Source organism: Lepidochelys kempii, chromosome 1 (genome assembly GCF_965140265.1).
Source record: "Lepidochelys kempii isolate rLepKem1 chromosome 1, rLepKem1.hap2, whole genome shotgun sequence".
NCBI classification, from domain to species: Eukaryota; Metazoa; Chordata; order Testudines; family Cheloniidae; genus Lepidochelys; species Lepidochelys kempii.
The window spans coordinates 274,944,563-275,016,651 of NC_133256.1; the positions used below are offsets into that span (position 1 = coordinate 274,944,563).

At 42.1% G+C, this 72,089-nt stretch overlaps 1 protein-coding gene across 3 annotated transcripts; it reads left to right on the forward strand.

The window, feature by feature from the left end:
- Positions 1-1,539: 1,539 nt before the first annotated feature.
- SLC6A15 (solute carrier family 6 member 15) lies at positions 1,540-60,125 on the forward strand. 3 transcript variants are annotated; one of them, XM_073327615.1, is made up of 13 exons: positions 1,540-1,688; positions 4,706-4,816; positions 27,665-28,154; positions 36,289-36,446; positions 36,892-37,018; positions 42,707-42,888; positions 45,602-45,712; positions 48,342-48,583; positions 48,688-48,880; positions 49,650-49,842; positions 52,981-53,140; positions 56,372-56,534; positions 57,636-60,125. In XM_073327615.1, the coding sequence occupies exons 3-13, from the start codon at positions 27,866-27,868 to the stop codon at positions 58,005-58,007; spliced, it is 2,190 nt and encodes a 729-aa protein (XP_073183716.1). In that variant the 5' UTR covers positions 1,540-1,688; positions 4,706-4,816; positions 27,665-27,865; the 3' UTR covers positions 58,008-60,125. The 3 variants fall into 3 exon arrangements, with proteins under 3 accessions (XP_073183716.1, XP_073183715.1, XP_073183717.1); XM_073327616.1 differs by lacking the exon at positions 1,540-1,688 and adding an exon at positions 1,970-2,101; XM_073327614.1 differs by lacking the exon at positions 4,706-4,816.
- Positions 60,126-72,089: the final 11,964 nt, after the last annotated feature.

Here is a 72,089-nt window from a genome sequence, read left to right on the forward strand (position 1 = left end):
AGAGCTGTGCTTCAAAGTGCTATATAATGCTAAGTACTCTGAAAAGTCGAGTCTTAGGTGTCTCAAATTGCACACTCAAAATTAATGGATATATTTACCTTAATCTCTCTGTGCCTCAGCTCCCATCTGTAAAATGGGGGTACCACCTTATCACTTTACAGGGGTGTTCTGAAGATAAATTAATTGTGGAACACTCAGATAGTATACTGAAAAACACCATTAAAAGCCCATGAGGAAATTAATAATTTGATCTTCATAACAGAGTTTGAATAGTGTACAGTAGATAAGGCCCAGGACAACACACTGAACAGTGATGAAAAAACAAAATATTCCATAACTGCTCATTAAGTGAACACAGTCTGTCCTGTGTACTGAATGAAGCAAAGGGTCCTGTGGGAAAAACAGTATGTGATCACATAATTAAAAACTGTATTATAATGCGTATGCACAAGAGGACAGAATTAAGGTTGCACAGGGAAATGTCTCCTCTCCAAACTTTTGCAGTCCTTTTGAAGTCACCCACAGCATGGCTGCAGGACTCATGCATTGTTACTCCTGATCTCAATTTTTCAAATGTATGCTCTTCATGATCAGATCCTCATTCCCAGGCCTCCATCTCACTAATTTTCCAAATCACCTCCTCACGTCCACTCTTCCATCTTCTTACTCTCCCATCCCTCAGAGATCTCTTCTTCCTCACTCCTCCATTAACCGTCCTGCCCCCAACTCCCAGCACAACTCCTCACCCCGGAACCCTCCATCCTATCCAATTCTACAGAATGCAGCCGGGCTCCTCACCTGCTCCTGGGCTCCTGCACCACCCAGCTCAGCTCCTCCACATCCTCTTTCCCTTCTGTGTACTTTTTAGCTCCTCACTCCTGTGTTTCTACACGCCTGGGTGCCCACCCTTCGTCTATCAGCATGTCAACCACAAAACACACACGAATACACACCCCCCTCCCACCCATTGCCTTATAGATCCCAACTCTCCATCCCGCCGGGCTGCAGTGGAAGCGCTGGGCCTGGGCCAAGGGCATGGGAAGAGCGGTAACTGCTTCACTTTCCCACAACCCTTGGGCAGACAGATACCTCGCACGCGTGCGCTAGGGGTGCAGTGGTGGTAGCAGAGGGGAAGAGGGTGGGAAAAGGCGCCTCTTGCCTTTGTGAGGCAGGGCAAGGAGCATACTGCGGATGCCACCGGCCGTTCCAGCGCAGGAGCCAGGGTGGGGCCAGCTGGGAGCTGCTGATGGTTCTTGAACACAAAGCTGAAGCAAAGCCTTAAACAAACAGGGCTAAAGACCACCAGGCAGCGGCACGCTTGTGGAATGGAGCCCTGGGCCCCGTCTCCACCCCTCCTCTCCCCACACCCATCACCCCCATCGCTGGCTGAGCAAGGATGCAACTGCGGGCGGGTGTCGCAGAGTTTCCTCTGCGTCAAGGGAGGTGCGGCTCCCCCGGCTCAGCCCTGCCCTCCCTCCTTCCACCGGCGCCGCCCCCCCCCCCCTTTTTTTTTTTTTTTTTTGTTGTGTCCGCCTTTAAGCCGCCGCTGCATAGAGGGCTGGGCACATGTGCGCCTGCATCTCGCTCTCCATCACGCACCCAAGCCCTACGACAAACACGCTCATTCATTCACTCCAAGCACACAGGGCGAAGCCAGCCTCCGCCGCAGGGCCTCGCCCCAAAGAAAGGTAGGTAAGGGGGCCGCACCGCCGGACAAGGGGGCATGTCTGGGGCGCGGGGAGCGGGATGGAGAGGGATCAGCAGGATTCCCGCACAGGATGCTCGCGGCTTTAGTGCTCCCAAGCCATCTTGTGTGGGTCCTGCTCTGGCAGAGCGGGATGGAAGGAAACGCATGATCGGGAGGCACCGTTTGCCGGTGGTGGGGTTCGTGGGCACCGGAGAGCTCACGCTGGGGGTGGGAAGAGAGACCCGCCCGCTTATCTGTATGTGCTGGGAGGGGAAGTGGTTTCTCTCCGCCCGGTGTTTCCCCTCTGGTAGAAGCCAGGGGCATTGTCACTGAACATCGCCTGTTCGGAGGGAAGCGTGTTTGGGGAAACAACAGTATGGCCAGATGGAAAGAGCCGCCTTGTGCTTTGATTCGGTGGGGTTGGGTTTCTTTCTTCCTTTCTTTCTCTTTGGCGGGCAGTTCCTCTCCTGGTGTGGATCAAAAGCATTTCGTTCAGGTCCCGCGGGTTGTGTAAAACGCCTTCATTGCTTGTGTGTCTGCAGCGCAGGGAAGGGAGCATTTAATCTGGAGATCTGCCTTTCTGGCTGGAGCTATTTCGGTGGCTTCAAGGCTTATTAAGAGGAGACTGCCTGATCTTAATCGTTTAAGCTATTTGGGGGATGAAAGAGGATGAATAGCGCCGGTTGCGCCTGTAGCGGTTCCCAAATCTGCATCTCTCTCTCTCTCTCTAACTGGAGGGCGGCGAATGGAGGAGAGGTTTAGGGAAATATCTTCAGAAGGCAGGATCTGCTCAGCTGAGGCTACTGGCATATTATTTTGGAGACGGGGCCGAGGGGCCTGGATCTAAGATCATTTTAGCGGTGGTGGGGAGGAAGAGGTCTGGATGCTGTCTCATTCTGTGTATTCAATGGTCATGGCCAGTGCTTGTTCCTCCTTCTCCCCCGCCTTCCGAATCCCAGTCTGGCTGGAGTAACTCTGGGGGAAGGGGGGCAAGGCTGGTCTACCGTGATGTCAGCCATGTTTGGGTGGGTATGTTAATGAGGATTTCTCCCCAGCCTTGTTCGGTCTTGGGTCGTCTTCCCCCTCCCCCCCCCCCCCCGCATTTTAAGACTCATCCCCTCTCTCCAGCACCCATGTACAAAATATATATCTCAGAGAGAGGGGAGATTCACGCCTGTAATTTTCATGCTGTGTTTGGACTCTGCGCTATCGGATTCCTTTGATAATCCTCCTCATTGCCTACATGCTCCTGTAATATTTTCCTTTGGGGCTTGCTAGGATGAGAATGAACAGCCAGACAGGCAGAGAGGTTCAGCATTTCTCTGCCATACTTTGTTTCGGTTGAGGAAGCACATAGGATTTTTAAAAGGTATCATCGCCTCCCTGCCCTTAGAGATGCAAAGGAATGTAGATTTCTATTGCAGAGAATTGAATGTTATTTGTTAAATTTTGCAGTCAAAGTTTTATATTACCGTGTGGATCAGCCATTTTAGACCATCTCGTGTTTAGTATTGCTACATATCAATCACAGTGAGTGTAGTAGCATTGGTTTATAGGAAACCCTAACTATTTTCAAAACACAGTCTTCCTCTTAGGAGGCAATTATTATTTTTAATAGAGGATAAAAATGCTGGTTTCTCCCAATTTCTTTTTCCCTCAAAAATGCATAAATTAGCACTAGTGATTTCATAAGAGTCAGGTGTTACATCAGCCGTTATGCATGTGCACACAGATATGTTCTCCAGACAACTTTCTCCCTTTGATAAAAATGACACAATTTCACCCAAATCCTTCTGTGTTGCAACTTACTTCCCAGACAACCATTTGTATTGATCTTTTCTGCATTAAAAAGAAAATTTAGTTAACTAAATGTTAGAAAACCCAAATCAGGATTTCTCCATTTTGGACTCCATTATTGAAGGATTGAATTTATGCATTGACGCTATTAAGAAAATAGCTCCTTACACACACACAACTCCCTAGGAGCTCAATATTACACTCCAAATACAAGGGGAGGGGAGCCTTCCTGTTGATTTAGGTCTTAGAATCCAAAATTGGGTCCACTCACAGAAGTTCAGATGTGCCACCAACAGTGGAATTAAGAAGTTGCTGATGCAATTCCAAGTTACTTTTTCAGAATACAGCTGATTCATAGATTCCAAGATGCCAAAAGGGACAATTGGGACCATCCAGTCTGACCTACTGTATAACATAGATCATAGAACTTCCCCAAAATAATTCCTTTTAGAAAAATAACCAGTATTGATTTAAAAATTGTTGGTGATGAAGAATCCACCACAACCCTTGGTAAGTTGTTCAAATGGTTAATTACTCTGATTGTTAAAAAATGTATGCCTTATTTCCTGTCTGAATTTTTGTTCTCAGTATTTTAAATTATTTTAAAATGTTAGTATCCTTTAATATTAAAGGAAAATATTTTCCTTCATGTTCCTTCCTATCAGGCTTCTCTTTGTCATCCTCTTCTTTTGGTAATTATCTCATGACATAAGTATCAGTAGCAATTTTTCAGGCAAGCGATTTGGCAACTACATAGTTTCCTGAAGGTGCTGTCATGTTGTTAAATTATTTTTGGTTAGTTACGGAGACTATTTTGTCCACACTTACTACATTTTTCATTTTAATCCCCTCTAACGCAAAAGAATATCTGAACTTTTCACCAATTAAATATTAAGTTCTATAAAATCTACTATGAAGTTACTTACAGTTGAGTGAATTAAGATGGCTGACAAAACTGCTTTACTTAATGCAAGCTTTTAGCACTTTTGGTCCTTATATGCAGAGTTGGTAACAATCTTTATATTTACATGGCCTAGTAGCTTCTGTTATAAAAGATTCTTGTGAGCTTTTTTTAGAAACGCTAACACATCCACTGTTTGCAGCAGGTCTTTGAAGTTTTGTACAGAGAAGCACCCAGGCTAGAGAAGTACATTTTTCTTTTGTCCTCTGAAATTTCATACAGATTTAACTCCTTTTCCCTTTTTCACTTGTATTCCTCAGGGAAAATTTAGCAAACTGCCATAATAATAACTGAATACCAACGTTCTAAAGACCTGGGCCCACACCACCAAATAGCAGCAGAACACACTGTACTTGGTATGCACATCTCAGGTGAGTACCCTAAACACTGGGCTAAAAGTTAGGAGGGAAGTCATCTTGTGTGGAACTGCACACCTACAGGATCGGGCCCCCCAGGTGAGTAAGACGGAGGAGGCCGTTAGTGCATCACACTGGGGCTTAAGAATCTGGATGTCTAGAATAAGGCAGCAGTGCACATGCTCAAAGGCAGGGATATAGGTGTTTAGGGAAGTTGTGCTGGAAAAACATAGGTGATGAGTGAGGTTAGATTGCAGCTGAAAAAGGGGTTTGGGAATAGTAGTGGTACCTAAATCTGGGATTTAGGTGCCTAAAGTGGCAGTTAGGAAGCTAGATCCCTTTATGAATCTGGCCCTTTGTAATATTTAAAATATCTTTATGTAACCCTTCTGCCCGTCAGAGTTGGCAGCAACAAGGGCCGGGTTCAATATCTAGGGGATCCATTCCAATAACACAATGCAAACCGGCTCGAGCCCCCACCCAGTGACCTGGGACAAATATATACCACCCCCGCTGGGCGCCTCCAAGAGGCAATACTTCCCCTCTCGCAAGCACATAGTCTGAGTGTAGCAAAAAGCCTTTTAATAACAGAGAGAAACAATGTGGCATTATGTTGGGGAAACACCACCAACAGGATTCATAACACAACCCATGAGCAAAAAACCCACCCCAAGCAAATTGGAGCATGCCCCTTTCCCTTTGGTTCTTGAGTCCAGCAACCCCAAATCACCCAAAGTCCCAAAAGTCCAATGACCCAAAAGTCTCTGTCCCTGGTCAGGGCAGCCCCAGAGTTCGAAAGTTTATCTGTGGAGCTTTACCTCCCAACCTGGGTGGAGATGGGGCGGGGGTAAGAGGCACCTTACATGATCTGAAGCTGACCAACCCACAGCTCCATAGGCCTCCGCTCTGCTCTGTCAGCCGCCCCACAAACTCCTTCGCTCAGCTCCGCGGCCCACAAGCAGCTCCCGCCATCCCACAAAGTGCTCCACCAGCCAGTCCACAAACTGCTCTGCGTCCCACCAGCAGCTTCCGCCGTCCTACGAACTGCTCCACCAGCCTGTCCACAAGGCATTCCAGCCGTCCCGCAAACTGCTCCACAATATATCTTCAGGCTCCCTCACTACTTAACACAATGCTCAGTGATTTCAGCTCTTAGTCAGTTCAGCTCTTTGGTGAATTCAGCTTGTAGTAGGGGAGCCTCAGTGCTGGTGCACCATTAGCTCAAAGTGAGCTCAGCAGCCTGTAACTAGACTCCTAATGTAATCAAAATTAGCTCTGATATTCCACAGTGGAGAGAGGAGGAAGTGCAATTAGCACGTAAGACCCTCACTAAGGGGCCCATACCACCAAGTATTAATACTTGTCCCCAGCCTCTCTCCCTTCACAGAGTTTTAAAACCCATGACCCTTGCCTAGCGAGTGCTACTTAGTTGATGGTGAGTCCCTCCATCATAACAAAAGGCCAAGTACAGTTCCAAGCACAGTTCCCATAATCAGCGTAACAACAATTTATTCTTCCTGCCCCAATAACAGAGACACTGGGGATCCCACAGCAGCCAAAGTGACCATTTGGGTAGCTATGGCCTCATTCTAGGTGGGGTGGGTGTGCCTATGCAAATGAGATCGGCCCCTGAAGTTCTTTTCCACAACTTGCCACACCTCACCACCAGATGTCAGGGTGGAGCTCATCCTGACACTGCTTACATTTATATCCTCTGCCACCTTAAGTAAGGCTTAAGGAGTAAGGGTTTTTGATAAACTCTTTATCATAATGTAATGGCAAATACATGATTAGGGCAGAAAAAGGAAAAACTCTGTGAATTTGCTTACCTTTGTGCCTTGTGTTGGCCTTGTGTTCACTATTGCTTATCCATTGCCTCCTCCCAGTTATACTGGAGTTATGGGGACTTAAGCAGGGGTGCTGGAACAATTTGTATAGTGGGGGTGCTGAAAGTCACTGAACTGAACTGTAAACCCTGTATATGATGGAAACCACTTCAAGCCAGGGGGGTGCAGCAGCAACCCTAGTTCCAGCATCTATGAATTTCAGGTAGTAAACAATTGGCCCTGACTGACATACCCATAGAAAATAATCACAAAGCAAGTGAAGTCTTCACTGCATCTAAAGTGGAAATATCTGCAACTACCCCCATGTAAAACTGTAAAAGATTGTGTCCAGAAAAAATGGACATGGTGCAGAACTCATTCAGTAATTCTGCGTTGTGGGTCACTGATGGGGTCTATCAGGGCTTCTCTCCCTCCTGCTGTGGCATCAAAGCCCTAACATTCTCCACCAAAGGAAAATCCACTCAGACTGGGTAACCAACAAGACAGTTCTCCAGCGGCCTGAAAGGTCCAGAAGGAAATACCAATCAGGAACCAGCAGATCAGTTAAGAAGGCTAGCCTGCTTTTGCTCAAGGGCAGAACTAGGTGAGATTGGGACAGAGGAGGAGCTCATCAGGGCAAACCGGGAAACCAGGCCAAGGCCTTGCCCTAAGCACTGCAACTAAGCATTTGCATTTTGAAGGAATTTTCCCCCTCCTTGTTTAGAGGCGCAGACAGCCAAATCATGAGTTGCTGTTTTTGTTTAGAGCTTGATGCCAAGCTTACAGCCCCAAGTAAGTGGCCAACTTTGCAGACTAAGGTGTGGATTAACTGCAGTACCACATGCAGCCCTGCCTGCCACATCTTGGACCCAGAAGTGGGACTGACGTTTTTAGTAAAGGGTAACCATGGAGCAGATCATACAACTCCTAGCTCAGCAGCAGCAGGTCCAGGCAGAGGCCCAGCAGCCCAGACTCGGCGAGCCACCCAATAGCAGCAAGCAAGCAATAATGGCAGTAACAGTTTTAGGAGGCAACACTGGAATGGATCACCAGCTGCTCCCACTCTGAAGTGACTCAGCCAGCCCCAGTATTGTCCTTTCCAAATTGGGACCTGCTGCTAACCCTGAGACATATCTTGTTATGTTTGAGTGCATAGGCACAGCCACACAATGGGAGAAGGACACATGAGCCACACGACTAGCCCCTTTTCTGGCTGGGGAAGCCCAGGTGGCCTACGTGGCCTTAGATGATGAAGCTGCAAAGGATTCTGATACCCTGAAAGCTACTGTTCTCGACCAACAAGGGGCATCCATCGCCTGAGACGATTCTAGACAGAACATTTCCCACTGGGGGGCACAACCCCAGGCTGTGGCTTAGTGGTTAAAGGATTGAGCTGCCCACCAGCTCCAGCTGGCATCCCGCCCTCCAGCCAAGATTCTGGAGGTGTTGGTGCTCAAACATTCTGCCAACTGTCATCCAAACCTGAGTATGCTGATACAATCTCGGCACGGTGACAGTTCAACTCACAGAGGACTTTATGGCAGCAGGTTGGTCCAGCCAGAGTGAATGGCCCTTGTCTGGTGAAGCCTGGTCCCAACCTCCTGAGGAGTCAACTTGAGGTACTAGAAAGGGCCCAGGGGGTTCCCAGAGAAGTCCCCAAATGAGGGGTACCCTCCAAATGAAACCCAGAAGGCACCCCTTAAATGGTGGCAGTCAATGAAAGACACTAAACCTTGCATTACTTGGTGGTATCTGGAGTTAGTACACCAGCCAGATTCACAACATCAGAATGCAGATTTCTTTTCCTGGGAGGGTGGCATTATTGCAGAGGAGGGAGATTGGATCAATAGGCCCATTCTGCAGGGTGGAGGTGTGTGATGGGGTCTATTAGGCCTTCTCTGCCCCCTGCTGGAGGCATCAGTGCCCAAAACTCCTAGCCCAAGGAAAATCTTCTAAGAACAAGCGATCAACAAGCCAGTCCTCCAAGGGCAAGGAGAAAATATTGACTGCTCAGGAACCAGCAGGCCAGTTAAGAACTTTGCAGATTAAGGTGGGGAGAGGTCCTGAAGGGGGCACTACAGAGCATCTTTGCATGTCACAGTGACAAGTGCTGAGAAGTCTATAGAATCTGATGAGAAGATTAGAGGCACAAGAGATAAAATTAGGATCTGTTCAGGCCACAATTGAGCTGATTATTAGAGACAACCTACACATGCAGAACAAAAATGACACTCAAGAATTCCAAAATAAAATAATCTTAGATATTCCCCAGATGTGCGATTGGAGATCCCCAAATATAAGCCCCAGCTGTGCCACTGATTTGCAAGGAGAAAGTTGTCATTGAGTTAATGAACCAACTGTCAACAAATATTTACTGAAGTCTGACGATTCTGTGAAGAATAGTTTCTACCCCTAGCTAATCCATATTGTTTGTCCAAAAATTCAGAAAGAATCCTCCAATGGACCTGAGTGTCGGGATGAGAGAACAGGAGGGAGAAATGAAGGACTTATTTGGCCTGTATTTGAGATTGTGAAAGAAGTTCCTGTTCTAAGAGAGATCCCAGGAAGAGCATTTATTAGCAACTGAGGGCTACATTCACTTTTAAAATAAGAAAGCATAACTTCATTGAAGTCAGAAAATATGCACCTACTTTCATGATTGGTAAATTTGGTCCTGAGTCTTTAAATTATTTTCCCAGGATCAAAACATTTAATTGGGGTCGGGGCATTTCAGGGGGAGACACTCATTGTTTCTCATGCTTCCAAACCAAAGGTCCATTTCTGAGCCTATAAGCAAGATTGTAATGTCACATTTTCTATGTTATATTCCTGCACATCTCAGGTAGAATCACAAGGGAACACACAGAACTGGGTCCCTCTTTATATGGATGAGTTCACATCTTTCCTAAGGGAAAGATCAAGTCAGATGCAGCTTGAGTCCTCGTCTGTTTCTACCACACTGGTTGATAATTTTTTGGAGTCGAGCCTTAGCGACAATATGGATGAAACTGAGAACACCATGTTTTCCTAACAGATTTAAAGTTCTTAATGTACACTTGTATAACCGTTTTATAATGGGAAACTTGTATTAACTTTTTGGTATGTATAACTACATTAATTAACTAGGGCAAAATGCTATAACATGCAGCTCCTACTGAGGAGTGCAGTGTAATGCAGTGTAATGGCCACTCCTATACTTTTCCATCTTGTAGGGTGCAGAAGGGTAACAATAGGCTTCACTTGGTGGGAAGAAGACAGTGCAAGGAATATGCTGCTGCATTGCAGCAATAGTTCATGTCTATTAAACAGAGTAACATAGTGTAGCTCTTCCTCTCAGCTGCCTGCAAATAGGTCTTCACCAACCTTAGCCATTCTTCACACTCACAGTCTGCCTCCAAAACTTGGATCAATCCTACTACCTTTCCCCACCCATTCCTATTTCCCAGTCAGAACTGATGTCCTTCAGATCTTCCCCCAGGTCCTATCAGCAGCACTTGTCTACTTCTTCTCAGCTCAGCAAGGCTCTCTGCTCCTGCTCTTTTTCTTTTCCTGTCCCAGCATCAGCTTCCACTGTCCTGCTCTGTATTTGAATCGACTCCTGCAAGGTTCCTGTAAGGTGCTGAGCATCCTCATCTTAGTTTTGCAGCTTTTTGCACATAAATCTCAGGGATGGGTAAGCATCATCATCATTTTACAGACAGGAAAACTGAAGCATGGAGATGTGACTTGATCAAGGTCAGAAAGCCACCCAGTGGCAGAATGAGGATAGAATCTTGACAACTTGTCTGGTATCTTATCTCCTGAACTACACGATCCTTCATGGGAGTCAATGGGACATTTTGTGAATGGGAGAAGAAGGCACTTAACACCTTGCAGACTGGACTTTAAACTGTTCTGGCACTTTCTCACAAAGTTAGGTGAATATGGCATGAACTCCATAAATCCTTTCACACCATGCATTCCACCTTTTCCTAACTCTTCAAAGTTATGAAAAGAGCTACTCCTGAAAGGAATATTGAGCTCTGAGAACATGAATCTCTTACTTCTGTTAGTGAGTAATCTTGAATTTAAAAGGAAATTAATTCCATTTTTCTTTTTTCTATTTTGAATGTGTAGGAATAGTGTATTATATTATAATTAAGTGAGACTTTTCAAACTAATGAGAAATTCTGCTCTATTTGATGTTTGTTGCTAGTCTTTTATAAAGCTTTAAAATGTGATGTCTTCATTTTGTCTTTGTTTCCTTTATGTAAATGTCCAAATGAGGGCTGAAACCAAATAAATAGAATGTATTAATTAGTGTATTGAGACTCTTTCTCATTCTTTTTGATGAATGCTTTTAATTTTGATTAAATGCAAAATAAACTATAAAAATAAAATAAAAAAGAAATAAAATACATTACAATACACCTTCCATTAAAGGTGTGTTGGGATCTATATATTTTCAGATGATAGTATGTTCCCTTTTGAAAGCTATGAATCTAAAAACAATTATGTTTTACTTTATGTCAAAATAGATCTTTTCTATGGCTCTTTGCTGTTGAGTTACATCAATCAGTGTAATAATATTCTACTGTACTTTATAAACTAAAATTGCCTTACATATATATTTGCATATAGACTGATGCTGTGATTACAGCTATAGGATTTCTGGGTCAGCTATGTTTATTTTACTTTCAAATTTGTATGCAAGTCTACATAAGTTTTGTGCATGTTTTTCCCTATTGTGAAAATCTCTAGCACCATCACTTTTTAATTATTTATTCATACTACATAATTGACAGCGCTTGGAAAACAGTACATATCCAGAAAGTTGCACTTATATATTAATATATACATCTTAGCGGATAAGCCTGAAAAGGATTGTTGAGCCAGATTCAAGTTTAAATGCTAATAAAAGGATTTAAGTATTGATGATGGTCTCTGGTATGGTGGAAGACAGTGCAAAGCTGCTACAACTCTTAATGAAAGAGCAGGAATGGGTGGCAGTGAACCCCCCCTAAGTGGGCAGGACCAGCAGAAAAAAGCTGTCTAGCCAGGCTGCTTAGAGAATGTATCTATTCAGATTCTCCCACTGGTGAAGTTCCTGTGGAGTCTGATTGGAAATTTGAACTCCTCTCCGCCTCCTGACAAACTCCATCTGCCTCACATCATCATTAAGTGTCCGTAGTCATCCGCGGACTGTTGTGCCGGCAAGAGTGACCATGCTTGATGGTGTCACACCATGTATCGTGTAGTGAAGTTCCCAGATCTGGCTTAGTCCTGTGAATCCATGTATCTCTGGGATGGCCCTTTGAGCGGTGCCAGTTAGGGTTAGGGCATGCTTCCCTTCATGGTTCAATGGAAAGTATGAGAGCCTGGGATGTTTTTGTCTCTCCTGCTGACATGGCCAAAAAGCATACAACACCACTTTTTAATATAAAGAACTATTGAAGGAAGGTCAAATCTTGGCGAGATTATGACATTTAGCACAGAGTCAAACTGCTTTATGCTGAGGATTTGGCGCTGACAGTGCATATGTAATGCCTCTAGCTGCTCCAAGTCTGCCTGTGAGAGGGTCCAGGTTTCTTATCCACATAGCAATAGAGTTCATAGGTCCCAACTTCTCCTCTACCCAGGGGGTGCTCGAACCCCCCTCCACCCCAGGCCCTGCCCAACTCCACCCCTTCCCTCAAGCCCCTGCCCCGACTCCACCCCTTCCCCCAAGCCCTTGTCCTCTTCCCGCCCCGATCCACCCCTTCCCCACCTCTTTCCACCCCCTCCCCCAAGGATGCCCCATCCCTGCTCCTCCCCCTCCCTCCTGAAGCCGATCTGCACACCATGAAACAGCTGTTTGCGGAGGGCAGGAGGTGCTGGGAGGGAGCAAGAGGAGTGGATCAATGGGGCCGCCAGCAGGGGAGAGGCTCTGGGGGCCATGGGGGGAGAGGGGGAGCTTGGCTGCAGGTGGGTGCTGAGCACAATTTAATTTTTCTGTGTGGGTGCTCCAGCCATGGAGCATCCATGGAGTTGGTGCCTATGATACAGATTTGATAGGCCCTGGATTTTGTCTCAGTGCAAAGATGTTTTTGGGTCCATAAGCGAGACTTGTACCCCAAAAGCAATGTAGTTTGGTGAAGGATTTAAAATGGTTATAGGGAAATGTTGGGTCTATTATAGTATCTTGTGTTGGAATGTCATTAGCTCCTAACTACATTTGTAATGGTATTATTATTGGGGAACTGTTTTTTTTTTCCTTAATGTTAGGTAACATATAAGTGACATGGTCTAAATTTACCTATCAGTCAGTACTATATGACTTTATCAGCCTTCTTAGAAGGTAACCAGGAATGGGCCTACTGTGGCTAAACAGCAGATTATCTGGCAGTAATGCCAAACTCAGGAGTTCACTACTTGGAAGATAAACCAAAAATAAGCCTATGAGATTTATTTCCAACATATAATGCAAACACAGTCCATTTCTAGATTAGGCACTTGTGACAGGTTCACCCTGGGGGGCCACCTGGAACTGGGATATCACTGAGCCCTCTGACTCAGCAGCCTGGTCTCTCTCTCTCACACTGTGTTGCTGTGACAAGTTGCAAAGACCTGTAACCTTGCACTTTCACCAGCATTCACACAGATAGGGACACACCCAGCTGCAGTCACAGCAGGCTCTTTAACCACCAGCCTCCCATCCTAGGTCCCCAGAGCAGTACCTTTCTGCCCTGGTCAAATCTGGCCAGTATATGGGTTTAACACCTGGTCCATCAATGTGAAGAGGAGCATGCACACTTGTGGTAACCAAGCTGAGATTTTCCCCCAAACACTTTAGTCAATCGCATACTGGTTTGGATTAAAACATAAAATAAATTCATTAACTACAAAAGATAGATTTTAAGTGATTATAAGATCAAAGCATATTACAGAGCAAATAAACAAAAACACAACCTAAGCTTAATATACTAAAGAAATTGGATATGAGTAGTAAATTCTCTCCCTAAATGTTGATTCAAGCAGGCTGCAGAGATTCTTAAGGGGCTAGCTGCACTTGCTTGCAGCTTAAAAGCCCCAGGTGTTACTTTCACAGGCCAAAAATTGCTTTTAGCCTAAGTCCAGCACTTCCTCCCAGTTCAGTCCTTGTTCCTCAGGTGTTTCCAAGAGTCTCTTTGATGTGGGGAGTCAGTGAAGACCCTCAATGATTTCACTTCCCTCCCTTAAATAGCTTTTGCATATGGCGGGAACCCTTTGTCTCCACACTTCCTTCCCTTGCCAGTCAGTGGAAAATCATTGGTATTCCAAGATGGAGTCCAGTACCAGGTGACCTGGTCTCCTGTCCCTGTAGGGTCCTGGCAGCCATGAGTCAGAGGCTGTTTACAATGTCCTCAGGAAAGTTCCAAGGTGGGAGATAAGCTTTTCCTAAGGCCTATTGTTCTTTTTAATGGTTCATTAACTTCCCAGCCAGCCATCTAGACTGAGTGCATTCTGCCTAGTGGGCATTCCCCATGTGTAAACACATTTGTAATAGATAAATAGACAATATTCCTAACTTCAGATACAAAAAAGGCACATGCATACAAATAGTATAAACATAGTAGTAAATCATAACCTTTCCAAAGATATCTCACATGACCCTATCTTGCATAAAATACATCATAGTTATGCTATAATCATATCATAAATATATTACTGTCAAGAATATGGGGTGCAGAGTCACAGCATTACAGTACCATTCCAAGGAAACTTAAAGGAAAATACCCTACGGTTGGAATGGGCAATACTATGTTCCCTGTTTGTCCATCAGGAGCCATGTTTTGTATTTTGCCATATCACTACCTCCTCATCAGTAACCAACCCACTCCAAGTAAACAGAAGGCCTGCGTTACACAGGAGGTCAGATTAGATGATCACAATGTTCCCTTCTGGCCTTAGAATCTAGTAAAAGTCATGTTAGAGTGCTTAGTAGTTTTGGCTACATCCATGACTCCAGGTAATAAAGCCCAACATTTAGTACAACACAGAGGTTCTTTGTATTCAGCCTTATGAAAAATCACTGGTTTAAAGTACTCTTTGTTTTATTTTATTATTTTAGGGACAAGGTCTGTCTTCTATTCCAGCGGTTCTCAAACTTTAGCAAACCAAAGACCCCCACATTTTGATTTAAAACAGACAGAACAGAATGGAAATGGCTCATACAAAATGTGAAGGGGTGATAGGATTTCATTACAAATGCCTATTGTCTCAGATAAGTAAAGAGAAAAGACACCCCACCTTTTTTGTTGTGGCATGTTATTGCTGGTTGTCATATGCCTTTTGCTTTATGGACGTGCTATAATACATATCGCATTATGCTGAAACTTTCACTGTTTTTGTTGGGAACCTAACTGCTTGGTGAAAGAACATCTAACTTGACACAGGGTCCAGGACATGATTTACCATAATATTTGCCCTATTGTGACAGGTAACATTCTTGGCATATGTTCTCTCCTAAATGACCCATTCTGGAATAAATCACATAAATCATTGGGGTAATCTGATTTTTCTTTAGAAAATTAGTTATGTCGCATATAATGCTCTGTCCGTTTGCTTAAGTGGACAATAAGGTGCTGAAGAAATGAGGCAGCAATTCAGGTTGTTTTATAAAGGGAAGAAATAATGCATAGTTTACAATGAGATACATGGGGTGAACGTGAAATTATATAAGGGCAAAAGTGGCCGGCAATTTGATCATATTGAGCTTGGAGTGAACATAGCATATATGAAAAAAGCATTCCCATTACTATATGTATAAGAGCTGAAAAGCAAGAAATAATAATAATAAAAATAAAAAAGAAGTAGCAGAAGCTAGGACATGTCATAATTCCTGTATGCCCCAACAGTGCATAGAAATACTTCAGAAATGAACATTTATGAATCTTCCTCTACAAATTTGTTCCTTAAGTTTAAAAGTATTTGAGAGATTAATTTAAATTATAGGCTAATTTATATGGAGACAAGATAGTGAGACTAGGAATTATTTTGCTTTCATTACAAGATAACAGTTAAACATGTGGTCATGATCCAATTTTAGAAGATATTGATTTAGGTTAGATATTAGGCAAAAATTTCCCCAAAGGCTTAGGGGGTAAAGAGAATCTGATCTGGGAACCTGTAGAAGTTACAAGCATCTGAGAATTCACAACAATTTGAATATGACATGTTGGTCATTCAGTGAAGTAGTGAAATGGACTAGATGGACCGATTATACTTAGCACTGTTTTTTTAATGTTTTAATTTCCCTTCCATTCAGTTACCAGAGGTTTTTGAAAATAATTCTATTCTAGTTTTTTAGTCTTTGGGAAAGATTGCTTGTTCCATCATTCACATTTCTTGCAAGAAGAAATTACTCTTATAGGTTACATTTTAAAATTGACGGTGTCAAGGTTCCTCCCCCACTCTGAACTCTAGGGTACAGATGTGGGGACCTGCATGAAAAACCTCCTAAACTTATCTTTACCAGCTTAGGTCAAAACTTCCCCAAGGTACAAAATATTCCACCCTTTGTCCTTGGATTGGCCGCTACCACCACCAAACTAATACTGGTTACTGGGGAAGAGCTGTTTGGACGCGTCTTTCCCCCCAAAATACTTCCCAAAACCTTGCACCCCACTTCCTGGACAAGGTTTGGTAAAAAGCCTCACCAATTTGCCTAGGTGACTACAGACTCAGACCCTTGGATCTTAAGAACAATGAACAATCCTCCCAACACTTGCACCCCCCTTTCCTGGGAAATGTTGGATAAAAAGCCTCACCAATTTGCATAGGTGACCACAGACCCAAACCCTTGGATCTGAGAACAATGAAAAAGCATTCAGTTTTCTTACAAGAAGACTTTTAATAAAAATAGAAGTAAATAGAAATAAAGAAATCCCCCCTGTAAAATCAGGATGGTAGATATCTTACAGGGTAATTAGATTCAAAAACATAGAGAACCCCTCTAGGCAAAACCTTAAGTTACAAAAAAGATACACAGACAGAAATAGTTATTCTATTCAGCACAATTCTTTTCTCAGCCATTTAAAGAAATCATAATCTAACACATACCTAGCTAGATTACTTACTAAAAGTTCTAAGACTCCATTCCTGGTCTATCCCCAGCAGAAACCAGCATATAGACAGACACACAGACCCTTTGTTTCTCTCCCTCCTCCCAGCTTTTGAAAGTATCTTGTCTCCTCATTGGTCATTTTGGTCAGGTGCCAGCGAGGTTACCTTTAGCTTCTTAACCCTTTACATGTGAGAGGAGCTTTCCCCTGGCCAGAAGGGATTTCAAAGGGGTTTACCCTTCCCTTTATATTTATGACACGCCCCCCAAATCTCAGCTAGGGTGAAACACTGGCTGGGATTTCTTCCTGGAGCTCTAGGAAAAACAGAGTTAATAAGACACATGCATCTCTAAATATACTACCAAGTACATAAAGACTAACAATATTTTCCACATCTCAAGGACGATTTTAACCAGTTGATTCTGGGAAACTTTCACGGGAGAGTGCATCAGCCACTTTGTTGGAAGCTCCTGAGATGTGTTGGATGTCGAAATCAAAATCTTGGAGAGCTAAACTCCACCGAAGAAGTTTTTTGTTAGTTTCCTTGATGGTGTGAAGCCACTTCAGTGCAGCATGGTCGGTTTGCAGGTGGAAACGCCATCCCCAAACATATTGGCGTAGCTTTTCCAGAGCATAGACAATGGCATAACATTCTTTTTCAGTGACTGACCAGTTGCTTTCCCTCTCAGACAGTTTTTTTGCTGAGAAACACTACAGGGTGGAATTCTTGATCAGGTCCTTTCTGCATTAAAACTGCTCCCACACCACGCTCGGACGCATCTGTGGTTACTAGGAACGGTTTGTCAAAGTCTGGGGCCCTTAGTACAGGGTCAGACATGAGTGTCGCTTTAACCTTGTTAAAGGCCTTCTGACACTTTTCGGTCCACTGAACAGCATTTGGCTGTTTCTTTTTGGTTAGGTCTGTCAGTGGGGCAGCGATTTGGTTGTAGTGCGGTACAAATCATCTGTAATAACCGGCCAAGCCTAAGAAGGATTGAACCTGTTTCTTTGACTTTGGGACAGGCCACTTTTGGATAGCATCCACTTTGGCCTGTAGGGGGCTGATAGTTCCTTGACCCACCTGGTGTCCAAGGTAAGTCACTCTGTTTAGGCCTATTTGACACTTCTTAGCCTTAACAGTTAGTCCTGCCTCCCTTATGCGCTCAAGGACTTTTTGTAGATGTTCCAGGTGGTCTGCCCAGGAATCCGAAAATATGGCCACATCGTCAAGGTAGGCGAACGCATATTCTCCTAATCCCGCTAGGAGACCATCTACAAGTCTTTGGAAGGTGGCGGGTGCATTTTGCAGCCCGAAAGGGAGTACATTAAATTCATACAGCCCGAGATGTGTGGTGAAGGCTGACCTTTCCTTGGCAGATTCATCTAGCCGTACCTGCCAGTACCCCTTGGTTAAGTCCAAGGTAGAGATGAACTGGGCCCGTCCCAGTTTCTCTAATAGTTCATCTGTGCGTGGCATTGGATAGTTGTCTGGGCGAGTTACAGCATTTAGCTTATGGTAGTCCACGCAAAAACGTATTTCCCCATCTGGTTTGGGAACCAGAACCACTGGAGATGCCCATGCACTTTCAGAGGGGTGGATTACACCCATCTGTAACATATCCTGGATCTCCCGTTCTATAGCAGTTTTAGCTTGAGGAGACACCCGGTAAGGTTGGACCCTAATTGGGTGAGCATTACCTGTGTCAATGGAGTGGTATGCCCGTTCAGTCAGTCCTGGGGTGGCTGAGAATGTTGGCGCGTAGCTAGTGCACAGCTCCTGGATCTGCTGTCGCTGCATACGCCCAAGGGTCATGGAGAGGTTCACCTCTTCCACACCACCACCACATTTCCCTTCATAGTAGACACCTTCGGGTCACTCAGCGTTGTCTCCTCCCTGGGCTGTAAACTGACAAACCTTTAATTCTCTGGAATAAAAGGGCTTTAGAGAATTAATATGGTACACCTTAGGCTTTCGGTTGGAGGTGGGGAATGATATGAGATAATTAACAGCTCCCAGGCGCTCCTGGACCGTGAATGGCCCTTCCCACGATGCTTCCATTTTATGGGCCTGGAGCGCCTTTAAGGCCATGACCTGGTCCCCTACTTTGAAGGAACGCTCTCTGCCATGTTTATCATACCAGGCTTTTTGCTCTTGTTGAGCATCCTGTAAGTTTTCTCTAGCAAGGGCTAAAGAGGTTTGGAGGGTGTTTTGTAGGTTGGTTACAAAGTCCAGAATGTTAGTTCCTGGAGAAGGTGTAAATCCCTCCCATTGCTGCTTCACCAACTGCAATGGCCCCTTAACCTCACGGCCATATACAAGTTCAAATGGGGAAAACCCTAAACTGGGGTGTGGTACAGCTCTGTAGGCAAAAAGCAACTGCTGCAACACTAGGTCCCAATCATTGGAGTGCTCATTTACGAATTTACGTATCATGGCCCCCAAAGTTCCATTAAACTTCTCCACCATGCCATTTGTTTGATGGTGGTAAGGAGTGGCAACCAAGTGATTTACCCCATGAGCTTCCCAAAGGTTTTCCATAGTTTCTGCCAGGAAATTAGTCCCTACATCTGTGAGGATGTCGGAGGGCCAACCTACCCTGGCAAAAATGTCTGCTAGTGCCTGGCACACACTTTTAGCCCTGGTGTTGCTTAGAGCTACTGCTTCTGGCCATCAGGTGGCAAAATCCATGAAAGTCAATATGTACTGCTTTCCTCTGGCTGTCTTTTTCGGAAAAGGACCCAGAATATCCACAGCTACTCGCTGAAATGGAACTTCAATGATGGGGAGTGGCTGGAGAGGGGCTTTGACCTGGTCTTGGGGTTTTCCCACTCTTTGGCACACCTCACAAGACTGGACATAGGTAGAAACATCCTTGCCCATTCCCTCCCAGTGGAATGACCCCCCCAAACGGTCTTTGGTCCTGTTCACCCCAGCATGGCCACTAGGGTGATCGTGGGCTAAGCTCAAGAGCTTGGCCCGGTATTTAGTTGGAACTACCAACTGTCTCTGAGGATGCCAGTCTTTCTGGTGTCCACCAGAAAGAGTTTCCTTGTATAAAAGTCCTCTTTCTACAACAAACCTGGATCGATTAGAAGAGCTGAGAGGCGGTGGGTTGCTCCGTGCCGCCGTCCAAGCTCTCTGGAGGCTTTCATCTGCTTCCTGTTCGGTCTGGAACTGTTCCCTTGATGCTGGAGACATCAGTTCCTCATTGGATTGTGGACCTACGCTTGGTCCCTCTGGAAGCGATATAGGGGATGGAGCTGTTTCTGTTGACTGTGAACCACTCTCCGCTGGTGCACTATGTTGGGATTCAGGCTCCGGCTGAGCCTCTTGTGTAGGGTTATCGGCTGCTGCCAGTTCAGGTTTGGTGGGGCCCTCTGGTGTTGAGGTTGCAAGTACTGGATTCAGTGCTGACACGGGGTCTGGTGTTGGTTGTTCGGCTGGTTCCGGTTCTGGGACTGGTTCCATCTGGGTCTCTGGGACTGGATCCACTACTGCTGTTGCAGACATTGGCCTGGGGTCCGGGTCCATCACCTCTGACTGGGTCCTGATAGAAGTTTCCGGAACAGAGCTAGGCTTCACGGCTTGTTTAGCCTGGCTGCGGGTGACCGTTCCCACCCTCTTGGCCTGCTTCACATGATTGGCCAAGTCTTCCCCCAACAGCATGGGGATGGGATAATCATCATAGACTGCAAAAGTCCACATTCCTGACCAGCCCTTGTACTGGACAGGCAACTTGGCTGTAGGCAAATTGAAAGAGTTGGACTTGAAGGGTTGAATCGTCACTTGGATCTCTGGGTTGATTAAATTGGGGTCCACTAAGGAAGCATGGATAGCTGACACTTGTGCTCCGGTGTCCCTCCACGCGGTGACCTTCTTCCCGCCCACACTCACAGTTTCCCTCCACTCCAAGGGTATCTGGGAGGTATCTGGGCCTGTGGACCTCTGGTGTGATTCCGGTGCAATGAACTGTAATCTGTTGGGGTTCTTGGGGCAGTTGGCCTTTACATGCCCCAGCTCGTTACATTTAAAACATCGTCCAGCTGACGGGTCACTGGGGCGAGGAGGGTTGCTGGAGAACGGGGTGGTGGGACGATAAGGGGTCTGGAGGGTTCTTTGGGAGGTAGGTGGGGCTTTGGGCGGCCCCCGGTAATAGGGTGGGGTCTGGGGTTGTCCCTTCTGGTCTCCGCTCCAACTGCGACCAGTTTTCTTCTTCTCTGCCACCTCCACCCATCTGGCTCCAATCTCTCCTGTCTCGATTACAGTTTTGGGCTTCCCATCTAGGATGTATCTTTCTATTTCCTCAGGAACACCCTCTAAGAATTGTTCCATTTGCATTAGGAAGGGCACATCTACTGGAGATTCAACTCTTGCTCCTGATATCCAGCCATCCCAATGTTTCACAATGTGGTAGGCATGTCGGGTAAATGACACGTCTGGTTTCCACCTTAGGGCTCTGAACCTCCGACGAGAATACTTGGGTGTTATCCCCATTCTGACTCTCGCCTTGGATTTAAACAGTTCATACTCGTTCATGTGTTCTCTAGGCATTTCAGCCGCCACCTCAGCTAAGGGTCCACTGAGCTGTGGCCTCAGCTCTACCATGTATTGGTCAGTAGAGATGCTGTACCCAAGGCAGGCCCTTTCGAAGTTTTCTAAGAAGGCCTCAGTATCATCACCTGCCTTGTAGGTGGGGAACTTTCTGGGATGGGAAGTGGTACCTGGAGAAGGATTGCTAGGGTTTGTTGGTGTATTCTGCCGGGCCTTTATCCTCTCCACCTCCTCCACATGCTTCCTCTCTTTTTCCTTCTCCTCCTCCACATGCTTCCTTGCCTCCATTTCCCTCTTGTGGGCAGCCTCCTGAACCTCCTTCTCCAGCCGCATGAGTTCTATCTGTCTTTCATGTTCCCTTTGTTTTTCCTCAGCCTGAAATTTGGCTAATTCCAGCTGTAGTCAAGCTGCGGATTTTGTCATTCTAACCTCTTTGTTTTTAACTAACTTTACACCCGATGTTTAGAAATAAACAAACAAAACTTGGCTGTAAAATTTTGCTGTGCTGGAATAGAGTACCTATTCTCTGATAGTGATTGTCAGCCTACTGAAAAAGACAATTCCCTTGTCTCTGCTCTGGGCCCAAATCAAAGCAAAAAACCTCCAACTACTTGGAAACCTGCTTACCCAGCCCAAAGAAAAAGCAAAGGAGTAGAACACACACCCCCTATTTACTTTTAGGGAAAAAAAAAAAAACTCTGGGTTGGAAGACTGTGAATTTCCCTGCAGGAGTTAAGTACCCTGCCTCCAGGCAAAGAAAACCTGCAATTCACAAAGATAATCCCCTTTTGTCTCTGCTTGGCCACAAAGCAGAGAAAAAACAAGCTGCTTTCAGTTTCAGCTGCTTTCTGGACTTCCTTTCCAAAGGAAAAAAAAATTCCTTTTAAAATCTGTATTTCTAGTTCAAAAAATCTCAACTGGATCTCAAAATGATTTCAGGTTAATCCCACCACTATGCCACCATGTCAAGGTTCCTCCCCCACTCTGAACTCTAGGGTACAGATGTGGGGACCTGCATGAAAAACCTCCAAGCTTATCTTTACCAGCTTAGGTCAAAACTTCCCCAAGGTACAAAATATTCCACCCTTTGTCCTTGGATTGGCCGCTACCACCACCAAACTAATACTGGTTACTGGGGAAGAGCTGTTTGGACACGTCTTTCCCCCCAAAATACTTCCCAAAACCTTGCACCCCACTTCCTGGACAAGGTTTGGTAAAAAGCCTCACCACTTTGCCTAGGTGACTCCAGACCCAGACCCTTGGATTTTAAGAACAATGAACAATCCTCCCAACACTTGCACCCCCCCATTTCCTGGGAAATGTTGGATAAAAAGCCTCACCAATTTGCATAGGTGACCACAGACCCAAACCCTTGGATCTGAGAACAATGAAAAAGCATTCAGTTTTCTTACAAGAAGACTTTTAATAAAAATAGAAGTAAATAGAAATAAAGAAATCCCCCCTGTAAAATCAGGATGGTAGATATCTTACAGGGTAATTAGATTCAAAAACATAGAGAACCCCTCTAGGCAAAACCTTAAGTTACAAAAAAGATACACAGACAGAAATAGTTATTCTATTCAGCACAATTCTTTTCTCAGCCATTTAAAGAAATCATAATCTAACACATACCTCGCTAGATTACTTACTAAAAGTTCTAAGACTCCATTCCTGGTCTATCCCCGGCAGAAACCAGCATATAGACAGACACACAGACCCTTTGTTTCTCTCCCTCCTCCCAGCTTTTGAAAGTATCTTGTCTCCTCATTGGTCATTTTGGTCAGGTGCCAGCGAGGTTACCTTTAGCTTCTTAACCCTTTACATGTGAGAGGAGCTTTCCCCTGGCCAGAAGGGATTTCAAAGGGGTTTACCCTTCCCTTTATATTTATGACAGACAGGTTTCAGAGTAACAGCTGTGTTAGTCTGTATTCGCAAAAAGAAAAGGAGTACTTGTGGCACCTTAGAGACTAACCAATTTATTTGAGCATAAGCTTTCGTGAGCTACAGCTCACTTCATCGGATGCATACTGTGGAAAGTACAGAAGATCTTGAAAGTCTTGTTTAAGAAGTCTGTTTCATTCTCTGGAAGCTTAAAATATAGTTCAAGGGTATACTACTGAAAAATCAGTGGAAACACCTATGTCTCTAAGGATTACGGTTGTGACTTCAATGGAATGACTCATGTATTTAAAATATTATTATTTATATGCTGAGAGCGCCTAAAGATTCCAGTCAGGGTTGGGACCGCATTGTGCTAGGCACTGTACACACAATAGAATAGAACAGCATTTCTCAAACTGGGGTCGGTGGATACCTGGGGGTCTGTGAGGGTACTCCAGGGGCCCCACGGGCCCCGCTGATCAACTCCTCCCCCTTCCTCCTAAGCACCTTCTGCATGCTGGAAAACAGCAGTTCAGCTGGGAGGGAGGAGAAGGAGTGGGGACAGAACGTGCTTGGAGGAGGGAGTGGAATAGTTTTTGGGTGCTGCCGGCCCCATTGATCAACTCTTCCCCCTACCTCCCATTGCCTCCTGCTTTGCTGAACAGCTGTTCCCCAGCATGCAGGAGGCACTGGGAGGGAGGGGGAGGAGGGGGGACGAGGTGCGCTTGTGGGAGGGAATGGAAAGGGGTGCGGAAGAGGAGGGGGAGAGGTGGATCAGGGATGGGAAGAAGTGGGGTGGGGGTGGGGCCTTGGGGAAGGGGTGGGGTGGAGTGGGAGGCAGGGCCTGGGGCTGAGCAGGATGCTTGGGAGTCTGTGACATTTTTAAAAATCAAAATGGGGGTCTTCGGGTTGCTAAAGTTTGAGAACCGCTGGAATAGAAGACACACCCTCTCCCTAAAAGGCAAGGTAAACATACAGAGATAAACAACAAAAAGTATGATACTATTTCTCGTCACTTTTTCCTTTATATAACGCCCCCACTCTCCCACCAATCTCTGCTGTGTTCTGCTGCTAGTTCATTATGTGCTTAAGTACTTTTCAGAACTGGTGCCTTTGTAGGCCCCATTTCTAGTTCAACACATGCCAGAATGCCCCCTAACTGATGCACATGTACAGTACGCTGCACAAACAGTATTAAAGTGTGGAAAACATTCTACTCAGCAGTCACCCCATGTACAGCTTTTGTCACCCATTTGCAGATTATTCTGCCAAAGTAGAAATTAAAGGGGTAATGTGGATTGTGCATGGGAGCCAATTTCAGGCCTGGAGGCATACATGCACCAATGGTATCTTCAAGACCCTGCTTCAGAATGTTCCTCTGGGGCATGTGACCCAGAAGGCCTGCGGAGCAACCTTGCTGCCACTTTTAGGGAAGCCAAAATAGGAGTGGAAAACTTTTGTGCATGGGAGTCTGGTCAGGATGTGAATCTTGGAATATAGAGTAATGTAGTCATTAATGCTAATTTAAAAGGGCTTTCTGAGGCCAATTTATAGTCTACAGTATCCTCTAGAGACTTGAAAACAGATACTCTTGATTTTTCCTTTTTCTACTTAACAAGTGTTTATTTTATGTTTTTCTATCAAGGCAAGCATACAAATAGGTTTTGTTTATTTCTCTTCCAATGCATGGGCTTTATTACATAATCTATGATAAAAATAGATACGTGCACATCATTGGCAATGCTGCTTTGTACCATGGTAACAAACAGATCTGTACGACCCATTCTTGTTTTACCTCTTTAAGAGTCAACATCCGTTTCAGAGCAGTAGGTTCATCTCAGGTAGCAAAGTAGGCAGTGCACACATTGACCTAGCTTCACTGAGAAACTGCATTTTCTAAAGCTGCTGAAGTGAGCTCTGGATTTCTATTGCTGCATTTATTTCCCTTGGCCCACCCTTTTGCATTCACAAACCTATATGCATTGTCAGTTAGAGTGAATGGTGTTGTGTGTTGCCTTTATACTAACATGGCAAGTACAGTTATAAGTGTATTGCGTCTAATATTATTTAGTTGTTATTTGGAAAAAAAACTTTCTTTGTCTACATGGGAATTTGTTCTTAAAAAAAAAGATCCAATTGTCCAGTCAGGATGACCATATTAGAGGAAGGGAATCTGTGTAAGTAACAATCACAAACAGGCATGACTCATGGAAGATGTGGTGGAGATATGTGCTAATGTGCTCATCCCTCCTCTCCTGAAGCATTCAGGAGCCCTCCTACATTTTGGATTCCATGGATGAAGAGGGATGGGAAATTTCTGATGGGCAGGAGGTGAGAAACCTGGGTCATACCACTTTCCATGGCATTATCTCCCTCTAATCTTGCAGGTTTCCCCACTCAAGATGATAGCACTTACAATGACAGTGAATCCAGCTCTGTTTCTGCAAACACTCCCCTTGATTAGCTGCAGGATGAGGACTGGGGCAAAATAACTCCCTTCATGGCTGTCATCTGGCATTAAGACCTGGAAAATAGCCTTGCTGACCTCTGTACAGATAATCTGCCCCTCTATAATTAGTTTGAAATTCTTAAAACCACCCTGCAGATCTCAAACTGTCCAGGGGTTTGGCAGAGCACTACCACTACTGTGTAGCCCTACCACTAGAGGCCAGATGCTGCTACAGAAACTTAGAAGTCTAAAGGCTAGAGGAGTTTTCATGCATCATATAAAACATCAATTGGGACTTCAAGATTAGGCATTTGGGGTACATTTACTTACTTCAGAGGGCCTGCACTAAGCTCTCCACATCACGTAAGCCTGAATTGTAAGACCTCTGTCAGGGGTTTAAATTGTCCAGATGGCTTCATACCAGTCCTCTGCAGTAGACTGAACTTCGCCCTCTGAGAGGATGAAAAATTCCTTCCAAAGCACTTCCCCAGAAATCGGATAGCCACTCAGATATATCTACAATACTTTATGAGCAGTTGCAAGCAAGCCCAAGTGTCTTTTAAAATGACGTATTGTGTTAAAAGAAAGCATAATTATATACACTTTTTATGTCTGTGCTAATATATATATATATATATATATATATATATATATGTTCAAAAGGGAAGGGTTTTTAAAAACACAGGTTGTCAGACATTTCAGCCTATGTTCAGATATCCTCTTTTTCCACAATAATTGTATCTAAAGCACCATTTCATCTCACTCCTAAGAAATGGAAAGCCCTAGCTTGAAAATGTGTTTGGGGGCTCTTACATTTCTCGTGCTATATAGTCATGCACACAATATAGGCTGTCCACACTATTAAAGCAACAGCACTTCTCTGTATATTAAATTTGAAAATCTTACTGACGTCTGAGTTTCAGGAAAAAATTTCCGAACATTTAGGCTGCCCCTTTTAAAGATTCTTAATAAATAAATTCCAGAAAAAAATTAAAAAATAATTTCAAGTTTTTAGCCACAAGTCAAATAGAAATTCTGAACTGAGATTTTTAATTTTATTTTACACATGTACCCAATGGTACAATATATGTAGGTATGACTACATCAAAATATTAGCAGTTGGCATGCTGGTTTGTAAAGACTTCTTAAGAACATAAGAATGGCCACTGTGTCCATTGATTATCCTCATACCACCAAGTTTCTGTGATGCCTATTATATCAATATACTCATTTAATATGAGGCACTCTAGTTTACCCATCTTATTATTTAGACTTCTAGCATTGGTATATAAGCACTTCAAAAACTTGCCACTTTTTAGCTGTCTGCCATGATGTAATTGAATGGGACTTTTTAAATCTGTTTTTCATCAGATCCTGCCTGTATTTTATCATCTTTCTTCCTCTCCTCCTTACTAGGACATACAGCATCTCCATTAATAGATCCTCCCCTAAGGGATGTTGCTGTCCGAACCATGTGCTCCTCCACACCTGTCAGCTCTCCCCCCAGTCCTTAGTTTAAAAACTGCTCAACGACCTTTTTAATTTTAAGTGCCAGCAATCTGGTTCTGTTTTGGTTTAGGTGGAGCCCATCCTTCCTGTATAGGCTCCCCTTTCCCAAAAGTCTTCCCAGTTCCTAATAAATCTAAACCCCTCCTCTCTACACCATCATCTCAAGGGTTGATGGGTGCTAAAGGGCTTAGGGAATCAAAGCCTCATTAAGAAGCTCTCAGCCTTGCCTAGCAGGCCACTAGACTCATCGCACACACAGTAGTTCTTAGCAGTTGAGTAAAGCATATTTTAAATAGATGCTTGAAATCTGAAAGGTAGAGTTAAGTGGATTATCATAATTTAGTGTAAATCAGAATTTGGACCTCCACATATTGATGGTGTCTCTCTGACATTTTATTTATAAGGAGAGGAATATGACTTTCAATGTAGTCTACAAGCAAATTAAAACAACCATCTAAAAGATGAGTTAGAAGTTTTCTTGTAACCTAATGTGAAAATAAACTGAAATAGATAAATGGGCAAATAACTTTCCTAATTACATTTTCTTGTATAATTTAATAATGTATTCTTTTTTTAATTTCACAGATATATATAGTTCAAACATTTAGAACCAGAAATCTTCTTTCCTCTGAACACTCTGTATGAAGGACTTATCTGACATCCTCTTCAGTCTAACTGTTCAGTGAATTACCAACATTTTTGGTTTAGCCAAAGGAAAGCTTTCTTTGAGGCCTGTCAGCTTGCCTGAACTGAACCTGACCCACTTACACCTTTTCCTTATTGCAAATGCCTAAGAACAGCAAGGTGGTAAAAAGAGAAATAGATGATGAAGTCATTGAGTCAGTTAAGGATCTTCTCTCTAATGAAGACTCTGCAGATGATGCCTTTAAGAAGAGTGAACTGCTGGTTGATGATCAAGAAAATAAAGATGTAGATGTTGAAGAGGGGTCAGACATAGAAGATGAAAGACCAGCTTGGAACAGCAAACTTCAGTATATTCTGGCACAAGTTGGATTTTCTGTAGGGTTGGGAAATGTGTGGCGATTCCCATACCTGTGTCAGAAAAATGGTGGAGGTAAGGGTCAGTGTTTACTAACTTGCCTTGCTGATTTCATTGTAAAAACCCGATACATTTCTCCAGGATCTCAAATTTATCTTAATTTTGGCAAGTGTTTATGAGAAGAAAGCACCCCCATCTTTATTTTAGAGAGCCAGATCTGCTGAAGGAAGCAATACATTAACCTGATAAGCTTCTTTGGCCTTGTGTTTTGTGGTAGAATTTCCCTGTTCACGTGACTGTTTTATATTAACTTAAATATTTGCTAAGCAAGGTCCTCTCACTTGTTATTTTTGTGGGCAGATTATGGTATGTGAAATAGTTAGGGCCTGATTCTTAGTCAGACTAGGCCTCTTTACATCATTCAGACACTGTAAAGGGGCATTAAAATGGAAATAAATTTAATGTACACTCACTTTAAGGACTAAAGCAGTTTAATGGGGACTTAGCATAATTGAGCATCAAGTCCTTTTTCATTAGATCACTACTTCCTAGATAGTTTGATCATGACTGGTCTTTGCCAGAACAAAATATTATGGGAATGCAATGGTGGTTCTATAGGTAATGAATAACTTTAATCATACAGTGTATAATATGAGACAAAAAGGAGCTAATCTAGATGTTAGAAGAACATATTATGCTAGGATATAAATTTGCTTCACTTTTTCTTAATACCTTTCACATAAAAAGGAAACCACATCAAGTTGCATATTACTTGTCTGTTGATTCATGTCTTAGATACATGAGCTGGGGCCTTCCTTCAAGATATGCAACAATAGCTTATTAATCCACTCCCTGGTACAGCTGAATGCTCAGCTGAGTTGAAAAAGAGTCTGTCCATATTTGCTGAACAAAAAATGAGACAGTTCTAGAGAATTGAAAACAAACAAGAACTTTTATTCATGGTGGACATTAAGGGCCAGATCCTTCAAAATGTACAGACTGGGAAAACAGATGCCATTAAAGGCTACCGAATCAGGCCTAAAATAGTTATTTGAATTCCAACCTGTGGTCACAATGGCCCACATTCCATAGCTGCATAGTTTTCATTCATTTCAAACCCTTCCACCCTTTGTTTAACTTTAATTTGTACCTTTATTCTGGGCTAGAACCATTACATTGTTGGGTCCCTGTGGAATCTGACTCATTTCCTTGTCTCTGTGCTAAATAGGAAGTTCTGATCCAGAAAGTGGAAATTGGATATAGTGTTCTTGAAAGCCATATATTCTTTCTGTTTAAGGGCTTTTGTAGGCAGTATATGGGTAGGGTAGGGCTGATCATGTATCCTTATTGGCTAACACAAACAAATTAAACTAATTCACATTCATCAAACTTATAGTTATTTTGTGAAGCTTTGGTTAGTGCTAATCAGTTATGAATTTTGCAAACTCATTTCTTAATTCTGTGAACCAGCAGCACCAGTCTATCAGCTGCTTTCCTTGGACCAAGGAAAGATTGTTTTGACATGGTCAGGCATCTTTACAAGTACTGTGTCAGCTTGAGCTTGCCAAATTAATCCAGATGAAACACAAATTTATTAATAAAATAAATAATGTATATTTAATTAAATTAATTAACAATACAAATCTAGGGTTGTTCTGTGGTCTGGGAAAATAAATCTACAGTGGCTGACATTAAGAGCTCAATATTTGTCCTTCCAAAGTGACCGCAGTATCATGGTATCTACTATTCTAAGTGTAGAGGGACAACTGGTACTAAAAGGGCTTCTAAATATAACAACTGGCCAAAAGTGGCTCCTTAGGCACCGACTCCGTGGGTGCTCCGGGGCTGAAGCATCCACGGGGAAAATTTGGTGGGTGCAGATCACCCACTGGCAGCTCCCCACCCCACCCTGCACCCGGCCCCAGCTCACCTCCGCTCCGCCTCTTACCCTGAATGCACCGCCCCGCTCTGCTTCTCCGCCCCCTCCCGGTTTCCCTCAAATCAGCTATTTGCGCGGGAAGCCTGGGAGGGCTGAGAAGCAAGCGGTGGCTTTGCGCTCAGGCCCAAGGAGGCGGAGCGGAGGGGAGCTGGGGCAGGGGGGGCTGCCCGTGCCACAGCAGGTAACCCGGGTGGGGGGGGGGCACGCAGGGGAACCGCTCCCCGCTCCAGCTCGCCTCCACCTCTCTGGCCTGAGCACGAAGCCGCCGCCTGCTTCTCAGTACTCCAAAGTTTCCCGTGCAAACAGCTGATTCGCGGGAAACCGGGGGGGGAGGGGGAGAGGGGCGGAGAAGCAGAGCGGGGTGGTGCATTCAGGGGAGGAGGCAGAGCGGAGGTGAGCTGGGGCCGGGCGCAGGGCGGGGCGGGAAGCTGCCAGTGGGTGCTCTGCACCCACCAAATTTTCCCCGTGGATGCTCCAGCCCCGGAGCACCCATGGAGTCGGTGCCTAAGGCGCCACTTTTCAAGTGATCAGTGGGGGGAGCGGCCGTTCCCCCTGCTCCCCCGCAGCTATGCTACCACTCCCCTAGGAGCCCTGGGAGCCGCCCCAGGTAAGCACTGCCGGGACTCCCCACCTCGCCCCCTGGCAGGTTCCTCTGGCTCCTAGGGGCAGAGTGGGGTGGGCAGCCACTATGGCAGCCCACGAGACTCTTCTGCCCGGTTCTGTGGGCAGACAGGGGAGGGGGGTGAATGGGACAGGGGTCCCGGGGCGGGGTGTGTCAAGGAACGTGGGGGGTTGGATGGGCCAGGAGTTAGTTTTAGAAGTAAACCAATCAATTTCCAGCTACCAAAAAACAATATATTTATTGACTAAAAAGCTTTCCACTACAACAATAAATTTACTATATTTCCTTCTATATAATGTGTTCTAAAATCAATAATAGCATGTAAACTTTTATGATGGGCTAACCTTCAACATTTTTATCTTTGATACTTGTGACTTTAAAGATGCAAATAACTATAGAAAAGAATTGTAGACTTGAGGCTGAATTGGTTACCGATAATTTCTCTAGTGAAAATATTGGTCTTATCCCAGTTCCTTAATGGGACGTGACTAGACTGGCGATAGGACGTGGGTGCCTCCAAACCCTTTTCCTTTCTCTGGTTCCAGATCTCCCTATTCACTTTGACTCCCTAGTTTAATAGCTTTCTCTCTCTGACCTTGGGATTTGAGACCCTTTTTTGCTTGCTCCCTCCTTGCACTCTTCCACAGAAACTTATCAGTATTTTGATTCATATTTAGTACTGGACATATTGTTGACATACAAAGCACACCATGGTATCCACAGATTGGTATCAGAGTAACAGCCGTGTTAGTCTGTATTCGCAAAAAGAAAAGGAGTACTTGTGGCACCTTAGAGACTAACCAAGACAGTTCTAATGTTTGTTTTTCATTATAGTCTGAAGAAAGAAAGAAAATGGAAATTGGTTGGGGGGAGTGATATCACGTTTACACGGATAAAATAATGTCAGAGTGTCAATTAAGGACACCTTACTTACTGTGACTGGGGCCCTAGTGGGGAGCCAGCTGTGGTCACTCAATTAGGGTGAACTGCAAAGAATGGAGGAGATAGTCCCCATAAAGCTGGTGGATATTCCAATACATAGATTTACCAAGACAGCATAAAACAGCTTCTTTATTACCTTACTGGTTACTCAGAAGTCCAAACAACACAGTTCCCTTAAAGTGATCCAGCCTCAGGGCTCCATTCAGGTACCCACGTCAGATATGATGAAAATTTCTGTTAATCTTATTTCATCATATAAAATAAAAGGTTCTACCAATCCCAAAGGATTGGACACATTACCTCCCAGGTTAATGAATGTGTCAGATCTTACCCAAGTAAACGCTACAGCCAATTCTTATTAACTAAAGTAAAATTTATTATAAAACAAAAGAGAGAGTATGGTTAAATGATCAGTGTACATACAGAGTTAGAGTTCAATTCATTGAGGTTCAGATTCGTAGCAGAGATGGTGAGCTTTGTAGTTGCAAAGAGTTCTTTCAGAAATAGTTCATAGGTTATAGTTCAATGTCCAAATCTCATATTCAGGGCGTACCAGCATAACTGGGACCTCAGTCTTGGGACTCAAACTTCCCTTGATGAAGCCTAAGCAGATCTGAGATGACAGAATCAGGATCCAAGGATCTTTTATACAATTTCATGTCTTTTGACAAGTTGGAGTTCCTCAGGGAACAACAGGTAATTAGAGTGACTTTGAAGGAGGTCCAACACTGGTACTTAGCTATACAAATTAACATAAGGCCATTTGTTTGTTCCTCCACCATTCACAGTACATTTCAAAGAGAGATGAATACTGAGATATCCTGTGTTTACAATTCATTTAAATGATAGGATGTTCTTTTGACCTCTGAATTATCAGAATACAGCATAGACAGGGACTGTTGATTACATCATTGACCCTACTCATACATATGTAAATACACAAAACCACAAACATTATCTCCCCACTTGTATTTTGAGGATTATTTATTTTGCAGGCTGTTTAACCCTTTCTAGCCATGCATCACACTTACATACAGCATGGCTCTGTAAATCAGTGGTTCTCAAAGCCGGTCCACCGCTTGTTCAGGGAAAGCCCCTGGCATGCCAGACCAGTTTGTTTACCTGCCGCGTCCGCAGGTTCGGCCGATCGCGGCTCCCATTGGCCGTGGTTCGCCGCTCCAGGCCAAAGGAGACTGCGGGAAGGGCGGCCAGCACGTCCCTTGGCCCGCGCCGCTTCCCGCAGCGCCCATGGGCCTGGAGCAGTGAACTGTGGCCAGTGGGAGCCGCGATCGGCCATACCTGCGGACGCAGCAGGTAAACAAACTGGTCCGGCGTGCCAGGGGCTTTCCCTGAACAAGGGGTGGACCGGCTTTGAGAACCACTGGTGTAAATGATGTCTAACCAAGATTTGCAATACTGGCCCACAAGGCAGACATGCTGGGTCATATATTCACATTAGGAACTCCACAAAATACAGATCTAGGAAACTGTTAAATATTGTCAACAGTATTTTTCTACCTGGAGCTCTTTTGGAGTTGATTATTTCCAGGCACATATTTGATTGTGATACATTTTATTTAATCACACATTATTTATATTGCAGTTCACAGCTTTGTCTAATGTGCTGAGTCATGCACAGCTTTAATCCAAGCATTCTGAAATTGACAGTTTGGGATGTCAGGTCAGAAAATATGACAGTAACATCATATTACAATAGATAATTTTATTAGAGGACAAATTATTTTATATACAGATCTGAACTATAAAGCTATATTAACACATATTTTAATGTTACAACTTGCACCTTCAAAAGGAAAAATATTTTTAAGATTTAGAACAGAACTGTGGCATGAAAATACAGAAATCATACCAAGCTGTGACACTCAAAAGGGTTATCTTGATAGTTGGCATGTTGAGCCACTTTTACCTGTGTACTCTGCTAATTTAGGATGCTGTTAGGAAATATGGCCAAATGTTGCCCAAATTGAATAGGAATCATCCCAATTTGTCATGTACACTAGAACACCCATGTGCCAAGTTTTTATGCATTGGAAAGAATGCTTTCATATAATTCCCATTTGTGACAGTGTGAGGATGACACTGCAAGAAGCTGAAACAAAACATATTTGTTCTGATTCTATGCTGACTAGGTTGATCAGATAGTAAATGTGAAAAATTAAGATGGGGTAGGGGGAATAGGCACCTATATAAGAGAAAGCCCTGAATATCAGGGACTGTTCCTCTAAAATCGGGACATCTGGACACCCTGCTGCTGACCTACACCTGTGCACTGAAAATAACAGAGTTGCACAGGGTATAAGACAATGCAGAATTATGCAAGGGTAAATTTGGCCCATTGGTTTAATTGATAAACCTTGCAACCTACAACTGGTGTACAAGAGGGCCCCAGTTCTGCACAGGAGTTAAGTATGTGCTTAACTTTAGACCCTTTTGGTTAAGCTTGTAGGTTGAGATGTTGAAGACATGGGTTCAGTTCTTGCTCTAGTACAGACATCCTGGGTAACATTAGTCAGTTAAGTCCAGTTTTTAAAGGTATTTAAGCACTGCTCCACTCACCATTACAAGGCCAAAGAAATGTAGACAGCTAAGTCTCATTTTCAAAAGTGACTTAGGTACTTAGGAGCCTAAATCTCACTGAAAGTTTTTTGCAACATCACACAATCCCTTTATAGGTCAAAAATGTGCACTTTTGCTGCTCTGGTGGCAGTTAACACACACAGTGTCTGAAAGGTAGGTTGATTTAGCATGTGATTATATCACTGCTATTCTGATGAGTGTGATTATATGCACACAAAATCTAGCACAATCAAGTAGCCAGATCAGAGAGGCTCCCTCCTTGGGAAGGTTTGTCTCGAAATGATATACACTTACTTAACAGAAAGTGCTTTGTAAACATGAGATCATAGAACTATGGGGCTGAAAGGATCACTGAGCGATCATCTTGTCTATCCCCAGATGCTGAGACATGATTAGTATGCCTAGACTATTTCTGATAGCTGTTTGTCTAACCTGTTCTTAAAATGCTCAGTGACAGGGATTCTGTAACCTCCTAGATAACCTGTTTCAGTGCTTAACTATCCTTATAGTTAGAAAGTATTTCCTAATATCTAACCTAAATCTCCCTTGCTTCAAATTAACCCTATTACTTCTTGTTCTACCGTTGGTGGACATGGAGAACAATTAATCACAACAATCTGTTACATATTTGAAAATTACATATTTGCTATCATGACCAAACCCCCTGCCCCCCTCAGTTTTTCTTGTCAAGAATAAACATGGCCAATTCTTTCAATCTTCCTTTGCAGGTGATGTTTTCTAAACCTCTTATTTTTGTTGTGCTCCTTTGGACTCTCCCTTTTTTCCACAACTTCCACAACAAGTGTGGTGTCCAAAACTGGACTCAGTACTCCAGCTGAGTCTGCACCAGTGCCAACTAGAGCGAGACAGTTGTCTCCCTTGCTCTAGATATGACACAACTGTTTATACACCCCAGAATGATATTTGCTTTTTTTGCAGCAGCATCACATTCTTGGCCCATATTCAGTTTGTGATCTGCTATAACCCCCACCTCTTTTTTCTGCAGTACTACTGCCTCGCCATTTATTTTCCATTTTGCTTTTGTGCATTTGATTTTTCCTTTCTAACTGCAGTGCTTTGCCCTTGTCTATATTGAATTTCATCTTTTTCATTTCTGACCAATTCTCCAATGTAATCAAGATAAATTAAAATTCCAGTCTGACCTTCCAAAGTGCTTGCAACCTCTCTAAGCTTGGTGTTGTCTGTACATTTTTCAAGTGTACTCTCTACATTCAGTGAAATTAATGACAATGTTTAATAGTACCAGACCCAGGAGTGACTGCTGTGAGACCCCACTTGATATGTCTTCCCAATTTGACAGTGAACTACAGATAACTATTCTTTGAGTATGTTTTTTCAACCTGTTGGGCACCCACTGTATAATAATTTCATCTAGACCACATTTCCCTCATTTGCTTATGAGACTGTCATGTGGAACTGTGTCAAAAGCCTCACTAAAGTCCAGATATATCATATCTACTGCTTCCCCCATCCATTAGGCCATGTATCCTCTCAAATAAAAATAAGAAAATTAGAGTAGTTTAGAATGATTTATACTTGGTAGTCCATGGTGGCTATTCCTTATCACCTTATTGCCCTCTAGCTGCTTACTAATGTATTATTTAATAATTTGTTCTGGTATCTTTTTGGGTATGAAGGTTAGGATGACTGCTCTATAATTCCTCAGGACCTTTTTAAAGACAGGTACTAGTGTGTGCTCTTCTCCAGGACCTCATCAGTCCTCTAAAAGTTCTCTGAGATAATCGCTAATAGTTCACCTTGGTTCAGCTAGTTCCTTAAGTGGTCTTGGGTAAGTTTCATCTGGCCCTGCTGACTTGAAGATATCTAACTTATTTAAATGTTCTTTAACCTGTTCTTACCCTATTCTGGTCTGTAATCTTTCTCACTTGTTAATATTGTGTTAAGCATCTAGTCACAATTAATCTTTTCAATGGAGCCTGAAGGAAAAAAAACCACACACACACTTCAAACACTTCAGCCATTTGTGTCATCTATTATTTGTTCTCCTTTCAGAAATTTACACCAGCCCCTGACTTAGAAGACTCTTCCTCATCCTAATAATGATTGATGTCCTCTTGTTTTCATAGGTGCATATCTTGTGCCATACTTAATTTTGCTGATGATAATAGGGATTCCACTTTTTTTCCTGGAGCTTTCTGTGGGCCAGAGAATCCGACGAGGAAGCATTGGCGTATGGAATTACATCAGCCCCACGCTCGGTGGAATTGGATTTGCAAGCTGTGTGGTAAGTTTGTAATTTACATAGTTTGATGTTCTCCAGAGCATCACAATGAAATACATTGGGACTTTCTGCTCAGTTTTAACCAAAGGTTAATAATTTTTGTTCTAGCTCCAAAGTCAATTCACAATGTTTACAGAATCCGTAAAGCTCATATTCGAATATATAAAAATATTAGTCTTTTTGGAGGAAGAGAATCTGCTAAAATATTAGCAAGGTATGCATGATAAACACAGAAAAAAAACCAAGAATTTGGAAAGTATTGGACTTTAAATATATCCACAAGGGCCAAATCACAGAGCCTTTATTCATTCCTTACTTAGGCAAAATTCTCCTTAATTTCAATAGCAATTTTATATAGTGCTGGATTTAGCTCATTGTTTTATTTAGTTTAACTTATGATATGTAGTTGTTCAATAAATCTTTTAAAATATCTTGTTTTATACTTCAGGTATGTTTCTTTGTGGCCCTCTACTACAATGTCATAATTGGATGGAGTTTGTTTTACTTTTCTCAGTCGTTTCAGCACCCCTTGCCATGGGATCAGTGTCCTTTGGTGAAAAATACTTCTCATACCTGTAAGTCTTGGATATATTCATTTTTTTTTAAAGTCACTTTGGGCTTGATCCAAAATCCACTGAAGTCAAGGGCAGTCTTTCCACTGATTTCAGTGGGCTTTGAGTTAGACCCTTTATTTGGATATTGCCATTTAAAAAACAACAACTTTTTTTAAGGCTGTCAAACGATTAAAAAAATTAATCACGATTAATCGTGCAATTAAAAAATTAATTGTGATTAATCACATTATTAATCACACTGTTAAACGATTTATTTAATTTTTTGGATTATTTTACATTTTCAAATATATTGATTTCAATTACAACACAGAATACAAAGTATACAGTGCTCACTTTATATTTATTTTTTATTATAAATCTTTGCACTGTAAAAAAACAAAAGAGTATTTTTCAATTCACCTAATACAAGTACTGTAGTACAATCTCTTTATCATGAAAGTTGAACTTACAAATTTAGAGTTATGTACAAAAAAAAACTACATTCAAAAACAAAACAATGTAAAACTTCAGAGCCTACAAGTCCACTCAGCACTATTTCTTATTCAGCCAACCGCTCAGACAAACAAGTTTGGTTACAATTTGCAAGAGATAATGCTGCCCGCTTCTTATTTACAATGTCACCTGAAAGCGAGAACAGGCTTTCGCATTGCACTGTTGTAACCTGCATCGCAAGATGTGCCAGATGCGCTAAAGATTCATATGTCTCTTCATGCTTCAACCACCATTCCAAAGGACATGCGTCCATGCTGATGACGGTTCTGCTCGATAACAGTACAAAGCAAAGCGGACCTACACATGTTCATTTTCATCATCTGAATCTGATGCCACCGGCAGAAGGTTGATTTCCTTTTTTGGTGTTTCGGGTTCTGTAGTTTCTGCATCTGAGTGTTGCTCTTTTAAGACTTCTGAAAGCATTCTCCACACCTCATCCCTCTCAGATTCTTAAACCTTGGGTCCAGTGCTGTAGCTAATTTTAGAAATATCACAATGGTACCTTTTTTGCATTTTGTCAAATCTGCTGTGAAACTGTTCTCAAAACGAACATGTGCTGTGTCATCAACTGAGACTGCTGTAACATGAAATATATGGCAGAATGTGGGTAAAACAGAGCAGGGGACATACAATTCTCCCCCAAGAATGTCAGTCACAAATTTAATTAATGCATTATTTTTTTAATGAGTATTGTCATAATGGAGGCATGTCCTCTGGAATGGTGGCTGAAGCATGAAGGGGCATACGAATGTTTAGCATATCTGGCATGTAAATAACTTGCAACGATGGCTACAAAAATGCCATGTGAAGGCCTGTTCTCACTTGCAGGTGACATTGTAAATAAGAAGCAGGCAGCAGTATTCCCCATAAATGTCAACAAACTTGTTTGTCTTAGTGATTGGTTGAACAAGAAGTAGGACTGAGTTGAGGTGTAGGCTCTAAAGTTTTACGTTGTTTTCTTTCTGAGTGCAGTTATGTAACAAAAAAAAATCTGCATTTGTAAATTACACTGTCACAATAAAGAGATTGCTCTACAGTACTTGTATGAGGTGAATTGAAAAATACTACAGTAAAAGCTGTTTTATCTGGCACTTCACCAACTGGAAAGCTCTATAAACTGGCATTTCTGATCTTCATTGAAATTCCAGTTTATAGTCCAGTTGGCGTGGGGCCAGCAGGGGGTTGGGGTTTGGGAGGGAGTGTGGAGCGCAGGCTCTGGGAGGGAGTTTGGGAGCGGGAGGGAGCTTGGGGCGTGAGAGGGAGTGCAGGGTACTGGATACGGGGCTCCTGTCCTGGCTGCTCCTAGGCGTGCATGGTAGGTGGCTCTTGGCGCCATGCCTGTCCCACCCCAAGCACTAGCAACGCAGCTCCCATTGGCTGGCAACCATGGCCAATGGGAGCTGTGGGGGCGGCGCCTGTGGGAGGAGGCTCAGGCAGTGCGCAGAGCTGCCTGCCACACCTACACAAAGGAGCAGCTAGGATGGTCACCGCTTGCAGGGAGCCACTTGAGGTGAGTGGCTCCCAGATCCGGCACTTCGCACTCCCTCCCGACCCCCAAGCCACTGCCCTGAGCCCCCTCCTGCACCCAAACTCCCTCCCTCTTATTTAACCAGAATTTTTCACTTACTGGCACCCCCTATTCTCCCAACATGCTGGACAAAACATCTTTTCCTGTATTTTTTTTTATAATTTTTACAGTGCAAATATTTGTAATACGAAATAATAATATAAAGTGAGCACTGTACTGTACCCAACCCCTGCAGCCAGAGCCCCAAGCCCCCCCCCCCCCCACACCTGGAGCCCTGAGACCCCCTGTCCCCTCTCAGGGTAGCCAACCCTGCCCTCCCCCCGGAGGAGCCCCGAGTCCCACCCCCCCACCTGGAGGAGCCCCCAGACCCCCCCTTTCTGCCGGAGGAGCTTTGGGCCAGCCGAAGCCCTGAGTCCCCCACCCACACACCTGCCTGGAGGAGTCCCGGGCTCGCCAGAGTCCCAAGCCCCTCACTGCCAGAGGAGCCCAGCGTCAACCAGAACCATTACTGCCATGCCATGCCTCCCCTCCCCAGACTCCAAGCCAGCCCACAGGAAATGTGTCTCTTCTGGAAGAACAACGTGAGCTTTTGATATGCCCTATGCAGGTTCTGGGGCAGCTGAGGAGGCGGTATGTGCTACTCAGCTTTCTGGGTTCATCAGTAATATCCCTGGACTCCGGAGTGATTACTGATGATCCCGGGAAGCTGAGTAGCAGATACTACCTTCTCAGCCACCCCAGAACCTGCATGGGGCATAATAACAAGCAAAAACTTCCTCCACCAAACCCACAACAGGGCTTCCGGAGGCAGTGGCTGTGCCATGGGAGGCTGAGCTGGCATATTATACTCGCCGCCCATGTCCATTTCCCTCTTTCCCCTATATAATGCTTCACTTATCACTTTGCCTTTGTCTGAGATTTTTAAACAGCACCAGGGGAGAGAGAGAAAAACAACACATTTCAAACCACAGATATTGACAGGAGGATTCAGGGATAGGTTTCTGGTCTGTACAGGTATCAGTACTGTCCCGAGACTACCTTTACCTCATTGAAAAAAAACACTGACTAGATTTTAAACCTAAAATAAGGCAGATATGGTGTTATGATGCATAAAAAGAAAAATAACCCACCTGACGTCTAAGAAAAATAGGCAGAATTTGGAAAAGGCCTAATAATGTAAAAAGGTCATTTGAAGGGTAACTGGGCTGATTGAATACTAACCTCTTAGGAAATATTTTGATGAGGAAAGTTATAGGCTAAACTATAAATATACTTTTCTAATTTTAATCATGAGTTGTATATTTACTTTGACTTGGCCACAAATGGAAGATGTAATCGCAGAGGAAACTTTTCTATATTTAATACTGTATGTCAAAGCTCCCTGTGGCTACATTAAGATGTTTTCTTTGAGGACATAGTTGTACGCTGATAACATCTGGATTATATTTTCCATTAGTGATTTCAGTGGCATGTTTGTTCAGTGTCCTAATGAAAACACGTTAGACAACAGAAAGCCCAAAAGAATCAGTGAAATACCTGTGAATTAAATACCTGTCTGACTCATAAATAAGTAGGAATTGGAGAATTAGCGATTGGTTTATAGTCGTGACGCTATAATCCTATTCTGGCACATCATGAAGCACAACTAAGTGCTTCTTATACCTAGGATTTGATTACCTCATGATGACCGACCATACACCTAGAAGTAGGAAACATTTCTTTTGATTTTTTTATTTTTATCTTAAATATTCAGTGTGTGCTGTTTGTTTGTTTTCTGCTTGAAGAAGATGACCAATTTGAAATGTTGCAAATAATTTCTTTATGAAGTCTTTTCCCAGTTTTTATTGCTTTTTCAATACCCGGAGGCAGATTTCCAGCTCATATAAGTTGTCATAGCTTCATAATTGCCAGGAAAATGCGTACTAGCCATAATGGAGCTAGGACAATTTATAACAGCTGAGGATCTGCCCTTTGTATTAATTAGACTTTAAAATAAACCTCTTTCCTCCATAAGCTATTTTGATTCAAGAGCTAGATTAGAAATGCTATTATTTAAAAATGTAAGTGAATTTTATGTGTCTTTTTAAAAAAAATTCCTTTAAAATATATTTTAACAGTTTGATAAGTATAAGATTATTGGAAAACTCATAGTAGCATTACAGTACTATAAAATATCACTACTGTAATACACATAACCACTTTCAGTTCAACATAACAATATAAGGACCCTGTTTTCGAGTGCTTTAACACTTCGGTATCATTAAATCATTATTTTGACTTGTAAAATAGTCATTTATGTGCCTATCTGCCAGACTGAGTGTGTGTATGGAGGATTTGGATATTCTTTTGAGGCACCCTGTAAAAGGGCACTCACCTCTTGAGCACCTCCTAGTGGCTGAACCCCTGCATGCTGTTGGCCAACTTTGCTGTGTCTTCAGTAGCTTGGCCATGTGGCCAAGTCAAAAAGTTCAAAAGAATTCCTTCCAGGTATTAAAGAGTCCAATAACTAAACAGTCTATTTCACCTCAGTAGGGTCTTCAGCCCTGGCTCTTGGCCCTTTAAATATGGTGCATTGTTTGGGCTCCCAGATAAGGCCTCTCCTCTTCCTGGCATTTATGCCATTTTACAAATGGCCCATAAGGGAACCTGGGCCCATCCCCTCCTCTGGGGGCCCACCTAAGGACTCTATACACAGGAGCCACTATACTGCTTACTCCAATCCTCTGCTGCTGTTTCCCTGGGCCTCTTCCTTCCAGGCCCTTTTATTTCCAGCTCTATCTCAGGGCCAATATCTGCAGTCTCAGAGTAAGTGCAGCTAGCCTTAAACTCTAGCTACTTGTCAGGCTCCTTTGGCCAGAGAGGCACCCCCTCCCTCACTCCTCTGGTCCCAGCCAGCAATTGATCTGCTAAGGCCCTGCAGCTCCTTTTATCTAAGCCTGCTGGGCTCTGATTGGCTGTTGCTTGTCCTTCTAGCCATTGGAGGACAAGTCTCTCTAGCTTCCAAGATGGCTTCTACAGTGAGGCCTCTTTAGGTAGTCCTGGAGGACTCACTTTTTCTACCTTTTCCTCCCACCGTGCTGCTTCCTGGGATAGGGTGTGGCAGAGCAGTGGGGCCTCCAGAGGCGGGCCATGAAGGCCTAGTAATCCCATCACACACACTTGTTTGAAAATGGCTTCACCGTATTTATTCCAAAATTAATATCATCCACATGTCAGAATAACTTTACAGTACATTATTTTCCGTAATGATAATGGAAAACCTGGAATTCAGCTTTGTGCAGAAAACTATGTACAAGACGTGCACGACTCAAAGCTCTATTTTGAGGGCTTACATGGGATTTAGGTGATTCATAGGCTTTGGGTTGGTGTTCTGCGCACGAATGGATTTCATTTCCAGGGCGTAGAGTTGGGTATTTTTTCAAGGGCTGTATACAAAACTTTCCATTCAGTGGCCTCAAATTCCATCTTAGAACTGTGATATTTTCATATTAATAGACTTTAATCACTTTGTGTGTGTGGATTTACTTTTTCAGTAAAATGATGCCACCATGGTAATAAAATATATCAGAACTAATTCCAGGTTGCTGTGATGATTTGCTGGAAGAATGTGAAGGTACTTTCTACCCAATATCCAAAGATCAATAACAATTTATTGACTTTTTTGCCAGTTGTGGAGCCTGAGTGTGAAAAAAGCTCTGCTACCACCTATTACTGGTACAGAGAAGCACTGAACATTTCCAACTCTCTCTCAGAGAGTGGGGGTCTGAACTGGAAAATGACTCTGTGCTTGCTGGCTGCCTGGGTTCTGGTTTGCCTGGCAATGATCAAAGGCATTCAGTCTTCAGGCAAAGTGAGTATATTCTTTATCTTAATTACAGTGTTTTACTTCTCTGTACATTCTTACTTGCCACTTCCTTTGCCTGCCCTCTCATAAAATCTGCATGGTCAGACTAAAGGTTGTGACTTATCTAGCATTTTTATAATCTCAAGTAGAGAACTGTTGGTACCTATGCATTAAAACTGTAGACATAACGTTTGGTTATAAAGAAGGAGGGAGTCTGAAGTCTGAGAACCCTTTTTGTTTTCATTTGATATAAATAATGCAGGTAATTTCACCTCTGTTTTATTGCATCACTGATACATGTGCATATGTTTCTATGTATCAGATAAAGGGGTGAGATGCTCTTACCACATCCATGCCTATTTACGGCATGGTAGATTGGGTCCTTATGATCCATTATCATTTTGATCCCGTCTCACAGGCGTCCATGCTGCTGTAACATCCTTTATCATGAGGGCTGGATACAGCTCCCTTTGGAAGCCGGGATTGTTCCTTTTTTATCAGCCATCCCCTTTTGCTGCTGAGGAGGAGGAGGAGAGCAATAGATGCTACAGAGTAATTCTCATGCTTGTACTCTCTCGTGCACTCTCTGTGTGTCAAAGAGTCATTTGGGCCAGCAAGAGAGTAAAAGAGAGCACAAACATGAAAATGACTCCATAGTCCAGTGGTTAGAGCACTGAGGACCCAGCCCTCCTGTGCCAATGACTAATTATCCAGAGTGTGCAGCTTCAGCAGGAGAGAACTCCCACAACAGAATATGCCATAGCCCAGTGGCAGATCCCTGCTCAAATCCCTTCACCTCCTCAGGGAGAGTGGGTCTTGAACTGTGAGTCTCCCACGTTCCAGGAGAATACCCTAACCACTGGGCTAAATGTTATGAGTCCTCTTCCTCCTTCTCCTGTCTGTTTTGTGTAAACTCGCCTGAGGGGCCCAAACCATTAGCTGTGTTTGGAGGCTGTCCACAATCTGGCCCCACACATGACTGAGGTGACAAAAAGTCTTCCCCGGATCTGTGAATTGCTCTGGGGATTAGGTGGGAGATAGGCATGCAGGCGCCTAGAGTGAGGCAGCAGTGTACATTCTCAGAGGCAGAATCATAGGTGCCTAGGGAAATTTTAAAGGAAAATCTTAGGTGCCAAGTGAGTTTAGGCACCTACAGGGTTCAGTGGAAATTTTATGCATCACAGTAAAGCCTAAAACTGGGACAGTCAATAAAGTTACACGTGAGTGTAAATATTTACAGGGTTGGGTCGTAAGTAGGGCTGGCTCAACTAGCATTTAGAAAGGAGACACCTGAGGTATGCTGCAGGAAGGTCTGAAGTTGTGGAGGGGCATTTTGGGATGGACCTAGAAGGTGGCAATGGCAATAATCCTCTCCCCAGGTTCATCCTCCAGTTATTCCTGATCCTAAGTAAGTCTGCAAAATTTGTATTTAACATGACTGCAAGTACTCACCTAGAACTTCCACCCATAATCTCCTGCCCTGGAGGCAAGAGGACTGAGTCATGCCAGGCTGTATTATAAAATACTAGCCAAATTTAAGGAAATTCATCTTTCCTCCACATACAGCCCCAGATAAGAAAAAAAAAAGTTGCCCTTAAGACTGGCTGGTTCTGACGCCTCATGGTTGACAGCATCATCTGCCCCGTTCTTTGCAATCAGAAAATCTTGTGATAGGATGTTACATCAGATCATTGGGAATTATCACATGCCTCTTTAGCATATTCCAGTAACAGAAATGATTTAAGTGTGGCCTGTTTTGACACATTACAAAACTACTGAGCTTTTCAAGCACCAAATTAATTTACTGGCCTTTTCAAGAACGGTTAAGGAATGAAAGATAGCATTTCACTTACTGGATACTGTTTTCTTTCCGCTATGAGATCAGCTAAGTTAACAGTAAAGCGAAAAGATATTTATCACGAGGGGTAGCACGTATCTCAGAAAATTAAGCTTTATGCTTTTAAAACCAAATGAAGTCAGGCTTCAAGTGTAAGGTAAAAATCTGGTCCTTAGCTGCATGGGTGCTGTAGCGTGTATGAGTAGGGTTCTCCTGGCTCAGAAAGTTGGCCTGGATTGTATTCTAGGACTCTAAAGTGTACTAACTTCTGTGCCTACTAGCGCAGTGAGATGTTATCTTCAGGTGAGGGGGAATGGTCCAATCCCTATGGAACATGGCTCAAATCCCATGGATCTTGAGGCATTTGCATACTGTTTTGGACTCCCCTTCCTTCTTGGCAGTACAAATTATTTGGTGGGGTGTACCCACTGGACTACCTGTTATCCCCCTCCCAAAGAGTGTACAAGTTGCAGATTATAACAATGCTGCAAGAAGCAGACACATTCTTCATCATGATTTCTGCCTGAAACAGAGTAAATTTAGAAGCGGAAGCAAAGTGCTTAAGAATGGCTGCTCCCCCAAGAATGGCTGCTCATCAGGACTGACATACCCATTGGATTTCCACGGAACCCCAATTCTGTGTTGTTCAACCAACCAGACCAGATATTGTACTATAACTGTTTCTGCAATTTGGGGAACGATTTGAGTAACATTATCTTGCTTTTGCTCCTTTCTGCACCATGGAGAGGAACAGAGAGTCTGTCTTGCAATTTAATCTTGGTCATGCAATTGTACCATGAAAAGGCACTGACTATAGAAAATGAAACTCTGAGAAAATAAAGGCCATAAATGTTTTTTTAATGATCTTTTAATGTTTTTCAGATCATGTATTTTAGTTCCCTTTTCCCTTATGTGGTACTTATATGCTTTCTAGTCAGAGGACTGCTCTTAAATGGTTCCATGGATGGAATTCGTCACATGTTTACACCTAAGGTATGTGCTTAGTTTCCATTGAATGTACACTTATGGCTTCAATGGCAAATTGTTCATTTATGAATTCTTTGAATAATAAAACAGTGGACTCAGCAGCCTTCTTTCAGGGCCTGCTCCTGCTCCCATTGTAATTAATGGGAATTTTTCCATTGACTTCAGTGGCACAGGATCAAGCCCTTAGAGCCTACCTGCTCCGAAATACATATGGGATCTGTTCCTGTTTCTGTACAAGTCAGTTCTACAGCTGAGTTAAGTGGAAGCAGGACTGGCCTTCACAGATAAATGTTAAATAATATATGATAAAACTGAAGGGGCCATAGTGGCCAGAGAAAAATAACAAGAATGTTACCCCCTTGTTTGAATGTAAGGAGCACCATCGATAGGTTAAAATGACCTGCGTTAGCAATCATATTATTTTTTACTTTCATGATAGTAATGCTAAGAGTCCCTAACTGAGATCCAGGCCCACTGAGTTAGGCCCTGTACAAACACATAGTAAGAGACAGTCTGTGCCCTAAATTAGCTTACCATCTAAATAGGCAAGACAGTTGCCAGGTGAGGAAGTCTTATTCCAATTTCTACAGATGGAAAACCAAGGAACAGAGATATTAGGTGACTTGCCCACTGTCATACAGAAAACCTGTAGCAGAGGCAGGAATTGAACTGAGAGCTCCTGATTTACATTTCAGTGCTTCAAACACAAGACTATCTTTCTTTTAATCATAAAAACACTCTGGGGCCAGATCCTGAAGGACGCTAAGCTCCACAACTCCCACTGAGTAAAAGGGACTCAGCATCTCTCAGGATTTGGCCCATCATGATTTAAACATAGTTGTGAGTACATTACAAATAATGTTTTATTTAAAATACTGATAATTTTTTAATTAAAAGAGTTTAGTAATAAAATTGTTCAAATAAATAATGTTTAAAGAAAAATGGTATTCTTAATATTTTCTATTGGTCTCGAGAAGTGTGTCTCAAAACCTGATTTTCTTTACTATCAAGTGATGGTGTAAATACAGGAGGGGATCATGTTGTTTGCAGTGTATATAACCAGAAGACTGTCAATTGAACATTGGCTTGATGTAGATAGAGTAGCAAACGAAATACATATGGGCCTGATTCAAAACCCACTGAAGTCAGTTACTAGGGCAGAAATATCACAGTATGTGGAGAAGTGTTTCCTTTTACTGCACAAAAACTGAAATGAAAATGCTTTATATTAACAGAGTGAATAAAAATGTGAAAAAAATGTTCTGACATGCTGGTAGGAATTAAGAGTGTATGTTTAGCTCCATCTAGTGAGCAAGCACTAGAAATGATTGTGTGATAGATACAACATTTGAAGTATCGGTAGAGTATATCTGTTTGTACCATTTGTAATTAAAGTACTGTGCATCTTTACAGAAAAATATATATTTCCACCTTCACACTAAAGATCCATTTGTCAGGACTTCCAGGACCAGAATTAGCTTTATGAAAATAGCTCCTTTACTGTTTACATGCGATATATATAATCTTTCAGCTTTTCCAGGAAGTTGGAAACTTTTCTAAAATTGTATTAAAGTAACTTAAGGCATATTTTGCTTAAAGTATGGAAAAACAATTCATATTTTGATGCTTTTATTTTCTTATAAAACTAATGACATTTAAATACAAAGTATGTCATCAAAATTAAGGTCTTCTAATGTTATATATAATTTCATAACATATTTATGAAGGTATGGTTCAGTTTGATCTCAGTAGACAAATCTAATATGACCACCTTAACCATCAACTTCTGATCTTCTTTGAGATCTATGGAAGAAAAACAATATATAAGAACTATACAGTGTTGTTATTCTGTTGTGATCTACTAATTGGGTAGATACTAGATAAACAGGGGATGGAGTATAAATTATCTAGTTTCATCAAAGGCATTCATTGAAATTGGATTGGCTGAAGAAGCAATGCAAATGGAGTTTACAATCAATTTTCAGTACAGGGCCAAAATTTTCACTTGGATATGTGATCTATTTAAGTCAGCAAGAGGTTTATGTGTATATTTGAAGACAGAATTTGACCCACAAATATCAGCATAGGTTATAGTGGCCAGAGTTTACTCTGCTCAGTGAATCTTTCTGCACAGACTATAACGTAAGTGCATTCACAGAACTCTCTCTTTTTTATACAACAAAATTCCACATGATGCTTCATGTAATTCATTTTTGCTATTCAAACGATCTTCAACATACTTTATTTTAATTTTATAAAGGAAATGTACCCCAAAATATCTTAACAGTTGCAGCTCAAATCAATTAATCCACAGTTAAACTGGAAACGTACTACAATGTGGCCTCCAATACCGGGGTACAACTAGCTACCATTTTAATAATGATCTTAACTGGCCAGTGGTGCCTCATTGTGTTCCTCTTGCACCATGTGTAAGCCAGTAGAAATCTTGGCCCATACTTTCCTCCAATGGTATACTTAATATTCAGCTTTGTTCTAATAATGTATAAATAATTTTACATTTGTGCTTTAGCATTTTAGTTGGTGTGGGTTATTTTACAGGATTATATGTTGTCTATCCATACAAAAGAAGTACTGTATTTTGTAGCTGACGTATATTGTGTCTCATTTCAAACAGCTTGAAATAATGCTGGAGCCCAAGGTCTGGAGAGAAGCTGCTACTCAGGTGTTCTTTGCCTTAGGGCTTGGATTTGGTGGAGTCATTGCCTTTTCAAGCTACAACAAGAGAGACAACAACTGCCATTTCGATGCTGTTCTGGTGTCCTTCATCAATTTTTTCACTTCTGTGCTGGCAACTTTGGTGGTGTTTGCTGTTCTGGGCTTCAAAGCAAATATCATAAATGAGAAATGCATTACCCAGTATGAATATTCATTTCTTTTCTTCATTTTTATGTTATATTTCACTGAGGAATTCACACAAGAAATCTTCTGATTTATTATCACTATTTCATTGTGTTTTACAGAAATTCAGAAAAGATTTTAAAACTTTTGAAAATAGGCAATCTGAGCCAGGATATGATCCCCCATCATATCAATTTCTCTAGCATTACAGCAGATGATTACAATTTAGTTTATGACATCATTCAGAAAGTTAAAGAAGAAGAATTTCCTGCTCTTGACCTGAAATCCTGTCTGATTGAAGATGAACTTAATAAGGTGAGAATGATGTTTGTGTCTTCAATGCAAAGATTTTGAATGATTGGGTATTTTATTAGCCATCTGTTATTGTGAAATATAAAGAATGCAATATTTTATACTAGGGATTGGCAACCTTTGGCATGCAGCCTGTCAGGGAAATCTTCTGGCAGGCCGGGATGGTTTGTTTACCTGCAGCATCCGCAGGTTTGGCCGATTGCAGCTCCCACTGGCTGCGGTTCACCATTCCATGCCAACTGGGGCTGTGGGAAGTGGCAGCCAGCACATCCTGCGGCCTGCACCGCTTCCCGCAGCCCTCATTGGCCTGGAACAGCCACGGCCAGTTGGAGCTGTGATTGGCCGAACCTGCGGACGCTGCAGGGAAACAAACCGTCCTGGCACGCCAGCGAATTTCCCCTACGGGCTGCATGCCAAAGGTTGCCGATCCCTGTTGTATACCTAAAAGTTGCTTTATTTTCTGAACAGCCTCATCTGTAAACAGATGGGCCTGATCTAAAGCCCCAATCAGATTTTTTGGATCAGGTCCCTAATCAATGTCTCTGCACTGAGTGACTGTATGCTATGGTCAAGATATACTGATCCTGAAATCATAAAATATAATAAGCCTGATTTTCAGAATTTCTGAGCATGCAATATTATGAGTGGGAGGCAGAATTTGTGAACACAAGCTTACAAAATTATGTAAATAAATACTGACCCACTATTATTTCGACTCACAGTTTGCGCTGTTGTCTCCATTAATCATCTTATGTGGATTTCTTATTGACAGGCTGTTCAAGGCACCGGTTTAGCTTTTATTGCCTTTACAGAAGCAATGACCCACTTCCCTGCTTCTCCTTTCTGGTCAGTGATGTTCTTCCTCATGCTGGTAAATTTGGGACTTGGCAGTATGTTTGGAACCATTGAAGGAATCATCACACCTATTGTTGATACTTTCAAAGTGAGGAAAGAAATTCTTACTGGTGAGTTTTACAAGTTTTCATCTCTCGTTAGCCCCGTAAAATAGGTCTCCTCCTTACAGATGGAAAAGTCTTTGGAGAAGAATAAGAGGTATTTTATGTTTTTGTTGGCGTGAGGAGGTACACCTTGGAATATAGCATAGTGTTATTTAACTGCAGTCCAGTCTGTACTCTCTATCCCCCCCGACATACATAGCTCCATAAAGAATTTTTCTTGTTTGCAATTCAAGTTGTATAATAGTTTCCACTGTGAGCTCCTTTATAGTCAGTCATTCTTAAGTCTCCCAAAATGTTGGCCATTCAAGCATAGACAAGTATGACAATGTAAACAAAAAAGAATGAAAAAAATAAATATAAGATGCTAAAAGTTATGCACAAAGAGGAATGGAAGTTTCACATGCAGCCTTAATAGTGAGTGGCTTGTCCTGATTTATGAGTGATTAATGGGGCATCCTTAACCATCTTTTACTAATCTTTTCTTTGGATAGAGAAAAAAATGAGGTAAAGAAATAAACAGTGAGATGAAATTTGCAGTTCAAAAAGTCTATAGAACTACCACAGTGGACCAAGGAAATTGCCCATTCACTCTGATAACCTACTGCCAGAAATGGCCTATGTCAGACATTTATGAAGAAGATAGCATCCCTGCACCCACCATTCACAAAAAATACATTTTTACTGAGAGTCTGGCCGAGCCAGCAATGCACTAGGCTCCTATGGGTTCCTATACAATTTTGAAAATCCCACTAGGCGCCTGTCTAAATCTTAGGTGCCTGAATACCTTTAAAAATCTGGCCTTGGAGAACTTAGTTAACAAAAAGAACAGGAGTACTTGTGACACCTTAGAGACTAACAAATTTATTAGAGCATAACATTTTGTGGGCTACAGCCCGCTTCATTGGATGCATAGAATGGAACATATAGTAAGCAGATATATATATACATACAGAGAAGGTGGAAGTTGCCAGACAAACTGTAAGAGGCTAATTAATTTAATTAAATTAAATTACTCTGTATGTGTGTATATATATATATATATATATCGTCTTACTATATGTTCCATTCTGTGCATCCGATGAAGTGGGCTGTAGCCCACAAAATGTTGTGCTCTAATAAATTTGTTAGTCTCTAAGGTGCCACAAGTACTCCTGTTCTTTTTGCGAATACAGACTGACATGGCTGCTACTCTGAAACCTGTCAGTATGCAAGCCACTTAGTTAACAAGTAGTGCTTAAAAGGAAACATGTGCTTCAGTTGTTTGCTGGATCAGGGCCTAACCATTTGCCCAAAGGCTAATCAGCAGATATTCATGAGTGCTGAGCCATTGAGTAGAAATGCTCACCACTTCTGAAAAACAGCCCTTACGTTCTTTTGCTTCTTTAAAACCCTATCAAATAACTCATGTAACATTAACATAGTTTGAAAATTAGCTAACTCTGAATGCGTATATGAATGTCCTGTTGGCACGGAATACAATTTTAACACTTCACAATAAACCTTTGTTATGATTTAGGAATTTAAATAATAAAAAACGAAATAAAGTTCCATGATACTACTTTAATCTAACACTTTTTCTGAGTGCTGTGCATTGGTTTTACCTCCATGATTCCGTTTATGTCAGTTGGACTCAAGGGATTACAATTTAGTGTAATGTTTTCAGAATTGATCTCCAATCTCCAAATTCTACCCTGGATTACGCCCAATACAATGCCAGTTGAATTGCACAGCATAAAAACCAACAGGAGAATTTAGTGTGAAGAGTCATAGATACCCACAAATCTGCAATTTTGATTAAAGTGTTCCTGCATTAGTAACTTGCAGCATTATGGGCCTGATTCAGCAAAGCACTCAAGTATCTTCGAATCTCTGTTGCCTTCATTGAGACTTATCACATGCTTAAATGCTTTGGGGTGTATGTGTTCAGATACATTAGTGCTCTTATCAGAGTCTCTATATACAGATTGTTGCATACTCTGGCTATATACAACATGAAGGCACAGAGGGGAGAGTTAACAATTCAGGGCTAATATAAAGTCTGAGGGTGGGATTTTCAAAAGCACACTGTATGGGTCTAAATCTGTTTCCCTGAAGTCTCTAGGATCACTCCTATTGACTTCAGGGGGAGCAATTAGGCCAGTGCTGAGCACTTTTGAAGATTCCACACTAACTTTCCCGGCTTTTGTCAATTTGTGTTGGGCCCTGAATGCTATGGTTAACATCCATTTTTTAGTTTAATAGATGTTTCTTCTGCAATGCTTTAATTCAAAACTTTTTCTCCAAAAGACATTAATAAAGTAAACAACAGTGGCTACATGATAAAAAAAGAGAAGTTTATTTTTATATGACCATATTTACAAGATTATTGTTCTCTTCCCTTACAGTACTTAAGTCAACACATATATTGGCTGGAGTATAACCAGTGGTCATTATGGAGTACTGTTACACTTTGGGGCCAATCCTAATTTTTTGCAGAATTTGTCTCACTGTATTACTGTTGTAGGGCCCAGTCCTGCTCCCACTGAAGCCAATGGCAGAAATCCCATTGACTTTCATCACTGAATTTCATTGACTTTGGGACGGAGATTTCCAGCTGGACTTTAGAAGAAGAAAAGGTTGTGATGCTCTTGCTTTGAAAGCAAGTAAATGCAGATAGTTCCCATGGCAAGTGAATGCAATCTGAATTGAAGTGGCAGTGAATGATTCTACCTAGTAAACCTATATAGCTGTTGGTTTTGAAAAATCTGGTCTAAAACTTTGACCCACTTAACTTTCGTTGATGGAAAGAGAGAACGAAGCATGCACTGCATTAAATGTTCTGTTTTCCTGGATTCTACTCTTACATTCACTTTAAGTGTCTAATGATAAATAGTTCTTGCTTCAGCAAAGAACTTACTTTGCTGAGTCAGGGCTGCCTTTCATTCTAGTAATTCAAATTGTGACTGTTTGCTGCCTAGGGAACGGCTAAGATTCCTTTTATGGCTTTACTTTGCCAGTGCAAAAGTGGAAAGGAAAGAAGGGAAAACTAGTGTCAACCTAGAGTAAAACAATAATTATTTTGATGTTTGGTAACTCTTTCTTTCTTCCTTTCTTTCTCTGATGCATGATTATGGTTACAATTCTCATTTCTGTCCTTTGTTCCAGTCATCTGCTGTCTGGTAGCATTTTCAATTGGCCTGATCTTTGTGCAGCGCTCTGGAAATTATTTTGTCACAATGTTTGATGATTATTCTGCTACTCTGCCTCTGCTTATCGTGGTCATTTTGGAGAATATTGCCATTTCTCAAGTTTATGGGATAGACAAGTAAGTTCAGGAAATGGAGTTGCTCCTTTCTGTGATGGTTAATATGTTGACACTATTCATCGTTATCCTTGTTATTGTTTTAGTTGTATAGGATCAACAGCCCTCTGGATGTGGTAAAGACAGATCCCTGCCCCAAAGAGCGTTCAGATTATCTAGGCAGAATACAAAAGCAGAGAAGGGAAGGGGAATGATGAACTCAAGGGTGAAATCAAGCCTTCATCTTGGGGTTGTTTTTTTCTTGTGTGTGTAGGTACATTATTTTTGGTAGGTTACGGGTATCAGGGTGGGTGAGTCTGTGCTTGTAGGACTCCTGAGTGAAGTGCATTTTTAAGGATGGAGTTGGAGAATATATTGGACCAGGGTAGGAGGGGGGTTCTAAATCTATGGGGGCAGCATGGAAGAAGGCCTGCAAGCATGAGTAGTAGGGGGACACAGAGTGTTGATTAGACCAGTGCAACAGAGGAGAGGAAGTCAGTGGAAAGAGACAAGGTAAGAGAGATGGTCAGGATGAGAAAGGCCTTGAAGTCAAGGAAGAGGAGTATAAATTTGATCTAGACAGAAAGGGGAAGCCAATGGAAGGATTTCAAGAAGAGATAAACATACAGTAGTGGGTGAGGAACAATATATGATTTTTGGCAGATTGAATTATTTTACATAGACTAGAGGGGGCATGAGCAAGTGTCAGGGAAGTCATCAATGAAGAAATTCCAGTAGCTGAGGTGAGAAATAATCAGGCCCTGGACAGTTTTATCAGTGACCTGGGAGAAAACATAAAGTCATCACTGATAAAGTTTGCAGATGACACAAAAATTGGGGGTGTGTAAGTAATGAAGAGGTCACTGGTACAGAGTGATCTGGATTGTTTGGTAAACTGGTCTCAAGCAAACTGTATGTGTTTCAGTACAGTTAAATGTAGAGGTATAAGGAACAAAGAATGTAGGCCATACTTATAGGATGGGGCTCTTTATCCTGGGAGGCAGGAAAAAAGATTTGGGGTTTGTAGTAGATAATCAGCTGAACATAAGCTCCCAATGCAATGTTGTGGCCAAAAGGGTTAACGCAGTCCTTGAATGCATAAACAAGAAAATATCAAGTAGAAGTGGAGAGGTTACTTTACCTCTGTATCTAGCACTGGTGCAACTGCTGCTGGAATACTGTGTCCAGTTCTGGTGTACACAATTCAAGAAGTAGGTTGATAAATTGGAGAAGATTCAGAGAAGAGCTACAAGAATGATGAAAGTGAAAAATATTATAGTGCCTTATACTGACAGACTCAAGGAGTTGAATCTATTTAGCTCAGCAAAAAGAAGGTGAAGGAGTTACTTGACTACAGGCTGTAGGTGCCTACATGGGGAACAAATATTTGATAATGGGCTCTTCAGTCTAGCAGAGAAAGGTATAACATGATCCAATGGCTTGAAGTTGAAACTAGACAAATTCAGACTGGAAATGAGATGTAAATTTATAACAGTGAGAGTAATTAACCACTGGAACAATTTACCAAGGGTCATGGTAGATTCTCCATCACTGGCAATTTTTAAATCAAGATTGGATGTTTCTCTAAAAGTTGTTCTCTCAGTCAAAGGTCAGGACCATACTGTAGTAGATGCTGGACAAACACAGTACAAAAAGGCAGTGCCTGCCCCATGGAGCTAATAATCTAAGTGTAAGAAAAGAGACAACAGGTGGGTACAGATCAACAGGGGAAAGCAAGGAAACATGAGACAATATTGATCAGCCTGGTAGACAGCGGTCTCAGCACAGCACCTAACCCTCAAGTTTTCTGTAGGCATCACAGCAAAGGAAAGTTTGAGGGAGGTGACCTTGTGGATGTTTATGTGGAGCTCCTCCCAAGCGTGAGGAGCAGCATAGGAGAACATAAGAAAGTGTGATGGAGAAACTAAGAAAGTGGGTGATGAAGGCTGTCACCATTGGCAGATCAGAGGCAGGAGATGGCATCTTGATAGTATATGAGAGACGATAGGTAGTGTGGCGATTGGACATGAAAAATCTTAAAAGTGAAGACAAGTAGCTTATGTTTGCTGTGGTGAAGAAAGGGAGCTATATACCAAGGGTTAAAGCCATTTTTGAAATCAGTTATTTTCACTGGTTTTAACTATGTGCCTATCTCTGTCCTTTGCTCACAATGAAGTATGTTCTCAGTGGTATGTTTCCAGGAATTAGATGAGATTTTATGTCATAGTAACCTTGCATGGGACGTTTCTTTCACAACGTTAATTACAGTAGAAACGTTTTGTTACAGTAACATTCAAATAGGGAAATGAAACAGCAAAGGAGTTAAGATGCCATCAGAGTTTGCTGACAAAACCCAAAAGGAACCAGTTCTAAGTTAACACTCTCATTTTCTGCTGGCATTGGAGTATGTGTACTTTTTCATCAGAAAGTCCTAAAACTGTAGGCTTGGTTCAAAACATATGTTGCACTACTAAGGCACAGTGGCAGAATCAAGACCTCACACAGTCAGTCAACAACTGATAAGGTGCAAAACGGTAGCTTGTTGATAATGTAATTTATCATAATATATAGCACACTTGAATTCAAATTAGTTTTGTGACACCTATTTTGTCCTTTCTGGTGTCCTACTTGTATGTGAATTCAAAAGCAATGGCACATTCCTAAATAGATATCCCAGCACAAATATAAACACTTCAGTAGGTTTTGAGTTGGTTCAGGGTAATATTTCTTTTTACACGTATACTGGTTTGGGGTAGCATATTTGAACTAGCACACAGCTGCAAGAATGGGTTGGAAAAGCTCATAACAGTGTGTGTGTGTGGGGGGGGTTCTAATGTGTCACACCTACACAACAGTGTTAAATCTTTCTGAGCTGAACACTGTGGTCTTTCACAATGATTCATCAACATTCAAAATATGTTTCTTACTTATTTGAAGGTAATCTAATCTATATTTGTGACACACCAGGGACTAACCATTGGTCTAACATTGTTTAGGGATCACACTCATTTCTGCTTGAGACTTAATCAGGATTCAAATCTAAGTTTTCTAGCACTCTGAGTGAACTTGATCTGAGCTGATTCAACTCATTATTAATATAGGTACTATTTGTAAATCCATACAATTGATCTAAATGCAGATATTTCTATGTGTACTCTTTATTGGTGTGCCGATTGTTGCAAATTAGCTGATATGTCTGAACTACAGACACTCAAAACCTCAATTTCTGAACTAATAATGTGCATTTCCCCCCAGATTTATGGAGGACCTAAAGGATATGCTTGGTTTTTCTCCAAACCAATATTATTACTACATGTGGAAGTACATTTCTCCTGTAGTGTTGTTATTTTTGCTGGTAGGTAGTATTGTCCAAATGGGATTAAGTCCTCCTGGTTACAATGCATGGATTGAAGAAAAGGTAAGTAATAACATATACCATTGCCAGAATAATGTAACTTTTATTTAAAGTACTTTTGCTAGCCTGGGAAAAGACACTTTGTAATTCATATAGTTCATTACAAAGGTAAACCTGGCCACTTTTGTTTCTAGTTATACTAATACAAAAACATCATTACCTTTAATATAGCATTAGTTCTTTCATTTCCAAAAAAGGTAGTCACTGGATGACAATGGCATTTGTTTGTTTGAATTAAAGCAGAATACATGGTGGTGGTACTGAGCGAGCATCAATTGTTTCACCACTTTGTTGTCATCAGCTATCATATAACTCAATATTCAGATTAGGCATTTCATGGCCACTCCCCTTGGAAGCTGGTACAGCATATCAGTGAACAGCTACTTTATAGAACAATCTGTGATTGTCCAGTATAGTGGGATAAGGACACTCAGTTTTTGGGAAATCTAGCTATATTGTTTTTCAGTGAAGAATTGGTAATGTTCTGTTTTCTAGTTTTTTTGCAACATTAGCACTACTCTTAGTGCTTATTTCATCTCACTTAGCAACACCAAATCTGGGGTTGACTGCTAATCAAAATTTGGGGGAAGTTAATGTGTGATATCAATAGGAGTTTAGCCTGGGTTAGGACTGCAAGCATAGGCGCTGACTCCGTCGGTGCTCTAGGGCTGGAGCACCCACTGGGAAAAATTAGTGGGTACTCTGCACCCACCGGCAGCCAAGCTCCCCTCACCTCCCATCCCCCCAAGCACGCCGCATCCCTCCTCCTCCGCCTACTTCCCAGCTTTTCCTTTCCAGCTGCCGCCAAACAGCTATTTCGCAGCGTTAGCACACTCTGGAAGGGAGGGGGAGGAGTGGGAATGTGGCGCTCTCAGGGGAGGCGGGACAGAGGCAGTGCCAAGGAGGGGATTTGGGTAAGGAGTTGAAATATTGGCAGGGAGGGGCAGAGTTGGGACGGGAACTTTGAAGAAGGGGTTGGAATGGGAGCGGGGCAGGAGGGGGTCAAGCACCCAAGGGAAAGAGAGGAAGTCGGCACCTATGATTGCAAGCTTTGTCTCTTATTAAGTAACAATGTATTAATTGTGTTTCTCTTGGCCCGCATAGGCTACCGCGGAGTTCCTGAGCTATCCACCATGGGGAATGATTATCTGTATATCTCTGATGATATTGGCCATACTTCCTGTCCCTATAGTCTTCATAGTCCGCCGCTGCAACCTTATTGATGATAGCTCTGGTAGTTTGGCTGCTGTATCCTACAAAAGAGGACGGATAATAAAGGAGCCTGTTAATCTAGAGGGAGATGATGCAAGTCTGATTCATGGGAAGATTCCAAGTGAGCTGCCATCTCCAAATTTTGGTAAAAACATATACCGGAAACAGACTGGATCCCCAACTCTGGATACTGCTCCCAATGGACGCTATGGTATTGGCTATCTAATGGCAGATATGCCAGATATGCCCGAGTCTGACTTGTAGCTAGAGAACAAAATTACTTTTTTTGTTGTTTATACTGTATCACTGAACGTTAGCTCTCTAAGAGAAGTTGTCCGCTTCACTTACTAGAATGTGATCTCAGGTGCCCCCTAGCTACAGTCTTTAAAATATCATGACGGTACATATAGTGTAAAAATTCCCTTTGGATTGATCTTCTGGTTTTATATTGCATTAGAACATAAGAAAAGTCATATTGGGTCAGACCAAAAGCCCATCCAGCCCACTATCATGTCCTCTGACAGTGACCATTTCCAGGTGCTTCAGAGGGAATGAACAGAACAGGCAATCATCAAGCGATCCATCCCCAGTTACCCAACCCCAGCCTCCGGCAAACAGCTGCCAGGGACACCATCTCTGCCTATCCTGGCTAATAGCCATTGATGGACCTATCCTCCATGAAGTTATCTAGTTCTTTTTTGAACCCTGTTATGGTCTTGGCCTTCACAAAATCCTCTGGCAAAGATTTCCACAGATTGACTGTGCATTGTGTGAAGAAATACTTCCTTTTGTTTCTTTTAAACATGCTGCCTATTAATTTCATTTGATGACCCCTAGTTCTTGTGTTATGGGAAGGAGTAAATAACACCTCTGTATTTACTTTCTCCACACCAGTCATGACTTTATAGACATCTATCATATCCCCCCTTAGTCGTCTCTTTTCCAAGATGAAAAGTCCCAGTCTTATTAATCTCACCTCATATGGAAGCTGTTCCATGCCCGTAATCATTTTTGTTGCCCTTCTGTGAACCTTTTCCAAATCCAATATATTGTGTTTTTAGATGGGGCGACCACATCTGCATGCAGTATTCAAGATGTGGGCATACCATGGATTTATATAGAGTCAATATGATATTTTATGTCTTATTATCTATCCCTTTCTTAATGATTCCCAGTATTCTGTTCACTTTTTTGACTGCTGCTGCACATTGGGTGGATTTTTCAGAGAACTATCCGCAGTGACTCCAAGATCTCTTTCTTGAGTGATAACAGCTAATTTAGACCCTATCATGTTGTATGTATAGCTGGGATTATGTTTTCCAATGTGCATTGCTTTGCATTTATTCTCATAGAATTTCATCTGCCATTTTGTTGCCCCGTCACCCAGGTTTGTGAGATCCCTTTTGTAACTCTTTGCAGTCTGCTTTGGACTTGACTAGCTTGAGTGTTGAAGGGAAAACACACCACACAAAAAAAATCAGTGATGGCTTAGGTCTGTCAAGATAGCCAAGATTTTTTTTTTTTAATTTAATTTGAAAGCTTTCTGTCTATAAAGTACAGGTGTTACCTCAGTTTGCAGCAATTTCTCAAATTATGTAATATTTCTGACTTGATTTAACTGAAAATCCCTTTTTTGATGTCAGGGTAACTCCCCAGTATTAGAAGTGAGCTACAAAGTAATTCACCAAACCCATATTTCTGCACACATTTGTATATACATTATGTAGATACGCTGTACTTATTTTGTTAGCACTGATAATTACTTAGGCTATTAGCTGAGTACAAAATCTTGCAAACTATTTTCTTATGTAACAGCTGTATAGAAAAATAGTATTAGTAAACCAAGGAGGAGGCTTCTAATGGGAATACGAGTCCCCAGTTCACTGAGGACTGCTTAAGCTGTGGCTGTATATTTTATGTAAAATATTTTCTTTTTCAGTGTGAAAATGATGTAAGAGTGAGTCACTCCAAGACTCTTAATGATTGTGCAGATTCTGCATTTTTTCTATGCTGTGTGCCTAAAAACCTTCTTGATATTTATTGTGGTTACAAGATTACATATATATTATATTTATATAATATACTTGTAATGTAAATATGTATATTAATACTGTATGTAATGGTTTCAAAACTTGAAGCAAGATGGCTTTTTTAATTAGTCTCTTTCTGTTTTGCTTCTGGTTTATGCAAAAATAAATCCTTGGTTTTTTTAGTGAATAATTGTTAAGAACTGTATTGCATTACATTTTAACCTATGAATAAAGAGAGTGAAAAAAGACGTTTATTTGTTTTTATAGTGTAACCCTCCTGCTTATCAGCTGGGCTAGCTGAAAGAACAGTGTTCACAAACTGGAGAGAGGTGCTCAAAGCCTGTAAAAGCAAAAATATATTTAACTGGGAGGTCATGTTTTCATTAAATTACTGCATCAGGAATAAGGATTTTTTGTTATTACTACAATAATTTATGTAGCTCTGTAAATTTACATAGCATTTTACAAATCCAGACATATTATATGCCCTGAGGAGCTTATAAACTATAGACTCAATTCTGCTTTTGCCACAAGTCCTGAGCAAAGAGTAAAGAATGGCTATGTTGCCACAGGGGCAGAACAAGGAACCAGATTGTGTCTCTGGGAGGGGAATGCAAGGAAGTTGGAGCCACTCTCTGGTACCTTATTCTCCTTCCACCCCCCTTCCTCTGGGATTGACTTGCACCTATCCTCATCCTATCCCTGACTGTCCCTCTTCATGTCTACATAGGAGAGAAAGCTGTGAAAGCTGCTTTGTTTCTCTGCGGCTACCTGTGCTTCTGGTAGCCCACATAGGTAAGCCCTATGTTTGCTTATGTCTTTGCATAGGTGTATAAGGTGGCTCAAAATTGTGTGTGATTCAGAATAAAATACTTGCATGTGAAAATAAAGGTCCAGAGCAGGGATCGGCAACCTTTGGCCCACGGCCTGCCAGGGTAAGCCCTCTGGTGGACAGGGCCGGTTTGTTTACCTGCCGCATCTGCAGGTTCTGCCGATCGCAGCTCCCACTGGCTGTAATTCGCTGCTCCAGGCCAATGGGGGCTGCAGGAAGCGGTGGCCAGCACATCCCTCAGCCTGCGCCGCTTCCCGCAGCCCCCATTGGCCTCGAGGGGCAAACCATAGCCAGTGGGAGCTGTGTCACTGTGCCTTCATGGGTCACAACTCAGAATACCAAATTCAGAACAAACTGCTGAGAAATTGGGCAGACACACCCCAAAACTGGTGGTTATTCTCCCATAGGATATACCAAACTAAGTAAACTGGTTTCACCACACTGGCTAATAAGAAGTCAGAAAAGCAGTCTCCTTAGGCATTCCAGTCCTGATTCAACATCCAGGCACTAGACTTAAAGATGAGTGGTTATTTAAAACCAATTTCATTAAACAGAAGGGTTCTTCTGATCCCAAAGGACTACATACCCAGGTCAATATATTACTCAGATCTTACCCAAAAATCACACAGTTGCCATTCCTTTAGTATCTAAAATCTAAAGGTTGTTTATAAAAAGAAAGAAAGGTGAGAATTAAAATTGGTTAAAGAAATCAAATACATACTGGTTGCTTCCAAATCACTCAAAAGTCCTCAGTCCTTTGGTTAGAATGCTCCCATTAGTATAAGTCCATAGTCCAGAGATTTAAGTAGGAAAGAGGCAAAATGGAGATCTTTCCAGAGCCTTTTATAGCTCCTCTCAAGTGAAGGGAAACCCATTTGTTCTCACTGTGGAAAATTACAAGTGACAAGATGGTGTTTGGAGTCACATGGGCAAGTCACATGTCCATGCATGATTTCGCTTAGTCACAGCAGGAAAGTCCGTTAAGTGTAGATGGGCAACTTCCATTGTGAGTTAAGTGTTCTTTAATGGGCCACTCAACTCAAATAGTCCCTTCAAGATGTGCAGGCTAAATACCTTGTGGGCATTACCACAGGAGCACACATATTTAAAATACACGTATAGAGCCAATACTCATAACTTCAAATACAAAAATGATACATGCATACAAATAGCAAAATCATATTCATCAAATCATATCCTTTCCCTAGACACCTTACTTGACATACTTTGTACAAGATTTGTTGCAATTATATAGCAGTGGTAGCAACAATGACCTACATGGTCATATTTTATCAGATAATGTCACATATACCACAGCAGAATAGCAAGAGACGTAGAGGAAATGTGTACAGAATGTAGAGATGTGCCCAAACCTGCCACATGGAAGCAGCAGAAGTGGAGGAATGTACTATCATCTCCAGAGAGGGGTGCGGGGGGAGTCAGGATGGCTTAGGGAAAGGCAGTAAGGTCTAAGAGGGCACAGGCTTTGACTGCTGGCTAGAGGGTCCCTGAGTTGGAACCTGGAGTAGAGGGCAGGCCCATGTTCCCCTGCCTGCCACTGAGGAAGTGGCACTATGTGGCAGTGAATGAGAGGACTACCCAGCATTGCTGAGAGAAGACCCCAGAAGGGGAAAACACAGATGGTAACCTTGCCAGTGGGCTGAGTTACAAAGGGGCAGCTGCAGCTTGTGGAATAAGAGAGGAGCTGCAGACACTGAGAGAGAGAGAGAGAGACAGAGACAGCGGCAACTGCAGGATGGAGTGTCAACCTTGAAAGCTATTACCCAGAATGGGCAGGAAGAGGCACCATCCCGGCAGTGACGGGCACACCCCGTCACAGCTGAATAAATGGAGATGATCATACTAACATCTGTCAACAGAACTACCCTTTCCCAATGGACAGCCCCTATCACAAAAGACCCTGTGCTCAGGCCTGGTTACATTCCCTTTGCCTATTCCAGAAATACAAAAAAGACTTCAATGCAACAATAATCACAGAGTGAAGGATTGTCTCAGTATGGTAGAGGCCATGCCATCAGGAGAATCTGTTATCTCTTTCTCCTGTTTCATCTACTTTCTGTAATATTTTTATCCTTTCCTTAAAATGACCACACATTTAAATTGCTAACTCTTGATTAGTTTCATCACAAGAACCATACTTTGATTATTCTGCCATACCGGTTGCATGGAATGTGGTGGGCTCCAGGAATCCCTGTGCTTTAGTGCACATCCTGTCTACTGCCACTCAAATGCTTGGTGCCTACTGCTGCTAAACATCCTCCACCGTTGAAGCTGAGTCCTTTGAAAAAAAAAACCACTGCTGGAAATGTGTAAGTAAATGTGGAGGTCTTCAAAGAGTCACCTTAAAAATAAAGAGTACAAAAGATTCTGTGCAACATCCCAGCCCCAGGAGACAAGCCAAACATGAATACATACTGCCTTTTTCAATCTCTGGTGAAAGTCCATTGAAATCTCTATTGAATTACTACGAGTAGAAGTTTGCCTCAGCGTGTGATTTTTGTTGTGCTAGCCATTAGTGGAGATAAAATACCCTCATATGAAGTAACTATAACATGACCAGTGAGTAATTTAGTATTGTCTGCGAACTTTCCCACCTCACTGTTTACCCTCTTTTCCAGATCATTAATGAATATGTTGAACAGCACTGGTCCAAATATAGATCCCTGGGATACAGCACTATTTACCACTTTCCATTGTGAAAACAGATCATTTAATCCTACCCTTTGTTTCCTATCTTTTAACCAGTTACTGATCCATGAGAGGACCTTCTCTCTTATAACGACTGCTTACTTTGCTTAAGAACCTTTGATGTGGGATTTCATTTCAAAGGATTTCCAAAAGCCCACACTATAGCACCTGGATCACCCTTGTCCACATGTTTGTTGATACCCTCAAAGAATTCTAATAGTCTGTTGAGGCATGATTTCCCTTGACAAAAGCTGTGCTGACTCTTCCCCAACATATCATGGTCATCTATCTCTGATAATTCTGTCCTTTACCATCATTTCAATCAATGTGCCTCGTTTCAAAGTTAGCTTACTGGCCTGTAATTGCCAGGATTGCCTCTAGGGCCTTTTAAAAATATCAGTATGACATTAGTTATCCTCCACTCATCTGGTACAGTGGCTGATTTAAGTGATAGATTACATACCACAGTTAGTATTTCTGCAATTCATATTTGAGTTCCTTCAGAACACTTGGGTGAATACCATCTGGTCCTGGTGACTTACCACTGTTTAATTTATCAATTTGTTCTTAAATCTCCTCTGTTGACAACTCAATCTGGGACAGTTCCTCAGATTTTTCATCTAAAAAAAGTGGCTCGGGTGTGGGAATCTCTACCACATCCTCTGCAGTGAAAACTGATGCAAAGAATTTACTTAGCTTCTCCACAACATTTGCCCATCTTGATTGTCCCTCAGTGCCATTGATTGTTGCCAGACTTCCTGCTTCCAATGTATTTTTTAAAAATGCTGTTAGTTTTAGAGTCTTTTGATAGTTGCTTTTCAAATCCTTTTTTGGCCTGCCTAATTATACTTTCACACTTGAGTTCTCAGTATGTATGCTCCTATCTACATTCCTAACTAGGATTTGACTTCCAGTTCCTAAAAGATGCCTTTTTGTCTCTATACGCCCCTTTTAGTTTGCTGTTTAGCCATGGTGCCACTTTTTATCCTCTTACTGTTTTTGTTTTTTTTTTTTATTTGGGGTATACATTTCATTTGAACCTCTATGATGGTGTTTTTAAATAGTTTCCATGCAGCTTGCAGGCATTTCACTCTTGTGACTGGTCCTTTTAATTTCTATTTAACTAGCTTCCTTATATCTCTGTAGTCCCATTTTTGAAGTTAAATGGTACTGTGGTGGGTTTCATTGATATTTTTCCCCCTACAAGGATATTCAATTTAATTATATTATGGTCAGTATTACCAAGCAGTTCATCTATATTCACTTCTTGAACCAGATCTTGTGTGCCACTTAGACATAAATTACAACTTGTCTCTCCCCTTAGGGGTTCCAGAACTAGCTGCTCCAAGAAGCAGTCATTAATTATATCTAGAAATGCTATCTCTGCATCATGTCCTGAGGTGACATATAACCAGTCAATATGACGATAGCTAAAATACACCATTATTATTGGGTTTTCTTCTTTTGTAGCCTCTCTAATCTCTCTGAGCAACTCACAATCACCATTACCATCCTTGGCTAGGTGGTCAGTAGTATATTTCTACTATTATACTCTTATTATTCAAACATGGATTCCACAGATAAATGACAACACAATGAGTGATGATTGTTTTAGATGTACTGGGGCCTTGGTCCAGTTCTCTCACATCTCCCCATTTCAGATTGCTTCAGCATTTTTAGTCACTACTTGCTCTGCCAGAAATGGAAAAAAAAAACAAAAACATAAAGGGGCAGGGGAATATAATGGAGAAAAGGAAGGAAGACAACACAGAATAGGCAGGCTTCAGACATTTAGCTACAAACAAGTTGGAAGGCTTGGAGTGTCATGCCAACCTATTAACCAGTAAGTCTGTTGAAAGAAAAAAGATCATCACGCAAGGCAATTATGCCCCCAATTAAAGAAAAGCTTCTTTGTATCTAATACATTTAGAAAGGGCCCAAGGACAAATCATTCATGTGGAAAGTGAAAATATATTAGCACTATAATTTATTGCAAAGTTAAAATGGACATGCTTTCTGTGGTCTGATTGCACAAATGAAAGTTATCAAAGACCGGCATCAATATAACTAGGCTTGGCAGAATTCAATATTTGTGTATAATTTTAAATGGATGATATCAATATTCATTTTAAAGCTTTTTTTAATGTTTATAAGTTTTAATTTTCAACAGTTGCAGGAAATTATGGATGGATCAGGCATTGAGGGTGTCAGACAATTATTTAATTAGAGTAGACACATAGTCAAAAAACTGAAGCTTTAGGAAAACACAGATTGTCAACATCACACAAAATATACAAAGTAAATATCCTTAAATCAAACTCTAATGAATTCTCATGCAGCATTTTTCTTACTTTGCCTTAGTAAATTTCAATAATCATCAATGAAAATATGTTTTCATTGGTTTTTGTGTGTATGATGAAATTGACATTTACCAACATTTACTGATAAAAATCAAATCCTTCCAAGTCTAAATATAATGTAATCATGCTCCACAACATTTCCTCCACATCTTTAGGTAGAGGGCTAATGGGCAGAGAGGGCAATGGGTCACAATCCAAGGACTGTACTATATCTGTGGCTCTGTTCCTATCCTTTCCCTGATCCCACAGAAATTTTGCCATGGATACCCCAGAGGGGTGCAGGATCCCTAGAAGGGAAGGAGGCATTTCAGTTTCACAGAGCAGGCAGTTTATGCTCAGGAAGCCCAGGGTGCATTCGGATGTAAGTTGATGATGACCTAGAATTCTCAGGCAGATTGTGTGTGTTGTGGTGCAATCACAGAAGACATGAGTTATGTTTGTGACAGTGACAGGGGAGGGAGAGTATTTGTAAAATTGTTTCACAGCCCTGCACTAAAATGGTTCTGTAGAGAACAAATTACCACTCTGTTACTGATCACAGGAAAATGTTGGGAGAAATGTATGTTTATCATCTGAGATGCAGTAAGGTATCTAGATAAACTGAAGTTTGCTCCCTCCTTAATGCTCTTTTTGAAAGACAAATAAATTTAGCTATGTCAATTTCCAAAAAATGTACTACATTAAAAATATCCCTAGAATATTGGGCTAGATTTCATGGTGTGTAAAAAGCAAATATGAAATAATCAAACACGTAAGGTGTGAGTCAGTTCTACTGCCACTGGAGGGTGCTGACATTCCAAAAGTGTGTTGATGAGATGCAAGGTTCATGAGATTGTTGCCAGGGAAAAACTTTTACATTCAGATCCCCTATTAACCAGCAACAGCGAGCATTTCAGAGTGAAAATAGGTTTCTATAAAGCGAGAACTGGAAAAACAAACAAAAAAACCCCTTTCATTCTGTGTTCTCAACGGCATTCATTAGTATTAGTGTTCTCAGCTGCATTCGTTCATAAGCAACAAACCTGTAATGCTTATAAATATAGGGACAAACTATCTTTTTTTTCTGTGCCAGAATGGTCTTCCTTCAGGTTTGAAGTGCCATAGTGACCAGGTAGATAATCAGCTTCTTGCTCTGATATTTTGATTTTTTTTAAATTACCACCATGATAAGAGGTCAAATCTTAAATGGATAGTACAGAAGTCAGCAAACTAATCAGCAAACATGAGATAACCTCTTAGATTCTAGCCAAGAACACTTCAGTATTGCGTCTCATTGCTTTCCTTCATAAAGACTGAAAGATGCAATGACGGGGATGAGGGGAAAGGAGGTCAACACTGAGAAATAGTGCAGCTCACATAGTGATTCATCTAAACTCGAGTGACTTGCTTCAGAAGGAAGGTAGTGGTTTGAATGCTGGTATATTATGGCCTTCTCCTACAATGCCTCACACCTTGTGTAGTCATTTGCACCTGTGGGTAAAGCAGGTATGAGATGTTTCCCAGTTACACAGGAGGAACAGTGCCACCTACTAAACTACGAACACCACTTCTTTTTCAGCACATAGACGTCCCATTAATGCCTTATGTTCACCAGTGTTCAGAATGAAAGAGATTAATAATTAAGGCCCTACTTAACTTTTGATATTGTTGAAAACTCGGGATTCCGCAATATTAGGCTTCCATTGCAATTTTGACAGCGGGAGCCCTGCTATGTATGAGGCCGAGAGTGGGAGCCCCAGCCATCCCCGGACTGAGAGTGGGGGCCCCTGCTGTCAACCCTGGTCAGCCAACAGCAGGCACCCCCACTCTCAACCCCGAGCTCCTACTGTCAGCCCTGCTCTTAGCCCTGGGTGGCTGACACCAGAAATTCACGGAAAAGTAATAATGGACTTTATTACCGCAAATAATAAAGTCCATTATTATGTTTCCACAATTTTCTGTGGTTTGTCCACAACTCAGCTGCAATTTTTTGACAATCATCCCACAATTCAAGTAGGGCCTCAGGTCAGCAATAAGCTCTTTCTTAATTAAACAGGGAGAGGGGCTTTGGCAAAGGACACAGCTTTAAGATGGCTGGAGCCATCCCGTAATTTTAAAATTAGTCTGTTAGCATGAATTAGTCATTCAATGGAAAACCACACAAAGATACCTCTGGCTGTGTGCCAGCTTTTGAAATGTCATCCTGGATGTCCCACAGCCAATTCAAATGCAGTGTGTTGAAAGATAAACTTCTCTTCCCTTGCTTTATTCATCATTATTGATAACTATTCACCAGATTGTTGGTAGTAGAAGCTGTGGCAGGTTTGAGCAGGAAGACAAAGTTAGAAAACAGATGCTGAATTTCCAAGGATAAGCACTTACTACTCCTGGGGGAATTCTGTGCCACTGCACAGTGCAGAATTTTGCAGAAATTAATGCTTTTTTTGCAGAATTTTCTTTCCCCCACAGAAATGGGCTGCAGTGCTGCTGGCTGCCACTAGGGCCTGCTGGATCCAGCAGACCTAAGCTTATGCATAGAAAACACTGATGGGGAGAGGCGGAGTGGGAGGAAGAGCTGGTACATTCCTGGCAGCTGCAGTTCCCTGCACCCCTTGAGGGAAGGAGGTGGTGGTGTGCAGGAAACTCCACCAGGCCTAGGACTGAGTATCAGGCTGTTTCTCCCTCTGGATCCCTGGGCTCTGAGGGTAGGGGGTGGGTGTCTGAGCTGGGGGGGACCCTGCAGCTGGGCTCTGGGGTGGAGTGTTTGTGGGTGTCTGGCCTTCCAGCTAGGCTCAGTGGAGGGAGAGGGCAGAGAAACAGGAACTAGGTTGTCGTAGGGGTTTCTTTAACTCTCTGCTCCTGGGGGAATTTTTGTGTGTGTCTGTATTGTTACTGACAGGCATTTTGAAATAAATTACCAAAATAATTGAAACTGGTGTGATTCTGTAGTGTTTTTTCACAAATAAAATTTGTAGAATGTTTAATTTTTTGGCATACAATTCTCCCAGGAGCAGCACCTACCAAAGAGAAGAAGTAGAGTGGTTGAGTAACAAAAATGTCAGAGCTGGGGGAGAGAGGAAATCTGTAGTGAAGGAAGCCCACTTAAGCAATGGCAGAAGGTGAAAATGTAATGGGTGATGGGAAGGAAACTCTGAGGCTGTGACATCAGAATGAGTGAATGATTTGGTGGATATGAGATTGAGAGTGTAATCAAGGTGATAAAAGGACAAGGCTCTTAGGTCAAATAAAAAAATCAAAATGTAGGGTTGGAAGGGAGCTCAAGGGGTTATCTAGTCCATCCTCGCATGCTGAGGCAGGACCAAGGAAACCTATACCATCCCTGACAGGTGTTTGTCCAGCTAGTTCTGAAACATGTCCTGTGATGGAGATTCCACAAGCTCCCTCAAAAACTTAGTCAAGAGCTTAATTACCCTTATAGTTAATGTCTAACTTTAATCTCCCTTGCTACAAATTAAGCCCATTACTTCTTGTCCTGCCTTCAGGGGACATGGAGAACAATTGATCACTGTCATCTTTGTAACAGCCGTTAACAGCCAAGTAAGTGATACTCTAAATTTTAAGCCTAATGAGAGAAATAACTATATGAAAGCTCTGAAAACTTCAATGCACTTGGGAAGAGTAAAAATTAAAACATTGTCTTGGTAAAGTCCATGGGCCTGATTCACTACAATGTTACTGTGATTTAACATTGGAATAAGTCTATCTCCAAAATTGCAGTGGTGCAGTGATGAATTATTATTATTATTATTATTATTACTGTAGCACCTACAAGTCCTAGTGTTAGGTGCTGTACAAACCTAGAACAAAAACATAGCCCTTGCACCAAAGCATTTACAATCTAAGCATAAGCCAACAGATGAATACAGACTAGCCAAACTGGGGAGTACAAAAAAGCAATGAGCTGGTCAGTGGAGTTCTAAGGAAGGATTTCAAGAAGGGTAATGTGTTTGTTTTGCTGATGTTTACAAGAGCTCCTTCCAAGCATGAGGGGTAGCATGGGAGAAAGCACAAAAGTGCTTGTTTGAAAATTTAAGAAGTAGGCAATAGAGGCCAACACCGTGGGGTTACTGAAGGCAGGAGTGGACCTCTCATTAGTGAATGAGAAATGATAGGTATGCCGGAGATAGGCTAGGAAGGGTCTTGAAAGTGAAGACAAGTAGCTTATGTTTGATTCAATAGAGAAGCGGGAGCTAGTGGAGGGATTCAAAGACAAGGATGACATGTTCAAAGCAATGGGTTAGAAAACTGATCTTTTCAGCAGCATTCTGAATGGATATGAGCAGGACAAGATTGCCTCTGTCAAAGCCAGAGAGGAGTTTGTAGTAACTGAGATAAGAGATGATGACAGCCTGGATGAGAGTTTTAGCTGTGTGGATGGATAGGAATAGCTATGTTTTAGAGAAGTTTGCAGAAAGAACATGCAAGTTTTAGACATAGCCTGGGTCTGAGGACCTAGAGAGAGGTTACAGGCCTGAGTGACAGGCGGGACGGTAGTGTTGTCCACAGTGATCAAGAAAGGAGGTAGGGAGGAAGTTTGGAAAGGTTGAGGAGTTCTGTTTTAGCCATGTTGAGCTTGAATTGATGGCTAGACATCCATGAAGAGATGTTAGAGAGACAGGCCAAGATTTTAATTCAGACAAAAAGAGACCAGGCTGGTGTAGAGAGATAGAAGTGTGAGTTGTCAGCACAGAGATGGTAATTGAATTTATGTTTGTGTAACCCACACACCTCCTGGGTGTGGTGTTCTGTCCCATCTAGTGGCACTGAGACAACTTAGAGAGAGAGAGAGAGAGAGAGAGAGAGAGATAAAATGAGTCTGCTCTACAGCCTTAGCTAAGATCCAGTTGGCTTTTAGCTCATGCAGCAGAGGCTCATGCACTAAGCTCCAGAGGTCCCAGGTTTGATTCTGCTGCCGACAGATGACATTAGCCAGAAATAAGGTGGAAAGGGAGAAGAGAAAATTATCAAGGACAGAGCCCTGTTGAATCCCCACAGAAAGTTGGAGGGATGGGGTGATGATGAAGATCCTCCAAAGGACACGCTGAAGGAGCAATTAGAGAGGTAGTAGGAGAACCAGGAGAGGACAGAGTTACAGAAGACAAGACTTCAAGAAGAAGAGCATGATGGATGGCAGCCAAGGACATCTGTCAGGTTGATGAGGATGGAGTATTGGTTCTGATTGCTGGCTAGGAAGAGGTGATTAGAGATTTTGGTGAGAGTGGTTTCAATCCAGTTAAAGGAGCAGAAGCCAGACTGGAGGGCATCTAGAATGGAACTGGAGGAGAAGAACTCCAGTGATTGTAAGCTGTGTTCGAGAAAAAAAGGAGAAGAGAGATGGGGCAGTCGTTAGGCAAGTGGAGTCAAGGCCAGTTTTCTTTTTTAATATGGGAGAGATTAAAACATGTTTGTATTCTTAAGGGAAAGAGTCAGAGCAGAGTGAGAGGTTAAGGAGAAGATTAAGAGAGGTGATGAGTGTGCATGAGGGAATTCAGGAGATGGGAACCGGTCATGGGGGTTACTGAGCCCCATACCTTTTTAGGAACATTTCCCTAACGTTTCTGATGCTGCAAAACACTTAAGCATTTTTTAATTTCAAATATGGGAGTAGCTTCATTCACTTCAGTTGGAGTACTCGTGTGCTTGAAGTTAGGCAAATGCTTCGTGCTTTGCTCAGCTGAGGCCTAAAATCATATCCTGCAAACCCGTTCAGTCCATGATGTCCTTAAAGGAGTCTCTTTTAATAAATTGCCTTCAAGTGTACATTATCTGGGGGTTTCGCTTGCATTGTATGCATTGGTAATTGAGTCCATAGTATGCCAAGTTTTCTGTTAAGACAAAATCATTTCTAGGAACTGAGCTGAGAGCAAAGTTAAAGTAACAATACACCTGGTTCTAAATTTAGATGGCATGTTTTCACACCCTCACTTTTTGTGGTTAATTGCAAGGCATTGTAGCTGAACTGACTTGGAGAAGAAATTCCTCTCTCTGTGTAAATAAATGAATGTGCTACTGGCCTCTGATTATAATAGTCATAATATGGAATGACTACTTTTCCTTTACAAGATGGCAGCCTCTAGCTTAGGGATCCCATTTTTCAGAGATCCATGATAAGGTCTAAATAAAACCCTGGACTTGGCTACCAACACATCAAAATATATGTCCTTTATATATATATCACCAGATGTTTTGAGCATAGTCCAAGTGAGAGACTCGTAAACTCGTCCAAAGATAAATGTAACAAAAACTCACCATGTAGTGTAACAAATGTTCAGAGTAGAAATGAATGGGCATGGGTAGTGAAAAAGTAACATTGTGATACCCCCAAGTGATTAAGGGCTTAATGAATAATCACCCATAGATATCCAGAAACTACTATCGGAAGCCTACTAAACTGTCGCACTCACAACATCAGAGA

Excerpts from the sequence above, each read along its gene's own strand:
- SLC6A15 (XM_073327615.1), top strand. The coding sequence starts at position 27,866 with ATGCCTAAGAACAGCAAGGTGGTAAAAAGAGAAATAGATGATGAAGTC. Across the intron at positions 36,447-36,891 it reads TTGGATTTGCAAGCTGTGTG|GTATGTTTCTTTGTGGCCCT; the intron begins GTAAGTTTGTAA and ends TTTATACTTCAG. Across the intron at positions 56,535-57,635 it reads ATGCATGGATTGAAGAAAAG|GCTACCGCGGAGTTCCTGAG; the intron begins GTAAGTAATAAC and ends TGGCCCGCATAG.